Raw genomic sequence first — 57478 nt, 5'->3', positions numbered from 1 at the left:
CCTAATCCTAAAATTAAAAAGTGGTTTTATTTATTTTTCAGTTGTTTCCCTCTTTTCTTTATCCTTCTTGGGGGGGGGGTTGGTGTGGTGATGGCTGTGGTGGCGGCGGTGTGATGGCCGTCTGGGGGTCGGGGGGTTTCCCTCTGGAGGGGGGGAGGTTTCTACCCTTTCACCTGGGTTGAGGGTGGTGGTGGGGACCTCTCTTCCCTGTCGTCCCCTCTTCTTTTCTCCTCCTCTGGGGGTGGCTGTATTTGCGGCGGTAGTCCCCATGAGGCTCGGGTCCCCATGAGGCTCCTTGTGTGGCGCGCAGGAGCTGCGGGATCGGGGGCCTTCACTTGGGGGGCTCCTTCCCCCTCTTGGGCAGCTAGGGGTGATGGCGACTGCAGTCGCGAGGCAGGCCCCCCAGGATTGTTGCGCGGTGGGAGGTCTCGGGCCACAGAGCTCCGCTTGGCCGTCGGCCGGGCGCCCTCGGCTTCGGCCCGGCGGGCCTGCGGGGGGCCTCAGCGGCTCCTCGCTTGCTCCGCCGGACGTTTCCGACGCCCATGCGGTCGCCGCGGGGTCCGCGGCCTGGAAGGCAGTTTCGGGCCTCTAGGCCCAGGGGTTCCGCCGAGTCTCCGGCCGGGCGCACTCAGCCTCGGTCCGGTGGGGTCGCCGGGGGGCCTTCAGCGGCTCCCCGGTTGATCCACCGGGCTCGCTTGGCGCAGTTCCGCCGGTTCCGGCGGGCCAGAGGCTTGGCATCTAATAGCATCTTGAGGACCCCTCTGGCATAGCTCGCGGACCCCTGGGGGTCCCCGGACCACCTGTTGGGAACCACTGCACTAGATAACCCTCCTGGTCCCTTCCAACTCTATTAACACATTTATTTGGAAAACTACAGGCAGATCTATGCATATTGTGCTTCATAAAATGCTTGTGTTTCTCTTCCTGTTTTGAACATACAGGAATGGGGAGGGGAAAATAGGATGGTATATGCTGTGTACATTTTTAAAATCCCATTTTAAAATGTGAAAAGAATGGCAAACTGCCACATGCAGCGCCTTACTTGGATGTGTCTGGAGTCTTGGAAGCTTGACTACCCTACGTTCTCCTACAAATGGACCTTGAGCTTGTTTGGAGGTTCTAGCAGGGGAGCGCAGCTATCGTATACCCTTGACCGAAGAACGGTACACTCCTTCTATCTGGGAAGGTCGTCCTCTTCCACCGAGCGCGCAGCTTCGGGAGGGACGCACATGGAGCGGTGAGGGAGGAAGGGGACACCCGCCTAGCCAGCCAGATCAGCCGAATCAACCCTGGCGATCAATGGGGTGACAGATGTCGCAGCCAGATCGCCCTCACATCCAGAGAAGAAGGAGTCCTAATATCTATATATACCTCTCAGAAGACTGTTGCTCTCAAGTCATAGTGACTCTAGTCAGTGTGTCTCGCTATGCAAAAGTGAAATTCTTGCTCGATCGCTGAACAGAAAGAGAACATAAAAGAGCGTTCCGTAAAATCGGGTTGGCTTTACTTATTATATGATTATATTGGCCCCAAACCTCCTTCCCAGATCGCACTGAGCGACATGCAAATTAAATATCTTGCTACTGGCTGGGCCCTCTCGGCTTGTCCACGCCCTCTTGCCTGCCGTGCACAAAACGGCGAGGGAGGCGTTGCCTGCTCCTGGACTTGCGGGCGCCTTCAGCATTTGCAGCTATCACCGAAGGTAGGGTTCCTTGTTCTCAGTTGCCGCAACCATGCACGTGCGCAGGCGTGCATCGTGTGATGCTGCAAGGGGGGTTGGCACGGGACGAGAGGCGCAAAAAAATTTCCCGGTGTATGATCGTGATGGAGAGTGGTTAGCAGCAGTAGCCTGTTGTGTATCCATTCATCGGGTTGCCTTTGCCTTTGAAAGGCACCGTGAACAGAGGGATGGGAGCTAAGCTGCAGTTTGCCCCAGCGCTGCTTTTGGAACGTGCAGAGCCATTCCGGGCAGGGCGGGTCCGGGTGGGAATTGGGCGTTCGAAGTTCGAAGACTTTGATGTGCGCAGATCAAAGTGCTCCGCTCCGCTGGAAGTGGGTTGCTAACATGGGTTGGTGGACTTCGCGATCCAGCGCTTAAGCAGCAGCCCCAAGTCAGAGTGGCAGTGAGTGCCCTTTTATTTCCCTCCTGCTTTCAGCTTACCCATATGAGCGGGAGAATCTGTAGAAGATCCACAGGGCTTCTCACCTGTATGCAGCGGCGCCTGCGACGGGGGTAGCCAATGTGTCGCCCTCCAGGTGTCGCTGGACTACAAGGAAAGGTTTATTAGACTAAAAACCCATATTTGTGTTACATTTGTAAAATAAATAAATAAATGTGCAGCCTGCTTTGAGGGGCGCATTCATGGCGCCCTGCAAACCAAGCACAGAGTGGGGATGGCATGCCTGTTGCATCATTCTCAAGCTGCCCTCCAGCTAGAGGGCGCGTGAGAAGGGCGCAACAGGGCAGGCCGCAAAGCTGGGCTTGCAGGGTGCCATGAGGAATGTGCCTTTCAAAAAAAAACAACTGTGCCCAGGGCAAGATCTGGGCACAAGATTCCTGCATTTGCCAGGGGTTGAACTAGATGACCTTCATGGTCCCTTCCAATTCTACAATTTGATGATTCGATTATTCCTGTAGGGACGACACAATTCCCTCTAGTTCAACAGATTTCCCCAACCCTCCATACTTCAATCAATAATTGCCTTCCAGGGTTTTCTACATGGTGGAAATGAGCTGTTTTTCCTACAACCCATCTGCTCTGGGTGACATCTCCCATGGATGCTGAAAAGCATGGGAGACGAAATGGAGCTTTGAGGCACCCCCAAGAACCAAGGGCCAAGGGGTAGATCAAAAGTCCCCTGGAACAGGAGAGAGCCCTTTTAGAAAAACTAGAGTTGTTTGAGGACAAAACAAGAGACAAATTATCTTTGATGTTATTGTGTATATAGAAAATGCTACACACCATCTAACTCTTCCTCCAGCATTTGAATGGCTCAAGTAGGTTCAATGAATTGGAGTGCTGGCAGCATATCTGTGTCCTTTCTTTATCGTCCCTTCTTTCTGATGCTAGATCCCCATCTGTAACATACTATTGGTGCCCTATCTTCTGTTTGTTGGTGTTTCTAGCATTCTGACATTTATCTCTTCCTTAACATTTCACTCGGAGTGTAAGTTGACTTGACTGTATTGTGTATTGTTTTGGATGTCCTTTGTATCTACTAAGGCACTACTTTTTAGAACTGCCCCCTCCCCTGAACAAAGGATTGGCACCACCGTAACACCAGCCCTCCAAGTCCCATCTCAGGGACAGTCCATAATAATACCACGGTCAGTAGTATTGAAAGCTGCTGAGAAGTCCAGGAGAATGAAAAGGGAGAACTCTGCCTCCCAAATTGCACTTCCCAGCATCAGTCATCTGCTAGAATGACTTAACACCAAAAGAATTAATAAAAAACAATAAATCACTGCTTATCAGTTTGTTTCTCCTTGTCCTTTCTGACAACCATGATGCCAAACTAATGATATTCAGGGAGCAGTAAATATTGCCAAATGTGGGGGCTTAGTTAACCTTCAAACACTTGTTTCTATTGTTGGCTTTCAAAACCATGTTTTTCTTGTGAAAGCCCACTTGAGATCTTTATATTTGAAGAACAATCTGTTCCAGGACCTTTGCTTTTATGCACCTACAAGGTGGGCGAGTTCAGTTTGTTCAGTCTGACCCTTCTAAAAAACACACCAGAATTTGAACTGAGAACGGGGAGATAAGAGTACAACCAGTGGTATTGATTTTATGTCCCATATTTGTTGGCATGATGTCTAAGATATATAGGAAAGGGTAATATTTGTTCACTAGTACTTTTTCCAAAACTGGTATAATATGGGTATAGTGGGTTGGTTTGTTTTGTTTCATCACTGGATACTTTATTAGCAATCATCTTCATTTCAGTGTTTCATTCTTCCCTCCTTGTCGCCCTTTCTTCCAACCTTTCTGTGAAAGTTGTTCTCTCCAATTAACACTTATTTTTTCCCCTAATTCATCTGTGTCACTGAACATTTATTCCTTAACGGTCAGATGAAAGTGGCAAGACATTAGCTCCATGCCTGTGCACAAGTGCAAGGTTTTTCTACACAAAAATGGTCAGTGTGGGAGAATCCTTATATGTAGCTTGGTGGGAGGGGGGAAATTTAACCCTTTGCCTGATCAGATGCCCCGTGTCATCAGGTGGCATAGGAGACAAACCTTCAATCGAAGCAAATGTGAGGTTCCCCCCCCTTCCCTATTCACATTTCTGGTGTGTGGCATTCAGACAGGGACCCTAGTGTCAAATGGTTAAAGCCCACTAACACTCTACCATGGTCCTGATCCAGATTCGGTGGGTCTGCACTGGCAATTTGTGTAAGTAATAAACTGCACTTAAGAGAAACAAAATAAAAAATTCCTTCCAGTAGCACCTTAGGGACCAACTAAGTTTGTCATTGGTATGCACACTTCTTCAGATACTTAAGAGCACACACCTAGTTAATGTATCATCTAGTATGGCCCTAAGTCACAACCAGCATTCCAGGTGGTATGATCCTGAAACCCCATAGGAGCAGCCCTGGTGGATCCTACTCAATGCCCATCTAGCCCAGCATCCTCTTTCTGACAGTGGCCAATCAGAAGCCTCCAGGAATCCCACAAGGCAATAATCACATTCTGTTCTTGCCCCTTGGCAACTGATGTTTGGAGAAGTACTGGCATGCAACATGGCAGTTCTTTACCTTCCAGGGCTAATAACTGGTTAATAGACCTATTCCTATTATTTGTTTGTTACAAGGCAGTGTATGTGGTCATCCCTCCACATTATAGCCTCACAACAACCCTTGAAGGTGGAGAGGGAGTGGCCTATCCAAGGTAGTGGGAGATTTAACTCTAGGTCTCTCTGATCCTAGTCCAGCCCTAGCTCTAACCCCGTATAAAGCTGTGTAGGCAAGACTTTTTTTTGTCTGACTTGAATCTGCAAGAATTAATTCCACCTGCTTCATGTCATATATAACTTTTGCATGAAGAACTCCATCTTATTCTGAAGCACACCAGTTGTCTAAGTAGGAGGATCCTGTACAGATCATGCTTTGATTTTCTGGTACAAGGTGTGCTTTTTGTGCATAAGGAAAGGGTTGATACATACGGTATTGTCCATCTCTGGTTCACTCTGCCCTTTGCTGCCCATCTGCCTCTGTTTCCAGTTCCCTCCTCCTCCTCATTTGTCATCATACTGTAGCTTGCAGTGCCACCTGAACTGCGGCATGACAACATCCTTAGAGTATTATTATATGTCCTTTCTCTTCCTTGTTTGGACTGATACATCTTTTCCTTCTCACACCCCTCTTTTGGACCTCAGAATAAGGTGTTACTTTTGAATTATCCTCTGAGAGAAGAAAGGAGCAAACATGACTGCCTTCTCCTCCTCTAGACTAGTTACACTAGAAACCTTTTCTATCCAAGGTGTTTATTTCCTACAATAAACAACTTTATTATTTTCTTACCTACATTCATCTGTGTTGTGTCTGTGTGATTGCAGCAGTCAGGTGTACTCTTTAATGCAAATGCAGTAGTATCAATAGTACTACTACTACTAGTTTTTTATTATTACTACTACTACTAGTAATTTTTTATTTTTTATTTTATTTACTAGTAGTAGTAGTGGTAGTAATACTCTGCATCATAAGGGGCTTCAATGGGTTATTGTTCCAGCTACCCCACTACAAATAGCTGTTGTTTCATTTTCCTGTTCTAACGGTGCTGTGATGTGAAGGACTTGCTCTTATTACAGGTTTTCTCGATTCACCATCTTCATGTTAGAAGTGGGATCTGAAATAAATTCTCCAGTGATCAGTATGAGCCTATAAAATTGAATACGGTGGTACCTTGGTTTACAAACTTAATCTGTTCCGGAAGTCTGTTCTTAAACCGAAAGGCGCGCTTTCCCTAGTGAGGCCTCCCACCGCCAGTGCCCTTCCACCGTTCGGCTTCCGTTCTTAGACTGAGGTAAAGTTCGCAAACCAGGGCACTACTTCCAGTTTTGTGGAGTTCATAAACTGAATCATTTGTAAACAGGACTGTTCTTAAACCGATGTACCACTGTAGATTGAATTTACAGACGGCAGTTGGCTAGCCTTCACCCACATTCTTGGATCCTCAATGAGCAGCTGAAATCTGAGTGGTTTTGTTTCCTTTCTGTCTTTTTATTTATGTCTCTTAGCCTAATATGTAGCTGTTCTCTCCAATGATGCAGCTGTCTTCCACAGCCATTGCTTCCCCCCCTCCTTATTAAGGGACGCAGCAACATTGAGAACTGTGGGCTATTGTTTATGTGCCAGCACATAATTTCCCCAGGATGCTTTCTGCTGAAGACTAGAGAAAGTAACAGACTGGATGCTTTTCCTACTTCCAAAAATGCAACTGGTTTGACTTGAATGGATTGCAAATTGTGCCCTCTTCTTGCCTCGTGGGTTGCAGAATAGAATAGCTTTCTTTTTGAGTTCTTCTAGTAATCTGTGCAGGCCTGATATCTGTTTCCTTTCCTTTATTTCTTTTAAAATAAAGTTTCATTAAAGTTTTTCACAATACAATAGAAGACAAGCTAATCTACACAAAGAATAATAAAAGGGGACAAAATAAGAGAAACGAAAATAGATAGAAGAATACTAGACCTTTTCACACAAGTGTATCTTAATTTTTGTCCCCTACTACGGTAGTGTGGGGAGGTAACCTGGTCATTGGACTGACATACGTAATATTTGTTCCAGTTGGTACCATTGGAAAGGGATTTTATTAAGGAGGGCGGTGGGGTGCCCTGCCCACCTTCTGCCTTGCCAGTGCAAGTCCAGAAAAGCTCTGAATTTGGTGGTCCATCCACCCAAAAAACTGTTTGGGCAGTTTTTATTAACATGCCAGGGAATCGAGTGGAAAGTACTTTGCATGTTGGCAATGTATCAATAAGCAAACCATAACAAAAAAATTCTCCTGCATTTGCCGAACGATGGCCTTTTGTACTATATCTCAATGTGCCAAGAGACCATTATGACCTCTCGGTAGTGCTTAATTGTTAGTTTCAGATCTGTATTTGGTGAAATGTTTTTGCTCAAGCAAGTTTGCTGTGCGCCAAGAATGATGCCTTTGTGTTTCTTTTCTTGTTTTCATCAGGCAATCAAGAAGCTGAAATCATGTCTGGAAAGCCCAGACTGTACTACTTCGATGGAAGAGGCAAGATGGAGTCAATACGATGGCTGTTAGCAGCAGCGGGGGTGGAGGTCTGTGTTTCCTTGTCTGCCAGCTTCTGTACAGAGATGTTATCATGGTACATCTTCTGTACAGAGATGTTATCATGTTATTATGGGATACGCCATGTACAATGTGGGATGCAGTTAATGGGGCACGTTACATACTGTAGCCAAAAGAGATGAGAATCAGTGGGATAGTCCTATTTCTTACAGCATGAACAGATTTTGTTTCTTGATGTGTTGGAACTTTGAAGCAACTTTTTTTTTTTTGCATACCTTGATGGAAAATATGATAAAGCCATCAAGCCAGATAAAGTTGTCCTGGGGTTGGATAAGCCATCCTTTGGCCTTGGGAAGGTCCCCCCTTCCATTTCTTTTTTGATATCCCATTGCACAGCATACAGAATTGTTGAGAATGAATGCATATGCAACCTGCTGCACTTAAATTATTTTCATTATTTACTTATTTTGCAACTGCACATTCTGAAGCCACACAGGCATTTATTTAGCTTTGGTATGTCAGTACTGCAGAGAGCAAATATAGAAAAACGTTCTGCTGTACTGTATGTCCAAATTGTTGGCAAAAGTCATGAGAACTAGAAACATGACTTTAAAAATCTGGAGTGGTATCAAACAAAGTGCTTCCTTTAGTCTCAGGACTTCTCACTGCAGAATGGGGCGTCTTCTCCGTAGCCTCTCGCCAGTTGCCCCCTTAATCTGTTATGGAGGTTCCTCCAACCTTCTGGAGCAGATTTGGGGGGAGTGTGGGGTGAAAGGAGAGGAAGGGGAAGTTTCGCAGTGAAAGTGGAAATCTTTGCATTAGCAGAAGCACTTAGTTGGAGTCTGCCTCAGATTCCTCAGAATTCTATTGGAAACTTATGGACCACCCAAAAGAAACAGGGAGGATTTGATGTTTTATGAAAAAGTTTTAATTCTGGTTTTTACTTTTTTTTTTATTACAAGCTGCTTTGATGACCCTGTTAGGCCAGGATATATATATTTAAAAATCAAGTAAGTAGTACTTTCTTAGATGTGCCAACATAACATGAAGAAAGGTTGCTTTTTGTCTTAGAGTGCTCCTATTTTACTCAACTTTTACCCAGCACGAATCACTAATCCAAAACAGTTTATCAGAAATCCTCAACTGCAGTACAAGGGGAGAGGAATTAAAAATATGATTTCAAGGCACTTAAACTTGAGCAACTGGACATGTATTTTTTCTGTGTATCTGCTTGTGGTTTTTCCTTTTTTTTTTCCTTTCATCCTCATGCTATTGCATTGTGTGATTCAGTTGAAATCCACTCGGTACCACAGTGATGTAGGAGGAAAGGAAAATCTTATCGGAAGTGAAGAAAGCAGCTGTTTCTTGCATTTCACTGGTTTTGGAAACCTGATTCAGTGCTGGAAATGCCCACATTTTGATAAGAAATGGTTTGGTTAAGTTATGAAAGGCTCATTGCTTAGTTGTGACTTTTCAGAAGCAACAAACTCAAGGAGGATGCTTGTCTTTGGATGATGTTTAATGATGAGTGTGCTTCTCAAGCCCTGCAGCAATTCATGACACTTCTTTTCCCCCCATCTGGTAGTTTGAAGAGGAATTTCTGGAGACCAGAGAGCAATACGAGAAGCTGCTTCAAGGTAATTTGGTGATTTTGAAAATATTTGGCCAGGCAAGTCAAACAAAGTACCATACTTTTCCATGTATAAGGCTAGGGTTTTTTTTTTTACTTTAAAATTACTGTATTTTCCTGCGTATGAGACTACTTTTTAACCCAGGAAAATCTTCTCCAAAGTTGGGGGTCGTCTTATACACCAGGTCATCTTATACGCAGCCGCAGAAGTGATTTCTGGCGCTGCGGACATTTTGGAAATGGGCAGTGCGGTGCTGGAAATCGTTTCTGTGCATGTCCGGACACGATTTTCGGCTTCCGGACATGCGCATAAGCGATTTCTGGCGCTGCAGACATTTTGGATATGGGCAGCACGGGCATGTCCGGCCCACGGACGATCGTAGGAAGAGGGGTAGTCTTATACGGCGAGTATATCCCAAACTCTATATTTTAACTGGAAGAGTTGGGGGTCGTCTTATACGCCTGTGGGTCGACTTTTACAAGATTTTCTTTTCTTTAATTTTCCAATTTTCTTAAATTGGAGTCCCTAATTTTCTTAAATTGGAGTCCCTAAAAATAGGGGGTATCTTATACATGGGGGCATCTTATACACAGAAAAATACAGTATCTTCTTGGGTAAGGAGCAAAGGGAAGGCAAAGACTTTTGAGTGCCAGAGAAGAATTGTACTCATTTCAAGTAAGCAACACAGTCTAGTGGCAGAAGGGAGAGATGTTGATTTTAATTGATCTCCTCATTCCCCAGCACCACCTCCTTTGCTATTCAGGAAAGTTCAGTATTGGAAGTTATGAATGCATACCTAGCTACAGAGGACACTGCCCCCATTTTCTTAATTTAGAATCCCCCCAAATAGGTTTCATGTTATACACGGGGGCGTGTTAGACACTGAAAAATACAGTACGGTTCTCTTGAAACCTGTTCTAATGGTCACTGTTTCCATGACTTGAAAACAATGTTGCTAGCTGACTGCAAGCTTGCAAGATAGTTTTGTGTGTGTTGTTTGGCCAGTGTACAATAATAGTCTCCACGTTGCTGTAGCCAACCATTTCCTCATTTGGTCTCTGCAGTCCTTCTGAGCACCAGTACAATGCTGTGGGATTTTACTGACTTTCATTTCTAGAAGGAACATTTTGACCTTTCACTGTTTTTTTTCCTTTATCCTCTCAAAAGATGGATTCCTCCTCTTTCAGCAAGTGCCCTTTGTGGAAATGGATGGGATGAAGATGGTTCAGACGCGAGCTATCCTCAGCTACATCGCAGCAAAGCACAACCTCTACGGGAAGGACCTGAAGGAGAGAGCACTGTACAGTACCAAAAACATTTAGCTACCTTTAAGTTATACTTTGGGTCCTGTATTTCACTCTTGTTTCTGGCTTCTGAGACCTACTCCATCCTGGGGCCGTTCAGATAGGGTGGACTACAAATCCCATCAGCCCCTGCTCAGAGCTGCCTGTGAAGAGGGATTGACAGTTAAACCAACTCTGAGAATTGTAGCTCTATGAGGGCAATAGGCAGAGGGCCTTTTTGGTGGTGGTGCCTGCCCTGTGGAACACCCTCCTATCAGATGTCAAGGAAATAAACAACTATCAGACTTTGATGTTTTATTCCATTTTTAATCTGTAGGAAGCTGCCCAGAGTGGCTGGGGAAACCCAGCCAGATAGGCAGGGTATAATGAATTATTATTATTATTATTATTATTATTATTATTATTATTTTAAAAAATCTCTTAACAACTCTCTGGACCCTTACCAAACTACAGCTTCCAGAATTCTTTTTTTGAGGGGAGAGAGCCATGACTGTTTAAAGTGGCATTGCAGGGTTTTAAATGTATGGTAGAAATGTGGCCTGAGTCAAAGGGCTTGTCTACCACAATTCCACTTAACCCGCCACTTTCCCCCAGGGAATCCCACTCTTTACTGCTGAATCGGAGCAAACATCAGTCATATTCTCCATGGAAAAGAGTGATTGAAAAGCAGGTTTTTCTAGGGAAAGTGGAGGGGCAAACTTTTACCTGTGCTTTCTAAGCAAGGGAAAAGTGGAAAAGTTGTTGGTGATGGATGATTTCATTAGCTAGCCTTCATGAAAAGCAAATGATGGGATGGAAAACAATCATAGCATTTCCATGTGGACTAGGACTGGGCACTTTCTCCCTCAGTCACCTGCAGACCCAATTGTCCTCTCATTCTGACCATTTACAAAGTGGTGCCTTCCAGATATTTTGGGGGAACAACTCCTATCATCCCTGGCCTTGGGCTGTCTTAGTTGAGAGTTGGAGCCCAGCACATCTGGAGGGCACCATGTTGCCACATCCCTGGGTTGCAACAACACGGAGAAAACCCTCCCATCACCAAGCAGCTGGAATTGCAATGTCTTGTCTGCCTCGACACAGAGTAGTTGGCGGCCTCTTTTCTGCACAGCAGGAAAGAGCTGAAATTCTGTTTTGTGTGTGCATGTCGTAAACAAGATGGGCACCTTAACAGATGTGTGAATATATGTCTCTTTAGAATTGACATGTATGCAGAAGGAACAACGGACCTAATGGTCTTGATTATGATGACCCCTTTCATATCCCCTGAGGACAAGGAGAAGCAACTGGCTACAATCCTCAAAAAAGCAACACAAAGATATTTCCCTGTTTATGAAAAGGTGCGTTTCAGTAACCTGCTGTTATAAGACAGGCTTGTGATCTGGGCTGCTTCTCAAATTTAATGTGTAAAATGTAACACGGGAAGAACAAATATGTGGTGTGTGGTTTTTTTAAAAAAAGGACACGTCTAGTGATGAGAAAGATGCTTATGTGTGCTTGGGAAGTTGTTCTTAGGCGTTGGGCTAACATTGGTGTATTGCAGGTGCTGAAGGAACATGGAGAAGATTTCCTTGTTGGCAACCAGTTCAGCTGGGCAGACGTCCAGCTGCTTGAAGCTATTCTGATGGTGGAGGAAAAATCCTCCAGTGTTTTGGCCGACTTCCCTCACTTGCAGGTACGGCAAACAAACACAATATGAGTGGTGTTAGAAACTCAGGTCTATAACCTTGGCACCAAATGCCTCCTTATACCAAGGTTGCAGTTGCCAAAAAGGAATGTCTAAAGTCTTATTTTTCGAACGATGGACTGACTGTGTTTGGTTTTCAGCTAAGCATCTGGCTAGCTCAGATGACAACCCTGACCTCGGTGAAGAGCTTTGAGAACTTAAAGAAGAAAAATCACTTGATTCAGGACAGCCCACACATATATTGGCCGATTTTGACTTCTTTTTCTTAATGGTGACACAGGCCATTCATAATGTAGGGATATTCTTCACAACTGTGAGCAGGGCAGTGGGGTGGGGTAAGTTCACTGCTCCTGCTCAGAAAAAGTGTCTTGATTCATGAGATTCATTCCGATTGTGCAGATAAAATATAACTGACAGAATTCTACAGGAAGGGATATTAGTGTGTGAAAACAATCGAGATCCAATGATCCCCAGATGGTGGAAATGTCAAGCACCATCCTGGCACTTGGTTGCAAGTGGTTGAAAACCAGGTGCAAAATGCGCCTGGCTCCTGGCTAATTTCAAACACTGAATATGAGTTATGTTGTTTCTTCCTTTTAAAAAAGAATTCCTTTCTCATCTGTTCCAGACCTGAAAGCAGATGGGTTTCTGTAGAAACCCCTTCTAGAAAACTAAGTTAGACCTTAGGGTAATGTGATGATGATGATGCTTACTAGCTCTGCGTGATGAGTGGCTTAATGTTGCCTCCCATTACAGAATTCTGAATTGGCAAAAATGCTTAGATGCCCATACTACCTGAAGCCACCCTCCTTAATTCAAACCAGAGTGAACATGGGAAGCATGTGCATGTTAAAAATTCACTCTAGATCAGTGTGTTCCCAAACTTGGGTTTCCAGCTGTTTTTGGACTACAACTCCCATTATCCGTAGCTGGCAGGACCAGTGGTCAGGGATGGTTGGAATTGTTGTCCCCAAACAGCCGGAGATCCAAGTTTGGGAAACCCTGCTCTAGATCATGGGTTGGGGGAGATGTGGCCTTGCAGATGATTCCACCTCCCATCTGCCTCAGCCAGCACAAGGATGATGGAAGTTGTAGTCCAGTTACACCTGCAGCTCTAAAAGTTTTTAGCCTATGCTCTAGAACAGGCATCCTCAACCTTCGTCCCTCGAGATGTTTTGGACTACAATTCCATCATCCCTGACCACTGGTCCTGTTAGCTAGGGATCATGGGAGTTGTAGTCCCAAAACATCTGGAGGGCCGCAGGTTGGGGATGCCTGCTCTAGAGATTGATTGGCTTGTTGGGCCATCTGTTTTAATAGACTCTACCAAATGGATTGAAGGTGATGGGTGCAGCATGCAAGTTTGTTATTTTAGTGCCATAGTTCAGGTTCTTTGATTCTGAGTCTTCTTGCTCTTGGTTTTTTTCCTTCCTTTCCACTTGTTTGCAGGCTTTTAAAGAAAGGATCAGCAACATCCCCACAATTAAGAAATTTTTGGAGCCAGGAAGCCAGAGGAAACCTGCGCCTGACGAGAGATATGTGGAGACTGTGAGAAGAGTCCTCCAGATGCATCATAATCTGTCTGCAAATCCTTAGGCAGTATTTCTGCTGAGCTCCAGAGAATCACCAGTACTAATACCTAATAACAATAGCTGTCATAAAACTCATGGCATTGTGTTAGAGACTAGACTGCTGTATGACACTCGATAGCTGCTAAACAGGCTTCTCAATGGGGATGTGCATTCATTCTATCCACGTAGAAAAAACAATATGCCCACATCTAAAACACATTTAAATTGCACAATTTCAGCTATATGCTGGCAAGGTGGGAATGTTCTTGTGAGATCTGGCGGGAAGTTGGATTGTCCAGCAGGATCTTGTGAGAGCAGTCCTATCAGTCCCAGAGATGGCACACTGAAATATGAGGTGCCAAGGTCCACCACTGGTCCTGGCTACCTGCAAAGAACCCTGGGAGCTGTAGTTTGTTGAAGGTTCTGAGAGCTGTTAGGAGACCCCTATTCTCCCAACAGAGCTACAACTCCCAGAATTCCTTGGGAAGAGGGATTGGTTTTTACAAAGCACTCTGGGACAGACTAATTACCCCGCTGAACATTTGAGCCAGGCAGGATTTCAAATTCAGAGACATTTTTTAAAGGCAATATCCCCCCCCCCCCCCGGCTCAAAAATAAGCACCTTTGATCTCTTTGAATCCTGGCAGATCTGATGCCTTTGCGGAGTCGTACTATAGCCTGTAAATTCGAAGCCAATTGGCTGCCCCACTTCAGGCTAAAAGGTGGAAGAAGACTGGCTGGTCTTCACTGGAAATTCATGGAAGATTGGTTATCAGACTTAAGGGATCTTTCTCAAGTATCCCTGGCATCTAGCAAAAAGTTAAAAGTTAGATGGCAAAAGACAGGATATGTCTCCTTCTGAACTAAAACCCAACAAACAAATGAATGGATTTTGAATTAACTAAACATGAAAAGCTTCAATAAATAAATCATATAAACACCTTTTAAATTCAGAAAGCAAAACAAAACCAAAATTTCTCATGCACATCCCTACTTCTTGTGATACTTGCTAGTAGTAGCATATGTAGCAAAGGGAGAGTGCCATATACACAGCCTTAATTATAAGCAGATATATTGATCCATCTTCCTACTCTTTTTGGAATGCAACTTTCTTTATTAAATATATTTTGCGTATCCTGTTTCACCGGGTGAAGCAATATTTTAATTCAGCGGGACGGATAAAAGAAGCACTATTAGAAGGGAAGCTCAGACAATCCTTTTCTGCCTACCAGTGTGTTCTGCCAATGGAAGGGGTTTGCTGCAGAGCTGGACAAAATGTCGAAAGAGATTCTGTTTCAGTCTTTCTGCCTTTCATTGCTGGTATTTCTGAGCTCAGACGGCCAAGGTTATGCAAAACGCATGAAGACATTCAAAGTGACACTCATTTGCAAATTCCTGTGAAATCAAAATACACTTAACTTGCTAAGCCTTCAATATATTTTATCTATCTCCTACAACTTTTGCGTTCTGTTATTATACTAAGCTGACATTTGATTTGGCATATTCAGTTTATGTAGTGTTTTCCTTCCTGTTGCTGCTACAATCTGGAATAAACCACCTTCTAATAAACTACCTTGATTCCTGAGTAAAGAAGCATTTGCTTTTCCTTTTTGTGTAAATATTGTGTAGAAGCTGTGCTTCTGGATCAGTGCCGGATTTACGTATAAGCTAAACAAGCTATAGCTTAGGGCCCCACTCTCTTGGGGGCCCCCAAAAAAATTAAAGGGAGAAAAAACTGGATATACATTTCCAAAATATAAAATAAAAAACAAACAAAATAAAACCTACATGTAAATAATGGGCCCCGCCTGCTAGCCTGCTCCCTAAAATATAAGTGGTTGGCTCATTTCTATATACAGTGGTACCTTGGTTCTCAAACTTAATCCGTTCCAATTTCAGTTCAACAATTACTTTGAAAAAATACATATTTTGTTATGTGCAAATGGCTTTAGATACCTAATAGGTTCATAGTTCTAGTTACAGGTAGGCAGCTGTGTTGGTCTGCCATCTAAACAAAATAAAAATAAAATGCAGTAGAAAAATTTCTTCCAGTAGCACCTTAGAGACCAACTAAGTTTGTCATTGGTATGAGCTTTCATGTGCATGCACACTTCTTCAGATATATACACACGAAAGCTCATATCAATGACAAACTTAGTTGGTCTCTAAGGTGCTACTGGAAGGAATTTTTCTATTTTATTTTTATTTTTATTAGGTCCATAAATTACCATGTAGCATATATTCAACACAAAAGCAGCAGCAATTTGTTGTTGACCAAGGACAGCTGGACCCATTACCTTCAGTAGCTTAGGGCCTCATCAAACCTAAATCCGGCCCTGTTGTGGATCCTTTATTGATACTGCAATCTTCTATTTGCCTACCCACACATATGATTGTGGTTGCTGTTGCTGCTTTCTCACTTAATATATTTATTGAAACATAGAATTGTAGAATCCATGAGAAGAATCCTTGGAAAAGACCCTGATTTTGGGAAAGATTGAGGGCACTAGGAGAAGGGGGCGACAGAGGACGAGATGGTTGGACAGTGTTCTCGAAGCTACGAACATGAGTTTGACCAAACTGCGGGAGGCAGTAGAAGACAGGAGTGCCTGGCGTGCTATGGTCCATGGGGTCACGAAGAGTCGGACGCGACTAAACGACTAAACAACAGAATTGTAGAGTTGGAAGGGACCCTGAGGATCATCTAGTCCAACCCCCTGCAGTGCAGGAATATGCGACTGTCCCACATGGGGATTGAACTGGCAACCGTCTGATTCCCTAGCCCCAGCTTGACGTAGATGAGAAAAGCTGCACGCCACAGAAGGCAGTCTGGGATAGCTTTTTCAGAACCTTCTTTCAGATAACCCATCAGTGGCTATTTTTAGACTGAAGCTGAACCTCAGTTGGATAATGACTAATATTAGGGCTATTACCTTACTGGCTAAGGTTACAGTTGGTGGACGATAGGAGACTACCAAAATGCTATGTTTCAAAGGCTATGGCTATAGCTAACTCAAATTCCTAGTCAGTTCACAAGGCACAAATTACTAAAAAAGTATGTGTCTTCTGAAGACACCCCCCCTTTTTTTTTGTTAATGAACCTGTTTTTCGGAAGCTACATTTCTGATAGGTTTTCCTAGGTGGAAGCTACCTGCCAGGTAGAGGAAATGAATCAAATTCAATTGCTTGCTGCCATTGCCACCTGCTGGCTACTGCCTTGTTTTCTAATTTTGCCAGTTAAAAGCATCAACAGAAAGATTTTGTTGCTCACAATTCCCAAAAAAGTGATTCTGGATGATGATGATGATTTATTAAATTTGTATACCATCCTTCATCCAAAGAACTCAGGGCAGTTCACAGCATAACAATGCAAAAGGAAAACAAAATTATGCGGCATTATAGGCAATTAAAAGCTGGCACTGCTCAGAATGGTGGGCTAAGTTAGGGGAAGCAAGGGAGACAGAGTCTAGGTCAGGGGTCGGCAAACTTTTTCAGCAGGGGGCCGGTCCACTGTCCCTCAGGCCTTGTGGGGGACTAGACTATATTTTTTGGGGGGGGAATATATGCCCCACAAATAACCCAGAGATGCATTTTAAATAAAAGCACACATTCTACTCATGTGAAAACACACTGATTCCTGGACCATCCACAGGCCGGATTTAGAAGGTGATTGGGCAGATCCGGCCCCGGAGCCTTAGTTTGCCTACCCACATGGTCTAAGTGTCAACAGTGGGGCCTGTCAGGACCTCCTCCTCTGGCCAAAGATGTCAATGAACAAATTGACGATAATATCCCGGCTCAAGCTCTCATGGTCCACATCCAACTTTTACAGACAAGCTTGGCCCACAACAGCTTATGCCAGTGTTTTTCAACCACTGTTCCGCGGCACACTAGTGTGCTGCGAGATGTTGCCTGGTGTGCCGTGGGAGAATTACTTTATATATAGTCAATATAGGCACAGAGTTAATTTTCTTTAACATTTTCTAATGGTGGTGTGCCTCGTGATTTTTTTCATGAAACAAGTGTGCCTTTGCCCAAAAAAGGTTGAAAAACACTGGCTTATGCCACACTATTTATTAACAAGGTTGTTGATCTTTTCAGAGTTGTTCAACTGGATTTGCCAAAAAGGATTAACATGGCTAACTCTCTGGAATTTATCACACACTAACTTATCCACACAGATCTGAAAGTGCCGGGTGTTTTCACGCATGACATTAAAAATAATCTTTGACCCCCTGTGCGCACGTTAGAGAGAATATCACTAATCCGGGGCAGAAAACAGACACTTTAGAACCGAGACGTGGCAAAGTAGTCAGTACTAGTGCAAGAAGGAACTGCAAATCCTTGTTGAGCTTGTAAACGTGGCTTTAGGTTCACTCAAACAGAGGCTGGAACATTATCTTTATTGTTTGAGTGGGAAAGTCACCTCTGTGGGAGGAGTTCCAGGATTTACCGGTAATTGCTTTAGGCAAAGCTTTTTGTGCCACAGCAGGAAGAACCGCCTGACACTCACACCAAAGGCTCAGAGGTCAGTTCCTGGTGCACATCCATGTCTTTAATAACTAAGTTAAGGCTATACAAAGAAAGCAGGGACAGCAATCATAAAAAAATGTTGGAGTGGTTGCATTTAATCTATGTGTTCTGAGGAATGGTTGAACATGCAAAAAGGAAATGCCTGTGTGCATGAGTTTGCATGTCACTTGCCACGACGAGAGCAAACATTCAGCAAATGAAGCATTTGTGGTCATTTCCTCCATGCTTAGAGAAGGTTCGCCTTCCACCTGCTGCCTTTTCCTTTGTGATGCCAGGCAACGGTCGGAGGCACATGAACGCTGGCAGAAAGCATGGCAAAGGCAGAAGTTGTGTGCTTGCCAGCTAACTCAGAGTTTGGGTGGAGTTATACTGCGCTTTTGGATTCCTGTGATAGAACCTTAATTTTAAGCCAATTTTAAGGCTTTGCAGCTTCAACTATTATTGAATTTACAGCTGCATATTAATTTGGCACCCGAGGTGAAAACAAACATGTCCCATTGGAGAGATCAGAACCGAATGAACCGGTAGAACAAGCTTCTAAGGAAGGTTGTGTCTCCTGATTTTTCAAAAGCAATGTAAAACAAGCTTGTTTCATAAGGTATTTGGCCACAGAGTGGTGCTTTTCTAGGATTTGTGGTTTTACTGTTGTCGTGCTCTCATTGGAGAGTTGGCAACCAGCTGGATGCTGAAAGCTTTTGTCATGTCATGGAGTATTTCAGTTTAATTGTTGGTTCTGTGTGACTTCATATCACTCATAATAGGCTGCCCTGTGCGTGAAAAGGCAAGTGTGTTTCAATAAAGACATGAATAATAAATAAAACCTATCAAAGAAAACAAAGATCTGCATTTAGTGCCCAGACTTCAGATGAATATTGTAAAATGTACCTCCTGCAGAATATTATTGTCCCTGCCAAGCTGTGCACAGGATTCTAGGGGTCTTGGACCTCAAGCCGGATCTGTGCTCCTTTGGAGAATTGAAGACAAGGCAGAGGCTGTTGTAGCTTTAAGAAATGGTAAGGTGAAGGACCCCTGGGCGGTTAAGTCCAGTCAAAGGCGACTATGGGGTTGCGGTGCTCATCTCGCTTTCAGGCTGAGGGAGCCGGCATTTGTCCACAAACAGCTTTCCGGGTCATGTGGCCAGCATGACTAAACTGCTTCTGGTGCAACGGGACACCGTGATGGAAACCAGAGCACACGGAACCACCGTTTACCTTCCCGCCACAGTGGTATCTATTTATCTACTCGCACTGTTGTGCTTTCAAACTTCTAGGTTGGCAGGAGCTGGGACAGAGCAACGGGAGCTCACCCAGTCGCGGGGATTCAAACTGCTGACCTACCAATCAGCAAGCCCAAGAGGCTCAGTGGTTTAGACCACAGCGCCAGCACTGGAGTCCAAGGCATCTCCCCCCCCCCACAACTTCAGTCAGCCTGCCCAAGATGGATCTCTGTCTTTGTTCTCCCTTCTCCTCAGCACACCTTGCCAAAACACCCTTTTCCTGTCACCTCACACCCAGTTACCTGGCCAACCTTCCAAATCCCCTCTGTTCACATCTCAGGGCAGGGGTGGGGAAGGACAGTTCTCTTGCTTTGCCAGTAGTTTTCAATGGTCCTCGCTTGGCCAGGTCATTTTTGCATTGGCCAGCCCAGGAATTCCTCTGCAGCTGGTATATTCCCTTCATATCCCAACTAATAAAAATCCTAACATTTATTAATTTTCCTCCCCAAACCTAGACTGTTTGCATTGCTTTCAGCCTCCCCATAAACGCTTCCATCTTTCCGCTCTTTCCTTCCAGAATACCCAGCAGCTGAACACCATGGCTGGGAAACCCAAGCTTTATTATTTCAATGGAAGAGGGAGGATGGAATCCGTTCGCTGGCTGTTAGCTGCTGCAGGTGTCGAGGTTTGCGCCTTTGTTTTCTTCCAGAAGGAGATCTGCAAATGAGTTGCTTGTTTGAAGTCATGCCAGGGTGACCGCGGGAATCATTGCCACAGCTAGAGCATCATTAGGGCCATATCAGCAGACAGGAGACCCGGTTTCTGATCTAGATGGTATGGCAGGGAAGCCACAGGCACATAGCCCATTACTGTATTTCACAACAATATGAGTAAGATCCTTGGCTCTCACCCAACATCATGGAAGCATTTCCTTTCAATGCAATATTTTTTATTTTAGAAACCAAGGAAAGCATAACCAAGGCAGCCACAAGGCTTCCTTTCTTCTTCTTCTTCTTTTGCAGGAGGATATCACATATCCCACAAGCCACGCTCCTGTCTGTAATGTTGAAATTCTCAATAAAGCTTTCAGGCTATAGGGCCACTTGGAAATCAGGAAAGAACTGTATGCTGGGATGCTGCCTCCGACTCCCTCACATTACTCCCACATTTTCCAGGTTAAGCAGGCTGCAAATACAATAACTGCTGGAATACAATAACATGGAAATGAGCTCTCAACGTGATAGACAAGTGTGTGTCCTTGTTTGAAATTAACAGAACCACTTAACAGAACAACAGTTGGCATGCCGGGGACTAGGAAAAGATTAATCTAGCTTCTACATGAATTAAAGTCCTGTATCAACCAATTATGTTTATTCACTCAATATCCCTGATCCATAATAATCCATTCATGCTCTGTATAGATCCATGGCTGGTTCGTATGTTGCTTAGCCTTTGGACCTCTATTTAAAAGTTTCATTCTTTCTATTCTCAGGTTATATAAATTGTCCACTTAGCTGGTCACTAATGCAGTAAGCTATGACCCATCAAGGCATATGCTGTAATAAATTTATTGGCTAACGTGCCATAGCACTCTGGGTTGATTATTTAACGAAAGAAATGAAATGTTAGTCCTCTCATTTTTCAGTTTGAAGAAGAGTTTTTGGAAACGAGAGAGCAATATGAAAAGTTAATAAAAGGTAAGGCTACAGATTTAATAACTTCATCCAGATCCACCACTCTGTGTGTGTGTGCCAAGAAATTCTAATGCAAGTGTGTTTGGGCAGGGTGTGTGTGAACAAATACTCAGTCACGTTGATTCTGCTTCACCATTGGAAATGGTGCTACAAGTATGACTAGGGCTGCCAGACTCAATAGAGGACAGGACTTCTGTGCCTTTAATTGCCCTGCTCTCTTTTGAGTCTGGAAACCTTAAAGAGAAACCAGCAGACCCTTTGTTTAATTTCCAAGCAAAGGGTCTGCACTCTGCTGGTTTCTCTTTAAGGTTTCCAGGCTCAAAAGAGAGCAGGGCAATTAAAGGCCACAGAAGTCCTGTCCACTATTGAGTCTGGCAACCCTAAATATGACCAATCTCTGCTCTCACTATGGAATGTGGGCAGAGGTTCAACCCACGAAGCTCCCCCCCTTTTTTCTTTAAATGCTTCCTTTCCCATTGTAGGAAGCTCACCATGCAAAGTGATACAGGAACTTGCCAGGGCTGACATGATGATTCTCTTTCAACAGATGGATTTCTGCTCTTTCAGCAAGTCCCCATGGTTGAAATTGACGGAATGAAGCTAGTGCAGACACGAGCTATCCTCTACTACATTGCTGCAAAACACAACCTCTATGGGAAAAACCTGAAGGAGAGAGCACAGTATGCTATTTGGCAGCCATATTACACTAATATGCAAGGTTTTTTTCTGGTCTAAGTGTCTGCTTTTTTAATATAATGAAACAATACACTAGACTTGAGGAGAAATAAAGGCAGGAACTGGTGATTGAACAGCAATAACTTAGAAAGGGGATACCCTCTGAGCTCAGCTTCAGGTAGCAAACAGGTATTGGAACAGCAGTGAAGATATATAGCAGTTTTGCATATACACTTCTTCCATATTTATAGCAATGATGTAAGAAAATTTTGGGGTTGGATTTTACAGCCCCACTCCTGTCAAGGTCCACTGTTGGTCAGAGAAAACAAAACTGAGATGGAACCTAGTAACAGGAAGCAAGGCGGGCTGTTCTTTATGGCATATTTGTTGCAACAGAGTCTACACACACACACACGTAAGGAGGTCAGGAACGCAGAGCAGAATGTGCAGACCCTTTTAAAGCTTCAGAAATTGTAACAGAAAGATTACCCCAAATTGTAATACAGATGCCATAAAAATGGGTTCTACACTCTACAATTCTATGATTCTATGTACAGCCTGCTCAGTGTTCGTGTTTCTCTGACATATTTACAAGTCAGGCATCAGATTGAGGTTGAATCCTGACAAGACAGAAGTACTGTTTGTGGGGGACAGGAGGCGGGCAGGTGTGGAGGACTCCCTGGTTCTGAATGGGGTAACTGTGCCCCTGAAGGACCAGGTGCGCAGCCTGGGAGTCATTCTGGACTCACAGCTGTCCATGGAGGCGCAGGTCAATTCTGTGTCCAGGGCAGCTGTCTATCAGCTCCATCTGCTACGCGGGCTGAGACCCTACCTGCCTGCAGACTGTCTCACCAGAGTGGTGCATGCTCTGGTTATCTCCCGCTTGGACTACTGCAATGCGCTCTACGTGGGGCTACCTTTGAAGGTGACCCGGAAACTACAACTAATCCAGAATGCGGCAGCTAGACTGGTGACTGGGAGCGGCCGCCAAGACCATATAACACCGGTCTTGAAAGATCTACATTGGCTCCCAGTACGTTTCCGAGCACAGTTCAAAGTGTTGGTGCTGACCTTTAATGCCCTAAATGGCCTTGGTCCAGTATACCTGAAGGAGCATCTCCACCCCCATCATTCTGCCCGGACACTGAGGTCCAGTACCGAGGGCCTTCTGGCAGTTCCCTCGTTGTGAGAAGCCAAGTTGCAGGGAACTAGGCAGAGGGCCTTCTCGGTGGTGGCGCCCGCCCTGTGGAACACCCTCCCATCAGATGTCAAAGAGAAAAACAGCTACCAGATTTTTAGAAGACATCTGAAGGCAGCCCTGTTTAGGGAGGCTTTTAATGTTTAATAGATTATTGTACCATATATTCCGGCGTGTAAGACGACTGGGCGTATAAGACGACCCCCAACTTTTCCAGTTAAAATATAGAGTTTGGGATATACTCACTGTATAAGAAATACGACCCAGCGTATAAGACGACCCCTGACTTTTGAGAAGATTTCCCGGGTTAAAAAGTAGTCTTATACGCAGGAATATACTGTATTTTATTTTTCTGTTGGAAGCCGCCCAGAGTGGCTGGGGAAACCCAGCCAGATGGGTGGGGTATAAATAGGATGTTGTTGTTGTTGTTGTTGTTGTTGTTGTTGTTGTTATCTTGATTGACAGTCATTACCTGATAACAGCCCTCCCTTTTGAAATGGTGAATACCTTGACTCCAGAATCCATTGACAAGGACCAGTTTCACTCATACACAGACCTGCCTTTTTGACAGGTCTGCTTAGATAGTTTCTTGTTAAACCAGTTTCACAGGTGGAAGGCTCAGGAAGAGTTTCCTGCTTCATGGATGGAGGGGTCTCTGAGGTTGACTAGAGGCTAAACATGGTCTCAGTCTTGCTCAGTGTATTTGTTTGGTTCATGTTTTATTCAAATAGAGTATGATTTCTACACGGTAGGTAGCCGTGTTGGTCTGCCTTAGTCGAAACAATTTTTTTAAAAAAATCCTTCCAGTAGCACCTTAGAGACCAACTAAGTTTGTTATTGGTATGAGCTTTTGTGTGCATGCACACTGCTTCTCTGCGGAGCGATTGGCAGATGAAGGGTTAACAATTTGGCCTGCGGTTCCTCTGAGACTCCTGTAGTAGCTGCTGTTGTGCAAAGGGATTGAGACTTTGGAAGACTTAGAATCACATAATTGATTAAACCTGCAACCTTGGCATTATCTCTACCCAACTGAGCTTTCCAGGGTGTGTTTTAGCATGTTTCTTAGTATTTTTGAACTTTCACGTTTTATGTGTTTTATACACATGCATGCTTCAGGGGCGCTTATTAGGAGCACCCTAATACGATTACAGTGTAACAGCAAGAAACAGGAGGTGGGGGGGGTGGAAGGCATGTGTGAATTTACACATTCAAGCAGTTGGTATAAGTCAGGCACCCCCAAACTAAGCCCTCCAGATGTTTTGGGACTACAACTCCCATCATCCCTGACCACTGGTCCTGTTAGCTAGGGATGATGGGAGTTGTAGTCCCAAAACATCTGGAGGGCTGAGTTTGGGGATGCCTGGTATAAGTTATGACATAGCTTCTAGTCAACAGGTGACTTGACTCTTTTGGTGTGAATGTATTACACTGGGGTGACTCCCATGGATGGGGAACTGATGGTGTCAACTGTGCTTCATCAGGTGGTAATTTTTCATTTATTTTCTTCCATTTATGTCCTACCTTTATTCCAGCCAGGAACTGAAGGTGGTTGATATATGCTTCCTGAGGCTCATCCATTCAGCCACTGACCAGGCTGAGACCTGCTTACCTTTAGCAAGGTGTTGACCTCATGTGCCTTCAGGCCATACCTCTAAGACCTTCTGAACCATATCCTAGGATGTTCACATTTTCAAAATGCTAACTTCAATTTGCATTCCGTCCTTTTACTCTGGTTAGTGTGGAAGACTGAAATTTCCAGGTGTTAAAAAAGGTTATTTATGTATGCCACTACTACGTTTGTTTTGTTACCCACAAAATGGAAAATTAGCGAGGTCCCAACCAAAGAAGAATGGCAACTTGCCGATGTAACATATAGAATAAGAGAACAAGAAGAACATACGTTTAGAGAAGATTGGAAAACGTTTATTGAATATATGGGAAATAACTGTGTACAGCTGAAAACGCTGGCAGCATTAAGATAAATTCAACAGTGTAAATAAGTGTTGGTGGATGTAATAATGGAATACAGTACTGAATGGTATAGTTTTTTGTAAAATATGCAGGGGTTTATGATATGCAAAACGAACCATGGAAGGAGAAGAAGGGAAGTCATTGATAACTTAAGGATGTAAAAAGGAGTACTTTAAATTGTAAAACAGAAAATTTTAATTTTTATATCTATGTGGAACTTAGCAAGAGGACAGCAATCAGGGAGAGAAACTTAGCGCAGATTCAGGAAACAGCTACCAGGAAGTGTCTTAGCAAAAACTGCTGGAGGGTCAGAGAGAGTTAGGCGTTGAATGCAAGCTTGCTGAAATCAACTTCTTTGTTTTATATTACCCTTGCGTGATTTGTTAATATTACAAACACCACTTGAAGCAAGGCATGGAAGGCGTGGGAGGGAAGGCAGAACAAACAGAGATAGGAAGGGATTTGGTTTACAATGCAGTTTTATAAGCAGGTTGCACCCAGTACTTATTGACAGTACTGTAAAGGTGTTCCTAAATAGGAGGTGTGTGTATGTGGTAGGAGCAGATCCCCCCCCCCCGAATTCAAGGCTATGCATGTTTCCTTGGAAGTAAATTCTTCTGTGGCCTATGAGGCTTGTTCCAGGTACATAGGAATGCCACCTCAGTACACCTGCTAGCCTGTAAACCCCACACTGAGTGTGTAGATTTCTGTGTTGATCCTTGACCATTCGAATGGTGGCCTTGGGACTAGTGGGATCAGCATGCATCCAAGTATGCATTGCACAGATGCTCAGCTCCACCTGCTTCCATCTCCACCACATTTCCTTTTGCATCCTATCAAGTGCTGGAGCCTGTTGTGTTATATGTATCAAAACACTTGGAAGATCCATGATCTATGCTGATGTTGTTGCTTTTATGAAATAGCCAAATGCACATCCGTTTCGGTTTGGGAATCCTAAATCCCTCCATAGAATTATCAGGCCATCCCTTCTGTGTTCCATGGACCCTCTTCTTCATTTCAGACCATAAATATTGACCTGATCGCGGGAGTTGTACGAGGGAGTCTTTCTTCCGCTTTGCTGCAAGTTTGTTTATTAATTCTTTTATTACAAATATTTTTATAGCAATTGACATGCAAGCATTAAAATGTGGTGTGCAATAGCAATATATAATATTGTAGTATAATAATAATAATAATAATAATAATAATAATAAATATAATAATAAATTTTATTTATACCCCGCCCTCCCCAGCCGAGACTGGGCTCAGGGCTGCTAACACCAAATATAAAAAGGTAAAGGTAAAGGGACCCCTGACCATTAGGTCCAGTCGTGACCGACTCTGGGGTTGCGCACTCATCTCGCATTATTGGCCAAGGGAGCCGGCGTATAGCTTCCAGGTCATGTGGCCAGCATGACAAAGCTGCTTCTGGAGAACCAGAGCAGCACATGGAAACGCCGTTTACCTTCCCGCTGTAGCGGTTCCTATTTATCTACTTGCATTTTGACGTGCTTTCGAACTGCTAGGTTGGCAGGAGCTAGGACCAAGCAACGGGAGCTCACCCCGTCACAGGAATTCGAACCGCCGACCTTCTGATCAGCAAGCCCTAGGCTCAGTGGTTTAACCACAGCGCCACCTGGGTCCCTAACACCAAATATATAATACATTAAAAACACAAAATCAAAGGATTAGTTTAAAATACAATTCGAATCACATTTAAAATCGAAATCAAATTAAGTGGGAACCCACAAATCATAACCGTATGGGTAAGGAATTAAAAGTTCACCAGCCCGGCCACTCATGTTGGTCCCATATGGGCTGATAGAAAGAGCCATGGAGGCTCATAGACTTACATACAGGGTCCCATAGAAAGAAGGGGGTCAGACTGAGCCCGGACCAAATAACACTGAAACTGAAATACAATCCATATTCCAAATGAATTTACTTATAACAGCAAGATGGTGATGAAATCAGGAACCAACAAAAGTGGCAGTATTAGTATTAATAGCATTAATAAACCTGGAGCCAGCAACAATCGGAAGAAGTTACAACTGTATGTCAACGTACTCTGACTGGATGTAGAAAGCACCTTTTTCTTTATGTGCCATGTAAGTCTAAGAACATGGCTATATAAAATGACACACTGTGAATGTCTTAGGTATAAAGGGAGCTTTATTGTCCTAGAACTGTAACATCAATACAGGTGACTATGCAGAATAACAAGAAAAGCATTGCATATATTCCTAAGATTCTCCATAATCTTGTTGTTGTTGTTTAGTCGTTTAGTCGTGTCCGACTCTTCGTGACCCCATGGACCATAGCACGCCAGGCACTCCTGTCTTGCACTGCCTCCCGCAGTTTGGTCAAACTCATGTTCGTAGCTTCGAGAACACTGTCCAACCATCTTGTCCTCTGTCGTCCCCTTCTCCTAGTGCCCTCAATCTTTCCCAACATCAGGGTCTTTTCCAAGGATTCTTCTCTTCTCATGAGGTGGCCAAAGTATTGGAGCCTCAGCTTCACGATCTGTCCTTCCAGGGAGCACTCAGGGCTGATTTCCTTAAGAATTGATAGGTTTGATCTTCTTGCAGTCCATGGGACTCTCAAGAGTCTCCTCCAGCACCATAATTCAAAAGCATCAATTCTTCGGCGATCAGCCTTCTTTATGGTCCAGCTCTCACTTCCATACATCACTACTGGGAAAACCATAGCTTTAACTATACGGACCTTTGTCGGCAAGGTGATGTCTCTGCTTTTTAAGATGCTGTCTAGGTTTGTCATTGCTTTTCTCCCAAGAAGCAGGCGTCTTTTAATTTCGTGACTGCTGTCACCATCTGCAGTGATCAAGGAGCCCAAGAAAGTAAAATCTCTCACTGCCTCCATTTCTTCCCCTTCTATTTGCCAGGAGGTGATGGGACCAGTGGCCATGATCTTGGTTTTTTTGATGTTGAGCTTCAGACCATATTTTGCGCTCTCCTCTTTCATCCTCATTAAAAGGTTCTTTAATTCCTCCTCGCTTTCTGCCATCAAGGTTGTGTCATCTGCATATCTGAGGTTGTTGATATTTCTTCCGGCAATCTTAATTCCGGCTTGGGATTCATCTAGTCCAGCCTTTCGCATGATGAATTCTGCATATAAGTTAAATAAGCAGGGAGACAATATACAACCTTGTCGTACTCCTTTCCCAATTTTGAACCAATCAGTTGTTCCATATCCAGTTCTAACTGTAGCTTCTTGTCCCACATAGAGATTTCTCAGGAGACAGATGAGGTAATCAGGCACTCCCATTTCTTTAAGAACTTGCCATAGTTTGCTGTGGTCGACACAGTCAAAGGCTTTTGCATAGTCAATGAAGCAGAAGTAGACGTTTTTCTGGAACTCTCTAGCTTTCTCCATAATCCAGCGCATGTTTGCTATTTGGTCTCTGGTTCCTCTGCCCTTTCGAAATCCAGCTTGCACTTCTGGGAGTTCTCGGTCCACATACTGCCTAAGCCTGCCTTGTAGAATTTTAAGCATAACCTTGCTAGCGTGTGAAATGAGCGCAATTGTGCGGTAGTTGGAGCATTCTTTGGCACTGCCCTTCTTTGGAATTGGGATGTAGACTGATCTTCTCCAATCCTCTGGCCATTGCTGAGTTTTCCAAACTTGCTGGCATATTGGGTGTAGCACCTTAACAGCATCATCTTTTAAAATTTTAAATAGTTCAGCTGGAATATCATCACTTCCACTGGCCTTGTTATTAGCAGTGCTTTCTAAGGCCCATTTGACTTCACTCTCCAAGATGTCTGGCTCAAGGTCAGCAACCACACTACCTGGGGTGTACGAGACCTCCATATCTTTCTGGTATAATTCCTCTGTGTATTCTTGCCACCTCTTCTTGATGTCTTCTGCTTCTGTTAGGTCCTTACCACTTTTGTCCTTGATTATGGTAATCTTTGTACGAAATGTTCCTTTCATATCTCCAATTTTCTTGAACAGATCTCTGGTTTTCCCCATTCTATTGTTTTCCTCTATTTCTTTGCATTGCTCATTTAAGAAGACCCTCTTGTCTCTCCTTGCTGCTTTTTGGAAATCTGCATTCAGTTTCCTGTATCTTTCCCTATCTCCCTTGCATTTTGCTTGCCTCCTCTCCTCTGCTATTTGTAAGGCCTCGTTGGACAGCCATTTTGCTTTCTTGCATTTCCTTTTCCTTGGGATGGTTTTCGTTGCTGCCTCCTGTATAATGTTACGAGCCTCCATCCATAGTTCTTCAGGCACTCTGTCCACCAAATCTAAATCTTTAAACCTGTTCCTCACTTCCACTGTGTATTCATAAGGGATTTGATTCAGATTGTATCTTACTGGCCCAGTGGTTTTTCCTACTTTCTTCAGTTTAAGCTGGAATTTTGCTATAAGAAGCTGATGATCTGAGTTACAGTCAGCTCCAGGTCTTGTTTTTGCTGACTGTATAGAGCTTCTCCATCTTTAGCTGCAGAGAATATAATCAATCTGATTTCGATGCTGCCCATTTGGTGATATCCACGTGTAGAGTCGTCTCTTGTGTTGTTGGAAGAGAGTGTTTGTGATGACCAGCTTGTTCTCTTGACAGAACTCTATTAGCCTTTGCCCTGCTTCATTTTGAACTCCAAGGCCAAACTTGCCAGTTGTTCCTTTTATCTCTTGATTCCCTACTTTAGCATTCCAATCCCCTGTAATGAGAAGAACATCCTTCTTTGGTGTCATTTCTAGAAGGTGTTGTAGGTCTTCATAGAATTGGTCAATTTCACTTTCTTCAGCACCGGTAGTTGGTGCATAAACTTGGATTACCGTGATGTTAAAAGGTCTGCCTTGGATTCGTATCGAGATCATTCTGTCATTTTTGAGATTGCATCCCATTACAGCTTTTGCCACTCTTTTGTTGACTATGAGGGCCACTCCATTTCTACTACAGGATTCTTGCCCACAGTAGTAGATATGATAGTCACCCGAACTGAATTCGCCCATTCCCTTCCATTTTAGTTCACTGATGCCCAGGACTGTGGTTCCCAACAAGTGGTCCGCGGACCCCCAGGGGTCCGCGAGCTATGCCAGAGGGGTCCGCAAGATCACCTCCCCATGGCGGGGGACACGCTGGCGCGGAGCTCCTAAAGTCGACCAACGTGCCAGCGCCGCCAAATCAGCCCGACTGAACTCTCGCTTGGCCGACTGAACTCTCGCGATGGGGGCTGAGATCTCAGCCCCCTCGCGAGGGGGGAGTTCCCGCCTCCGTCATAACCAGGCTGACCAATCGGGTCAGCCGGGAAGCGGGGCTTTCCCCTCTTTTAAACTACCGGTAGCTGGGAGGCGGAGGGTGTGTGTGCGCGGCCCAAGGCATCGGCGAAGGAGGCAGTTTAGGGCTCGAGGTTGCTGCAGCGCAGCAGATTGCACTCGCCCCAGTTCGTTTCTTGGCTTGCCTGCTCCCGGGAGCAGTCTCAAGCTGCCGGGCGCCTTGCCGTGTTTTCGCCTCTATATCGCGCGCGCCCCGCTTCTTCCAGCAGGGAGTCCGGACTGCAGCGGTAGCCCGAAGGACCCTACAGAAGGAGTCTACCAGGGTCTGCAGGACCAGGGCTTTGGGAGCCCGCATAGGTTGCAGGATCGAGGCGGCTGCCTCTCCGCAACGTACTACTGCCTCTCGATCCCAGTCCACGCTGGGGGCCAGCTGAGCCTGGAAACAGAAGAGCGGTTGGCCAGGACCATTCCCCAGTATACCGCGCTCCGCCGGGGATCTCCTTGGCTTCCACGTGAGTTTTGCCGCGGTTGTGAGCATCTGCCTCTCCCCCTTCCATCAGCTGAGAACGGTGTGGGGGTGGGGGTTCGTGTGTCCCTTGTTCTATCTGCCGGTGGCCCTGTGTTTTACAAGCTAGGGTCTAATTGTTTGGTTGCCAGGGAAACGTGGGGGCCGCCATTTTAAATCTGCCCACGTGCTCGGCGCCGATTTGTGCGTGGCTTCGGCCTGACAACGACGGTCATTTTAGGAAGGAAAAAATTAAAATAAAATAAAATTGAATTCAATAAGAATTAAATAAGATAAACGATTAAATAAAATTTCCTTAGAGGATAAATAAATAATAATTAGATAAGGATGTCATTAAAGAGAAGGAAAGGTGAGCATTTATTAATTTATACCTGTGATCTAATTTACATTCAATTACTTTTGGTTCGATTTACCAAACCGCAGCCGCTTTTGCGTGGGAGCCCAGTGGTCCAGGCCCAAGCCCACCTCTCACCACACCAACGAGGCTCACTGGAAAGGACATTGCTTTTGGAATTCTCAACGGGCCGGGACCCAGTTCGCGTAGTTAAAAATGGACCGTTGGTTAAAAAGTGGTTCGTTAAAACGACAAAGGCCTACAGATGAAGAGGAAGATAATGCATTTGATGTTCAAGCAAGCAAGTCTAACCCTTCCAAGACCAGTGTTAAGCTTACTGGAAAAAATAGAAAATATCACTCTGATTACTTGAAATTCGGTTTTACGGCGACTGGACCTGAGGAACAGCTTAAACCTCAATGTGTAATTTGCTATGAAAGCCTTTCGAATGAATGTATGAAACCAGCAAAACTCCGGCGCCATCTTGAAACAAAGCACCCAGAGTTCAAAAGTAAGTCATTAGATTTTTTCAAAAATAAATTAGGAGAGTTGAAAACATCTCGTAAAACAATTGCCAAACACTGTGGTGCAAATGTAAATGAAAATGCAACCCTTGCGTCTTACGAGGTGGCTCAGCTTGTTGCTAAATGTGGGAAAAACCATACAATTGCTGAGGAACTTATACTGCCATCAGCAATAATACTTTGCAAGAGAATGTTAGGTGATGCAGCTGCTAAGATAATAGGAACTGTCCCGCTCTCAAATAATACCGTTCAAAGACGAATTACTGATATGGGAGTTAACATCGAAGAAACATTGCTGGCTAGACTTCGCATGAGTGACATGTACGCTCTACAATTGGATGAAAGCACAGACATATCAAACAAAGCTATAATGTTGGTTTTCGCACGATTCTTATGGGAGGACCAAGTGTTTGAAGATTTTCTTTTTTCATGCGAACTACTGCATACAAAAGCAGACGATATTTTTACTGCATTAAATAATTATCTCAATGAACACGATGTCACTTGGAAAAAATGTGTAGGCTTGTCTACGGATGGAGCAAAGGCAATGGCTGGCAATAAAACTGGACTTCAAACTCGTGTCAAAGCAGTAGCTCCTGAGGTGAAATGGACTCACTGTTGTATACATCGTGAAGCCTTAGTAGCCAAAAGATTGCCTGAACCTTTGCAAAAGATTCTGAAAGAAGTAGTTCAAATCATCAACTACATTAAAACACGACCTCTGCAATCCAGATTATTTTCTTTGTTGTGTAAAGAGATCGGCAGTGAGCATGAGCAACTTCTTATTCATACGGAAGTAAGATGGCTTTCTCGAGGTAGGATCTTGTCAAGATTTTTTGAACTTAGAGACGAGGTTCGTCTCTTCCTTCTGGACACAAAGTACGCGGATTTTCTCACTAACTTCTCTTGGCTTTGCTCAGTTGCGTACTTAGCTGATGTGTTTGAACACTTGAATGTGTTAAACTTGAGTTTACAAGGAAAAAATGTAGACATGTTCAAAGTTGAGGATAAGATTAGTGCTATGGTCAAAAAGTGTCAGATCTGGGCGTCAAGGATAGAAAACAAGTCACTAACTAACTTTTCTACTTTAAAACAATTCTTGGAGTCATCAGAGGAGAGTTTGCCTGAGCAGATCAAGATCAATGTAGCCGAGCATCTACGCAGCCTAGCCACCACTTTTAGAGAGTATTTCCCTGAACCTGACCCTGACGACAGGTGGATTCGGAATCCCTTCAGCTGTGGAGAAATACACAAAATCCAAGGCCTCACTGAAGAAGAGCAAGATCAACTTGTGGATCTGTCAAGCTGTGGTACGATGAAAAACATTTTCATCAGTGATAAAATTACAGACTTCTGGGCATCAGCACGCAAAGACTACAAGGAACTTGGAGATAAGGCAATGAAAAAGATCCTTCCATTTGCAACCACATATCGGTGTGAGCAAGCATTTTCTTCCATGTGTTTCATGAAAAACAAGTATAGGAATCGGCTCGACATGCAGTCGGATTTCAGAGTGAAAGTTTCAAGTTTGGAACCTAATATTTCAGAAATAATGGACTCAAAGGACAGATTTAACTCATCTCATTAAGAACTGAAAATTAAAACTAACTGTATACTGATGGAGTACTCTGTTGTAACTGTAAAAAACGTATTAAAAAGACTCTTAATTTGGCTCTCACTTTTTTATTTTAGGATTAGGAATTAATGGGGGTCCTTGTCACAATAGCGGCTCGATGAGGGGTCCTCGAGAAAATTTTGTTGGGAACCCCTGGCCCAGGATGTCGATATTTATTCTTGTCATCTCATTTTTGACCACATCCAGCTTACCTCCATTCATGGTTCTTACATTCCAGGTTCCTATGCAATATTTTTCTTTACAGCATCGGACTTTCCTTTCGCTTCCAGGCATATCTGCAACTGAGTGTCCTTTCGGCTTTGGCCCAGCCGCTTCATCAGCTCTGAATCTACTTGTACTTGTCCTCCGCTCTTCCTCAGTAGCATGTTGGACGCCTTCCGACCTGAGGGGCTCATCTTCCAGCGTCATAACTTTTATATGCCTGTTGTCTTTGTCCATGGAGTTTTCTTGGCAGGGATACTGGAGTGGCTTGCCAGTTCCTTCTCCAGGTGGATCACGTTTAGTCAAAACTCTCCACTATGACCTGTCCATCTTGGGTGGCCCTGCATGGCATAGCTCATAGCTTCTCTGAGTTATTCAAGCCCCTTCGCCACGACAAGGCATTGATCCATGAAGGGGCTCCATAATCTTAGGTGATTATTTATCTTTAAGTGATCCTATTCAGTGTATTTGACCAAACTGTGGGAGGCAGTGGAAGACAGGGATGCCTGGCGTACTCTGGTCCATGGGGTCACGAAGAGTCGGACACGACTAAACGACTAAACAACAACAATTCAGTGTAAGCAGTTTATTTAGTATGACATTGCCTCTCTCTCTCCCCCCCACCTTAGAATTGATATGTACGTGGAAGGAACAACCGATCTGATGGGAATGATCAGGGTTCACCACAAATCACCTCCTGGAGAAAAAGAGAAGAATCTTAGTTTAATCATTGAACGAGCCACGAAAAGATACTTCCCAGTTTATGAGAAGGTACTGTATATAACATGCTGGCACCACGTTCTGCTATGTCACATTTTGTTGAAAATGAAAGGCCATAGATTTTGGTGCTAGTTAGGGTTTGGCAGAACCACGTGCATTTCCTTAAAGGTAAAGTGACCCCTCTGACCATTAGGTCTAGTCGGGACTGACTCTGAGGTTGCGGTGCTCATCTCGCGTTATTGGCTGAGGGAGCTGGCGTACAGCTTCTGGGTCATGTGGCCAGCATGACAAAGCCGCATCTGGCGAGTCAGAGCAGCACACGGAAACGCCGTTTACCTTCCTGCCACAGCGGTACCTATTTATCTACTTGCACTTTGACATGCTTTCGAACTGCTAGGTTGGCAGGAGCTGGGACCGAGCAATGGGAGCTCACCCTGTCGCGGGGATTCGAACCGCCAACCTTCTGACCGGCAAGCCCTAGGCTCTGTGGTTTAACCCACAGCACCACAGCTTCGGTAAAAAGTGGAGTGTAAATGCATAAAACTTAAACGGCCTGGGAATAACAAAATGGTCTTTGCCTGGTGCCTTAATGACAAATGCATGTGTGAAGGACCTTCTAGAAATGAGTGCCATCTTGAAAAGGCCCTCTCACCTTGTACCTACCTCCTCGCTTCGTACTGCCATGTACATGCATGCGATGAATTTTTCTCCCGTAGGTTTTAAAAGAGAACGGGCAACCTTTCCTTCTTGGCAACCAGTTGACCTGGGCTGACGTCCAACTGATTGAGACCCTGTTAATGGCAGAAGAGAAGGAGCCCACCATTCTCTCACAGTTTCCTTTGTTGCAGGTAAAAGAAGTAGCTGAATTAACAATGACCGTGTACTCAGTACTGTAATATAAACCTTCAGTTGAAGTGAATAGGCATTTAACTGATTGTGTCCTCAACATTTTCCAAACACATGTATAGCCAATTAGATGCTGATACTCCTGAGAACAAGGAAGTATGTTAAGCAACACAACACCATTCTAATGAAAGCTAGAGTTTCCATAGGATTGCCATATTTCAAACAGTGAAAATCCGGACAAAAATGGTATTTTGAGGCCAAAGCTGTTGAGCTTTTTATAGCAAAATCACAATAATAATAATAATAAAAGTAAATAAATGCTGTTAGGGGCTATTTTTAAGGAAAATAGCCGAAAATAGCACTGCCTGCATGAGCTGTCATATGTCTGGATTTTAAACACATTTTTTGCTGATTTACACCTGGACACTGATAGAGACATATGGCAACCCAAGTTTCTATCTTAGATTACGTTGAACGCCCAAGTCCCTGCAGCAAAGTATCCTAAACCTTTATCTCTTGCTTTCCATTTGAGCTATCCATTTTATGTACATTTCTCCCTAATATACACATTTTTGTATACATTTTTTTCATTGCAGAACTGCATTGCAAAATTCAGAGAAGTGCCTATTTCCAAGGGGTAGCTGTGTTTCGGTTAGCATTTTGGTTTGGAAAGTATGAATTATTGGATTACTGTTGCGGCTTTCCCCAAGAGACTTCAGGAACTGACAGTCGTTGTTTGGGGCTGCAGTCAGCAAACTCTCACTTCTCAGGATTCGGGCCTGACACTTACACTGGCTTCAAATTTGTTCAGCACTGTAATTTTTAGATTCCAGACCTAACTTCCTTGCTCTGAATGATTTGCAACATTTGCAATTTTAGGCTTTTAAAGCAAGAATGTGTGATGTCCCTACGATTAAGAAGTTCCTTCAGCCTGGAAGCCCAAGGAAGCCTCCGCCCGATGAAAAATTTGTAACAACAGCAAACAGGGTTTTCAACAGGAAATGAAAACTGGGCATAAGTTGCACTGCATTAACCCCTATCTGGGAAGCAGCTGTCTTTAACAATGCTTTGCAAATGCTTCTTAATGCTAGTGGGCTGCTTCTAAATAATAATCCAGTTGGCTTCTGGCTGACTAATAAAGTTTCGAGATAAATGTGAATGCAAAACTCTTCAGCGGGCTGCATTTGGGGGGTAGGGGTGGAGATTCCAAATCTTGATTGGGGCAATATATTAAGACAGACAATATTATTGACAATAATATTATATAAAATTATACAAAGCAATAAAAACGATGTTATAATAAATAATTCTGTGTTTTTCTCCAGTTTAAACACTTAGGCTGGGGGCACAAACATGATGTAGAAAATGGCACCCTTGAATTACCCCTGGTGCTCATGAAGCCTATGAAACCCAGGTCCTCTTTGTCATGAGACATGGGCATACCCAGCATGGGGCGGGGGGGGGGGCAGCCGCCCCCCTAGAAGCAGGGCTGCCCAGCTGTGGGAGAGAGTGGTGCTGCTGGTGGGCAGAGGTGGAGGCGTAGCACAGCCCGGCAGAGCGCGAGTTCGGCGTTCCCACCCACCACGCCACGCCTTCCCTCCAGCTCCCCGTCACGGCCTCCGGCAAGGCCAAGCGCGACGGGGAACCAGAGAGCGCAACGGGAAGCTGGAGTGGGCAGGAACGCCAAACTCACGCTCCGCTGGCCTGTGCTCTGCCTCCGCCTCTGCCCACCAGCCCCACTGGCAGCGCCGCTCTCGCCCATGGCTCCGCGCTCCGCCGGGGTCCTGGCCATAGTGCACCGGGGGCAGCCCAGCGGGCCAGAGTGAGCGCCCTGGCTGCGTGCTGTCAGTGGAGCCCCGGTGCATCTGACTGCAAAAAGCTTCGCGGCACCTAGGTGAGACCGGAGTCAGTTTCACCTGGGCTCCGTAGCCCCGCCCACGTCCCCACTTTGTGGCCCCTCCCCTCCCGCCCCTTGCCCCCGCCCCTTGCCCCCCAGTTTTGATCCTGGGTACGCCCCTGTCATGAGATAATCTTTTCCCCTCTTGAACAAATACCACACACAGAGCTGAAGGGGGAAATTGGAAGAGTGGTGCTCTTTTGCATTTCCTCTTTCAGCTGTATGTGCTTTTCAAATTTTAGGTTGGCACCTTGGGGGAAAAATCGAATGGCTGGCAGTCCATTCTTGCTCTTTCTCCTTATTCCTGTGGCACCCCACTTTCTGCTCCCCGTCATCAGCTTCCTTTCCCCTTCCACTCTCTTGGTCACTCCAGTTTCTGTTCAGCGGCTCATGTGCCAACCCAAACCCTGAAAAGAACATAGAGCTGAAAGAGGAAGTGGGAAAGAGCACTTCTCTCCCAACTTCCCCCTTCAGCTCTATGTCCTTTTCCAGTGGGAGTAGCCAGAGGGCAGAAAGTGAGGTACTGCAGGAATCAGGAGAGATAGCAAGCATGGCTTGCCAGAAAACTATATATATATGCACATGGATAGGTAAAGCTGATCCTCTTGAAAATGCAGACTAAAAATGGCTGTTCAGATGACTGTATTAACCAGAGCTGTCAGCTGTTGGAAACCTCTCCGGGACCTGATGATAGGTAAAGGTAAAGGACCCCTGGGTGGTTAAGTCCAGTCATTGGCGACTATGGGGTTGTGGTGCTCATCTCGCTTTCAGGCTGAGGGAGCCAGCGTTTTTCCATGGACAGCTTTCCAGGTCATGTTCCCAGCATGACTACTAAACCACTTCTGGCACAACTGAACACCGTGACGGAAACCAGAGTGCATGGAAATGCTGTTTGCCTTCTTGCCAGAGCGGTGCCTATTCATCTACTTGCACTGGTGTGCTTTTGAACTGCTAGGTTGGCAGGAGCTGGGACAGACCAACAGGGGCTCACCCCATTGTGGGGATTCAAACCGCCAACCTTTGGATGGGCAAGCCTAAGAGGCTCAGACCGCAGCGCCACCCTCGCCCTACAGGGCCACCTCAGACCAGGAGCTGGTCCTCCTATTCTCTCATCAGGAATTCAAGCAAATGGAAAATTAAGGTTGCCTCATGCATGATGTGACAGGAAGTGTATGGCTTTACACCTGACAGGAAGCCACTGGCCCTGTCAGTCTGAGATGCATAGGGCAGCTGCGGTAGGGAGTTGCATTAGGTCCTGGCTCACCAGAGGTGGAAATACATATTTTGCTGCAGGTTTAATTCTGTTTGGTGGTTGTGGTGGTGCAGTACCTTTGGAATCATAGCAGATTCATACCTTAATGGATCCATTAAGACCCATTTTGCTCAGTGAGGTCATGTGGACTCCAATCCCAAGCACTGCTTGCTCAGATGCATTTTACGGCTTTTCTCCCAGGTAAGTGTGAAGCCTTTGATCAGCATGTGATGAATATCATGCATTGTAAATCCATGAAAAATGTGCAGCTCTGCACACAGGATTCCCTCAAATACAAAGCATAACGGACCCTTTCTCACCTGTTTGAATGCGTGATACGGTACATTTTGATTCACCTTCAAAAAACAGTAAATCCAGCCGTTTCAGATAGAACATCATTTATTCGTGCATGCCCACATAAGTTTAGTAATGTTAACCAAGCCCAAGTTTCTGCTTTTTGTTTTGTTTTTTAACTGAATGGTAAGACAAGAGGAAGAGACTCCCCCAAAGTAGGTGGAGTTTCCTGGGCTGCAGGACTTTTGAAGGCACAATTTATCTGCGTGTGGAGAAAGAGATCAGCTAAGTTCGGCTTTGCAAAAGGTTAGTACTGGAGGTTGGAAATAAGCAACTTTTCCAGCCTTAACAGGTGCAATCCTATACAGGTCTACTCAGAGGTAAGCCCCATTGAGTTCAGTTGAACTTGCTCCCAGGTTAAGAGGGGATAGGATTGCAGTCTAAGAGACTTTAAATTCGCTGCTGTGTGGATATTGGGTTAAATATCCACCCCAGAAAGCTGCATGCAGCAAGGCAAGAGTATTTTACCTTGCCTTTGACATGAGGAAGGAGGGGATAAATAATTGTATTTTAATTGATGAAAGCAAAGAAAGTGGGACTAAAGCATGGGGTGGATTAGCCAGGGCAAAAAGGGAAAGTGTGGGGTTGGTTAAAGGATGCTAAGATAAAGAGTGGCTGACGTTCAGTTAGATGAAAGCAATCTCAGAGTCATGATGGGTTTGACCCCCATGCTGGGCAAAAGATTCCTGCACTGCAAGGAGTTGGACTAGATGACCCTCGTGATCCCTTCCAACTCTAAAAGGCTGTGATTCTGTGTTTCGCTTTGAAGCACAGCAAGAGGTTGAAGAGCGTTCCCTCTTGCTGTGAGAAATGGGGATTTCACATGGTTTTCCTGCATATATTCCTGAATGTTGCTGGAGGGAAGGGGAACATTGTTGAGGCTCTTCTTTTAAAAGAACAAATAGATTTCCGGGGGGGGGGGGAGCCAGTGGGGAATGAAGTACCATCATTTTAAGGGGCAAAACAAAGCCTGTAATCTCTGAGCATACTGCCCTGGCACTTATTTCTGTAATGGCACTTATTCAATGGCACTTATTTCCCTAAGCACACTTTCCTGGAAGTAAGTACCAGCAAGACTTACTTCGAAACCAACATTTTGTTTTAAAAAAATGGGAGGGTGGGAGCTGAGTTTTAATAATATTTATTATGCACATTTTTTCTTTTAAACTATTGCAAAACATCCCTCAACTTTAGGATTGGTTTAGGCATACAACAGCACCTGTTGATTTGATGGCCATATACATTGCAACAACAACAAAAAAAAAACCCCAGAATATGTTGCTTTTCTGCATACTTTTAGGTGTAGAGAGGGCTGTACAGAGCTGAAGGCAGCTGGGTACACTAGACCCAGGTATTTGGGGGGGGGGCTAAGGCTGGGGAGGGGGCACTAGGGACCAGCTGCTTTTCTGTTTGAGTTCATAACTTTATTCTTACAAGTCTCCTGTCCTGAGTCTCATGCAAGCTCTGCATGGGCCTGGGTGCAGATAATACAAGAGTGAAACATGTGCAGTTAAGATGATAGCCTATCCAACAGTACAGGTGATTCCTGATAGGCTGTTTACCCATAAGAGTGCCTCTTTAGCAGGGTTGTTTTTGCGTGAAAATATGAAAAAATGCTTTGCTGCTGGCATCTGCCTCAACTATACACACCAAATAACTTGTACAGTATAGGCTGCAGAATCTGCATGTGGCTGCACAAAATGAAACAGTGATGACATCACTTTCCTGTTTCTACATTGAGAAGTGGTCACCATTGAACCACACCAATGCAAAACGGCTCATCTTCTCATTTCTTTGGAAGAATTACTCAAACCCCACCTTTGTTAGTCTAAAGATTGCCCCGTTTCTCTTTACTGTATTCCTGTTTCTTACCGGTACCTACCAGAGAACCTCCATTGGGCACGGGAGAGAGTCAGACCTGGATGGAGATGCTTGGGTTTTGCATTTCCAGAGATGGGGAATAAGCTTATCCACATTTCCCCTTGTCCCTCCTGCTGCTCCCCACTCCTCCCATGGGGAAAACTGCTCTTTAGAGCTCAATCTAAGCAAATGGCACTTTGGGTTTTCTGTGGACTGCCATTTCCCCCAATTTAGAGCCAAAGAGCGGGTTTTCTCTGGGAAAGGAGGAGAATACTGCTCCGACCCATCTTTTCTAGGCACAAGAGAAGCAGAAGTGTGGGTGAGCCCTGTGTGTTTCTCCCTCCTGATAGGCCTTGTGCGAACCTGGAACCTGCACGGCTCCTGACAGAGCATCACTTGAGTATCTGTTACCTTCTCCCACCTTCCATCTGAAGGCTCCTTAATAGATGCAGGCATGCAGAGCCATACTTTGGGGCAATTGTTCTTTCTTCCCTTCGCCTTGCTTAGTTGGCCAACTAGGCTGATAAAGGGTTCTGGAGAACAAGAAACTCTGCACAATATTTTGTGACATTTTGGTTGGCCTAATAAATACTATGGATTTTGGAATTTTTAAAATGTGGGCCAATACTTTCCTGCTGTAGACGAATGTCCCCTGATAATAACTTGATTCGTCCCTCAAGGAAATACCCTTTCCCCCTTTTAGTTGTCTCTAGCTGGAAAATTCAATTGTCTTCTGTGACGACCCGGGTCCCACTCTACCTTACTATCACTGCGACACAGGAATCCAGAGGGGAAAACACCCACCCTCTTCTCCTGCCGCCTCAAAAATAAACCCCTTTTCCTGATGGGTTTCTAAGTAAGTAGAGCCTTCCAGCCTACGTGGCCTGGTACCTTAAGAAACTCTAGGCTGTCCCCCAGGAATAACCTCTTGCCTCCTGTAAAGGGTCTCCCTCAGTTGGATTCCCCCACTGTAGAAGTTTGCCCTAGGCACTCTGGCAACTTCTTGGCACCTCAGGTTACCCTTCTAAGCCTCCTCCGTGTAACTTCAGGACACAAACCACCACCTCCCTGCCTGAGGTGAGTTTGGTCCTCTCTTGAGTCACCACGGCTGTGAGTCCTGGTACCTCGCTGGAAAAATACAAACGGACCTCTTGTTGGCAAAAACAGAGATGAAGTTTTATTGTGTTAAAAACATAAGTGATTCTTTAACGTGTCATTTATTAATTAGCTTTGTTCCAGTTGTACAAAATAAACTCAGTCAAACATTTAACTTTAAGTTTTCCTAGCCTCTTAACTGTCTTCATATAAGCCACCACATAACATCACACCACACCTTCCTCCCTCTCCCTCCTAACTCACCAAACCGACTCTCCCTCCTTTCAAACCGGGCACAGTCCCGCCCCCATCAGAGTTCTATGCCAGTCAGGCTGGAGGTGGGTTAACTCTTTGCCAGCCGGGCAGAAATAAACATTTTAAAAGTGCTTCAATTTGTCACATATCTCCCCCACCACAAAGACATTGCGTCGGCTTGCTCTTAACTAACTAGAGCAATGCCAAAGCAATGGGCTTGGGGTCCAAAATACTTCAAGGCATTCTATAACATTCATATTACAAAGTCAACTAAATTAACATCTCATAAACTTGTACACAGATAAACCATGTTTGGCATGTGTCAGACTATAATGCCTAAGCACAAATGTTCTGCTAGGGTTATTACCGTTTCATATAATAATTTGCACCATCCTATACCTCTCAAAAATACCTGGATAAGGCGTCCGCTATGATGTTTTCCTTCCCACTTATGTGCTTACCCTGTGTCTATTACATGAGTTGCTAGGCTGGTCCTCCCTGGGATGTTTGAGAAGATCTGGGCAAACTGAGCAAGGACTATTTTTAACTGCTCCTTTTTCTCTGGGGTCAGACTTTCATCGAATGACGCCTCTGCTAGAGTTGTGCCATTCCTCAGCTCTCCCCACCCAGTTAAATGAATTCCTTGGGTCATCTTCCCCTTTACTTGTAACACCAACTTATTTCTGTCAAAATAAGGCTTAAGTAAATTTACATGAAAGTTTTTACATCGGTTCCCTTCCCCATCTAACTCTACCAAATAGTTCACCGCTGATATCCTCTCGACCACTTTGAAGGGACCGTCCCACGACATCTCCAACTTCTTTCGACGTCTTGTTCTTAACACGAGCACACTGTCACCAGGCTGGAAAGTTCTGTCTCTTGCGTGTGCATCATACCACTGCTTCTGTCGACGCTGTGCCTGCTGCAAGTTGTGAGCAGCTTGCTCCCGTAGCTCTTGAAGGTCGCTCTGCAGCTCCTGTAGATACGTCACAACATCAGGGCTGTCGATCTGCTCCTCCCCTGACCACGCTGCTTTCATCAAGTCTAGGGGTCCTCGTGGCTGTCGACCAAATAGGAGTTCAAAAGGACTGAACCCTGTGCTCTCCTGCGGCACTTCGCGATAACCAAATAGGAAGTGTTGCAGCCTCTCATCCCAGTCGTTAGGATGATTGATGGAATAGGTTTTTAGCATCCGGCTCAGGGTCGAATTAAATTTCTCCGTCAAGCCATTCGACTGTGGATGATAAGCCGTAGTTTTAACATGCTTAATTCCACAAAGAGTTAAAAGCTCTTCCATGGTCTTGGACGTGAAGGATGTCCCTAAATCTGTTATAATTTCTTTGGGGAATCCCAGCCTTAAGAATACCGACATGAGGGCTTTTGCTACAGTCTTGGAATCAATGTCCTTTAGAGGTATTGCTTCTGGATAGCACGTAGCATAATCCACTAGGCATAAAATAAACTTATTCCCCCTTTTAGTAACTCTGGAGATAGGCCCGAGGATGTCCACTCCTACTCTGGAAAAGGGCTCAGTAATTACGGGAATAGACTGTAACAAGCCTCGCGTTTTGTCCGCTCTTTTGCCTGCTTTTTGGCAGATCACACAGGACTTGCAATACTCTTTGATGTCTTTGCCCATCCCAGGCCAGTAAAATCTTGCTTGGATTCTATCACTAGTCTTTCTAATGCCTAGATGCGCTGCTGAGGGTGCGTCGTGTGCCATTTGTAGCACTTGCAACCGGTATGCTCTTGGCAACACTAACTGTTTCTTCCTTTCCCAAACAGCAGCAGTTTTCCTCCTCCTAGAAATTCTATACAGTCTTCCCTCAATGGTGGTAAATAAGCAGGGGTTCTCCACAGTTACTTCTGCAGTAGGACTTTGTGCTTTATCCCACAGCTCTTTTATAGTTTCATCCTCTTTTTGATCACTCAAGAATTGGGCACCGTGCTCCTGGACCACGGGCACGCTAATCAGCCCTTCATCCTCACCAGGCTCTATGGGTGACTCTATAACTGCAGGAGGATTACTCTCAGTGACTTGAGACTGTGACCTAGTTATCACTTGAATACGGTGCTTCTGACTAGCTAGGTCATTCCCTATTAAAAAGGGTACCTCCAATTCATTTAGGATTCCTACTCTCCATTTGCCACAAAATCCTTTGTAGGTAATATCAACTTCAGCTAATGGTACTTCAAAATGTGGGCCCCATATGCCTTTTAAACTATAGGACTGACCCTTGAGGTACTGCTCCTTTGGAACAAATTGGGATTTAACAAGTGAGACTTCTGCTCCTGTGTCCCTCAAACCTAAAAAAGACTGACCATTTAATTCAATAGGCTCCATGTAATCTTGGTTGCACTCCTGCTCAGCCCTCCAGACCTGTAAGACCTTAGAAGTAGTCTCAGCTGGACTGTCTGATTTCTCTGAGCCTTCTGTCTGAGGCGAGCTATTTTCCTGTGACTGCATTACCAGTTTTACTTGTTTAGCTGCAGTAGGTGTAGTTTGCGACTTAACCAGCAGGGGGCACCTGGCACGTACATGGCCCTCACGATTACAGAAAAAACAAGTGATTTTCTTAGACCCTGTCTTGTCAGAAACTGATTCCCTGACAGGAAAATTTTCTTGCCTGTCTTTATTTTCTCTGTTTCTCCATGGAGTACCCTTCTGTGAGTGTTTTGGGAATGCTATTTCATTGAAATCTCCTTGTAGTTCGTCTAAGACCTCAGCAACCTGTGCCACAGTTTTCAGTTTTTTATCCCTCAAGAACCAACGTAAATTGCTAGGGATTTGCTTAAAAAATTGTTCTAAACAAATTAATTGTTTTAACTCATCAAAGTCCTTCACTCCACTCCCTTGAATCCATCTGTCAAGTAATTTATCTAAGCGGCTAGCTAGTTGGGCATAAGTCTCTTTATGTTCCTTTTTTGCCTCACGAAAAGCCTTTCTGCTTTGTTCAGCCGTGAGTCCACATCGAACCCTGACCCTTTGCTTAAATACTTGGTAACTTGACAGCTCTTCTTCCCTCAGGTCAGCATAAATTTCACTTAGTATCCCACAAACTTGAGGTCTTAAATAAAGCATCCAGTTCTCCTCAGGTATTTGAAATTCCACACAAACGCGTTCGAAGGTAAATAGAAACGATTCGACATTATCGTCTTTTCCAAATTTGGGGAACCTTTTTAAATTAATTGCGATACTATCATTATTAACTGGGCTACTAGTTAATTCTGATCGCAAACGTATCTCTTCAAGCTTCATTCTGTCCTGTTCTAATTGAACCCTTAACCTCTCGGACTGCATTCTCTCCTCAGCTTCCATTCTAGCTTTTTCCCTCTCACTTTCAGCTTCAATCCTAGCTCTTTCTCTCTCACTTTCAATTCTGGCTTTTTCCCTCTCACTTTCAGCTGCTATCTTTTCCCTCTCAGCTTCAATTCTGGCTTTTTCTCTCTCACTTTCAATCCTGGCTTTTTCCCTCTCACTTTCAGCTGCTATCTTTTCCCTCTCAGCTTCAATTCTGGCTTTTTCTCTCTCACTTTCAATTCTGGCTTTTTCCCTCTCACTTTCAGCTGCTATCTTTTCCCTCTCAGCTTCAATTCGGGCCATCTCAATTCGTAGTTTCATCAGTTCTACCTCAGAACCTGGGCTTCCCTCAGCCCCTTCCGTTCTTTCATCTCCTTTTGCCTCTCTGGGTTTTCTTACGTGAGTCATTTTCCTCACAGGAAAATCCTGACAGACTCAAACCAAACTAGGCGCGTGAGCTTTGAATTTCGATCACGACGCTGCCACCAAAAATGTGACGACCCGGGTCCCACTCTACCTTACTATCACTGCGACACAGGAATCCAGAGGGGAAAACACCCACCCTCTTCTCCTGCCGCCTCAAAAATAAACCCCTTTTCCTGATGGGTTTCTAAGTAAGTAGAGCCTTCCAGCCTACGTGGCCTGGTACCTTAAGAAACTCTAGGCTGTCCCCCAGGAATAACCTCTTGCCTCCTGTAAAGGGTCTCCCTCAGTTGGATTCCCCCACTGTAGAAGTTTGCCCTAGGCACTCTGGCAACTTCTTGGCACCTCAGGTTACCCTTCTAAGCCTCCTCCGTGTAACTTCAGGACACAAACCACCACCTCCCTGCCTGAGGTGAGTTTGGCCCTCTCTTGAGTCACCACGGCTGTGAGTCCTGGTACCTCGCTGGAAAAATACAAACGGACCTCTTGTTGGCAAAAACAGAGATGAAGTTTTATTGTGTTAAAAACATAAGTGATTCTTTAACGTGTCATTTATTAATTAGCTTTGTTCCAGTTGTACAAAATAAACTCAGTCAAACATTTAACTTTAAGTTTTCCTAGCCTCTTAACTGTCTTCATATAAGCCACCACATAACATCACACCACACCTTCCTCCCTCTCCCTCCTAACTCACCAAACCGACTCTCCCTCCTTTCAAACCGGGCACAGTCCCGCCCCCATCAGAGTTCTATGCCAGTCAGGCTGGAGGTGGGTTAACTCTTTGCCAGCCGGGCAGAAATAAACATTTTAAAAGTGCTTCAATTTGTCACATCTTCCCACCACCCATCCTGGTCCAATTGCAAACCTCTGAACCTCATGATCTGCCATGAAGGCATCAGCATGTGAAAACAGCTAAGGGGTGTGTGTGGTATTTATTTCAGGTGAAATAATTTGATCACCTTATTAATTAGAATGAAACAACTACTTTACATATTTACATATGCAATTTTTGCAGCCAGCATACTGTATCTTGATTTTAACAAGTCCTAAGTTTCCTGGAAGCTCTTTGCTTCCCCCCCCCTCTTGCAATTACATTCAACATCTCTGATGTGCTGTGGATTTCATTCCAGTCTTAAAATATACGCTACCGAGGCTGATATAGAGCTTTTGAGCTATGCATTGTTTACAGAAAAATGATCTTACAGCAGCGTCCAATCCACCAATATTTTACGGACAATTGAAATTTGAGTGTTTGCTTTAAATCAAGTTTTCACCCACCTTTGAGCACTAATGCTCATAACTCGGCTTGGGTTGAGTTACTTCATAGTAACTACAACACTGCTTCTCTTTCCACCCCTCTCCTTTGTGTCAGGTATTGCCAAGAAAAGCAGGATGACCTGGCTCAGTCAGACATAATGATCTTGAGCTGAGAAACTATCCTGGTTTCATATTGTGTTTTGTAAACAGAAATTAAAGCACAGTTTCCCAGTTCAGACCTCATGAGAAATGTGGTCTAACTAGCCAGGATATAAGCACTGAAGTTGGACATGTGAAGAGAGGAGTGAATGTGCATTGCACATGCACATTGCTCATTATCGGGCCAGTAAACAATGGCTTGTTGAACCATTCTTCAATGAACTGGATTGAGGAGGATGGAGACTCAAGCAGGGGTGTATTCAGATTGGGGGATTACTGTATTTGTTTTCCTGATTATAATGCTAGCACGGCTATCTTAGATTCTAAACTTTCCTTTTTACTGCATTACCTGTTGTGTTGTGTAACTGCGGCTTTTTGATTGTTATATCGCCATGTGTGCTAAATTTTAAATGGTGGGGGGAAACTGTATGCTAGAATGCTGTCCTAAATTTCATCATGTGAAAATCTGGGTGGTTCCCCCCCCCCCCGGGAAGTAATTAACATGGAAATGAGCATTGACCATCAGCTAGATTATGCTAGTTTTCAAGAAGTGGCTTTTACGCCCTATGGAAGATCACATAAAACATGGACACCCTCAGGTAAGGAAATGTTGGGACAATGGAAGAAAGAGCTGCTTGAATGGAGCCCAAGTTCCATCTTAATGTACCTATTATATTGTGGTGAGTATTGTGGGTAGCTATGTGGTTTAACCCATGTGGGTGGCGCTGTGGGTTAAACCACAGAGCCTAGGGCTTGCCGATCAGAGGTCGGCAGTCCGAATCCCTGCGACAGGGTGAGCTCCCATTGCTCGGTCCCAGCTCCTGCCAACCTAGCAGTTCGAAAGTATGTCAAAGTGCAAGTAGATAAATAGGTACTACTCCGGCAGGAAGGTAAACGGCATTTCCGTGTGCTGCTCTGGTTCGCCAGAAGCGGCTTAGTCATGCTGGCCACATGACCTAGAAGCTGTACGCCGGCTCCCTCGGCCAATAGAGCGAGATGAGTGCCACAACTCCAGAGTCGGTCACGACTGCACCTAATGGTCAGGGGTCCCTTTACCTTTACCTTTATGCACTCAGTAAGCCACACCTTTGAGGGACTGGAGGCCTATTGTATGTGCATGCCTATTGTAATTTCATCCACCCTGCTAAAGAACAAGAGCTCACTCATGTGCCTTGACTGAGTAGAGGGGGAAAGGCTGTGTGGGAATAATGGGAGGCATGCACAGCGTGTTTATGCGCCGAAGGGGATGAGAAAACTAGAAATTGTGTAGATGCTGACTTTCGGCTCCAGCCCAGCATCCAGGAATTGTACCATTCTGTATGCCTGGAAATCAGCACGAGCCTAAGCATGTTTTAACTCAGGTGTGAGTTCAACTGTGTTCGCTGGAGTTTGTTCGTCGCCTTAAGCGTGCTTGGGACTGCAGTCTTTGGAAATCAGACAATCCTTCTAGATCCTTTTCCCTGTTGTAACCACAATAATGCTCAGCTTTTCATAATACATATTCTCTTCATTTTGCTCCACCTAATTGAGCTGTTCTGCAAAATTGTACCTGCATGGTTGTGTGCACAATTGCTGGTTTAACTTTCTCTTCTCCCCATTAAATGGCACTCATCAGGAAACCACCAGCTTAGAAACATGTCTGGGAAACCAAAACTGACGTACTTTGAAGGCAGAGGAAGAATGGAATCCATCAGGTGGCTTTTAGCAGCAGCTGGAGTGGAGGTTGGTTGCTTCTGTTTGGAAAGCTCCCCTCGCACTGGATTGCTCGTGAAATTTGCACAATTGTGTGCTCAGAGCTTTGAACAGGAGATTTTCCAATTCACAGCTCACACTCTTTGCTATTTCTGTATCTACAGAAGAGCCACACAGTAACTTTATGCACTGCAAGGGGTTGGACTAGATGACCCTCGTGATCCCTTCCAACTCTAAAATGCTGTGATTCTGTGTTTCGCTTTGAAGCACAGCAAGAGGTTGAAGAGCGTTCCCTCTTGCTGTGAGAAATGGGGATTTCACATGGTTTTCCTGCATATATTCCTGAATGTGGCTGGAGGGAAGGGGAACATTGTTGAGGCTCTTATTTTAAAAGAACAAATAGATTTCTGGGGGGGGGGAGGAGACAGTGGGGAATGAAGTACCATCATTTTAAGGGGCAAAACAAAGCCTGTAATCTCTGAGCATACTGCCCTGGCACTTATTTCTGTAATGGCACTTATTCAATGGCACTTATTTCTGTAATGGGATTCCCTAAGCACACTCTTTGCTATTTCTGTATCTACAGAAGAGCCACGCAGTAACTTTATGCAATAAAAAGAACTGGCATGACATCGGAATGAAAAATCACTTGATCTGTTTTCCTGTCTTTTTTTCCAGTTTGAAGAAACATTTTTGAAAACAAGAGAACAGTATTTGAAGTTAATCAAAGGTAAACTCACAGTGCAAACCTATATATGCCTATTCAGAAAGGAACCCCACTAAATTCAGTGGGGCTTAAGCCCAGACAAGTGAGCAGCTTTTTTCTACCCATGTATATTTCTGAAACCACAAAATGTTTACCAGAGAACAAAAGTGGAATGTCTGCGTGCAATAAGCAGCAAAAGAAGCAGAATCTTTTTTTTGCTCCAGCCAAGGGTGTTTTCACACATAAAGCACAAATCATGCTGTTGCCCCTTCGCCCTCTGCATTTCCCACATATAAAATGTAAATGTAAAATCTATATTGATATAAATATATTTTAAAATATTTCTATCCTGCCTTTCTGCCCCACAAAATAAAACAAAAGATGCCCAAATGTGTGTCATGAGTGTGTCGTGTAGATGACAAATACAACATGCATTACTGAAGATCTGCATGGGGGGAAAACGTAATTAACATTCTCCCAAAAATGTGTAATATTCCTCAGTGCAAAAGATCTTTCTAATTTTACTGCATGTCATATAATCTAGGCTGCAATATACAATTTCTTCCTTGAAGGCAATTATAGATGGGCTTGAGTAGCTGGGTTATAGGACAGATTATTGTAACGCACCTCCTTGGAACAATAAGTTTATTTCCCTTTAGTTTCCTTGGTGTATTCTTTGGGGGTGGTGGATTATAAATTGGCCCCAAGATCTGACACTCATATGACCTCAGCATGTAGAAATCTGTCCAGATTTAAAGGTGTGGTTGATTCTCAGAATGCTGCAGAACCCATGGGAGGCTGGAGGTTTGAATCCTATGTAAAACAGGGCTTGGGATATAAAGTTTACTGCTCAGCAATGTTTTCTTGGGCTTGCCAATCAGAAGGTCGGTGGTTCGAATCCCCATGACGGGGTGAGCTCCCGTTGCTCTGTCCCAGCTCCTGCCAACCTAGAAGATCGAAAGCACACCAGTGCAAGTAGATAAACAGGTACCGCTGCGGCGGGAAGGTAAACAGCATTTCCGTCCACTCTGGTTCCATTACGGTGTTCTGTTGCACCAGAAGTGGTTTAGTCATGCTGGCCACATGACCCAGAAAGCTGTCTGTGGAAAAACGCTGGCTCCCTTGGCTTGAAAGCAAGATGAACGGCACAACCCCATAGTTGCCTTTGACTGGACTTAACCATCCGGGGGTCCTTTACCTTTACCCTTTTTCACCCAAGCCTTTTAATTATTTTAAGCATCGTTACCCTACTTTTTAGACAAAAAGCTTCCCAGAATGGCTTGCAGAGCATAAAAAAAACAAGACAGTTCCTGCTCTCAGGCTAGCAGTCTAAAGATGTGGCTCAAAAGGAAAGGGTGTTGGGCAGAGAAGAGGAAAATAAGCAAAAGCAAACACCATCACATAAAAACCAGCAGAGGGGAGGGAGAAACACACCAGAGAAAGGAGGAGCCAAAAGGGGTTGGTTTCTTTGCAGAGCTAACGTTGTGGTCCTTGCACAGCACTTTGTTTCTATATGCTGAGCTGATTTTTCCCATCCTTGCAAGCAAACCATGTAAATAATTTGTTGTGGTTTTCTATCTCAAGTTGTGAGCTTGATGGCACCTAGGAAAGATAGGAGAGCTTATTCAATGTGTCAAATGTTGGACTCATTGGTCATAATAGCAGGGAGAAGCTAGCTTTTCTTCTCTGACACCGGAAGAGCCTCCAGTCTATTTGGAAAGTGCCCACACATTCAGAGTATGAGATGTGTTGCAAAATGATAGATTGACTACTTGATCAAAAATTCACTTGGCTGTTTGCTTTCTGGCAGAAAGTGAGGCCACATGCTAGCTTTGAAAGTGCTTCACTGTGGCAGAATCTTGCCACATTTCTTTAATCTCACAGAATAACGATTTTGGACTGATCAATGACTTTGTTTTGGGTTTTTCCTTTGTTTTCCTAAAGATGGATACTTGCTGTTTGATCAAGTCCCTCTGGTCGAGATGGATGGGCTGAAGCTGGTCCAGACCAAGGCCATCCTCAACTACATCGCGGGGAAATATAACCTCCATGGGAAGGACCTGAAAGAAAGAGCATAGTACTTATCACGATTCACCATACTGTACTTGATAGCTGCATTAAAAGACTCTAGTGGTATTAACAGTATTTGCACATACTCACAAATTTGCATTGCCTAGGAAAGAGAAAAAAAGCTGTGAGAGGCCAGGGAAAATATATTCTGGAAGATTTGGGCTTCTGGTTTGGTGTCTAACTTGTTCTAATACCCAACCCATATGTGTGTGCATGTGCTTGTCCTGTGTGTGATGTCCAATGTTGTTGATCACACTCAGAATAGATCCACTGAAATCAATGGGCAAAGGGGCACTTCTTCTTCTTCTTCTTCTTCTTCTTCTTCTTCTTCTTCTTCTTCTTCTTCTTCTTCTTCTTCTTCTTCTTCTTCTTCTTCTTCTTCTTCCCAAACATCCTACAATTATGTGGTCTCACTTTGGCGTGTCAACGAGTAGTATTTAGAACTTCAGCTTACTTTTGGATGACAGAGGGAGAACCCTGGAGACTGGTGGTGCCTTTGTAAATAATGGCATTATTTACATATCTACAGGTAGGATACACTGGAAGCGAAGAGTCTTTCCATCAGCCGGTAGCAAGTCCCTAGGCAGCTATTTGTGCAGTTCTCCTCCTCCTAAAATAGGGGGACCCAGGTGGCGCTGGGGACCCAGGTGGCGCTGTGGTTAAACCACTGAGCCTAGGGCTTGCTGATCAGAAGGTCGGCGGTTCGAATCCCTGTGACGGGGTGAGCTCCCGTTGCTTGGTCCCAGCTCCTGCCAACCTAGCAGTTCGAAAGCACGTCAAAATGCAAGTAGATAAATAGGAACCGCTACAGCGGGAAGGTAAACGGCGTTTCCATGTGCTGCTCTGGTTTGCCAGAAGCGGCTTTGTCATGCTGGCCACATGACCTGGAAGCTATACGCCGGCTCCCTCGGCCAATAATGCGAGATGAGCGCGCAACCCCAGAGTCGGTCACGACTGGACCTAATGGTCAGGGGTACCTTTACCTTTACCTTTACCTCCTCCTAAAATAGCACTCCCAGGCTCAGCTAATTCTGCTTAGAAACTTCCAGTTCTCTCTTCCTAAGGTGGTTCAGAGCATTGAAATAATACATGAGGATAGATCGACAGGCCACATGAGTTAGACCCACCTCCCGTTTTTATGTTCCTATTTTCCCAATGAGTTCAATTTAACAGATGAATTTTCTTTACCCTTGCCTGCCTTGTCCTCACAGCATTGACATGTATGTGGAAGGAACCATGGACCTGATGGGGATGTTTATGATGTATCCCTTTTCTCCACCTGAGCAAAAGGAGAAGCAGCTTGCTTCCATCCTGGAGAAGGCCACTACCAGGTACTTTCCAGTCTACGAAAAGGTATGGCACCAAAGATTCCTACTTGTAGCTACATCAGGGATGGGGGTACCCAAAGATGAGCTACTTGGGATCAGCCTGTGCCAACTCGGTGTCCTCCAGAATTTTTGGACTACAATTCCTATCAGCCTCTGCCATCATCACCAATGGTCAAAGATGTTGGGAGCTGTAGCCAAACAATATCTGAAAGGTTCCTCATTGGAGAATGATGACTTGGACTAATGGCACAGGTCATATTTTTTGTAGCTCTTTGAAGATATCAGACAGGTTTTACTATGTGACCTGAGACTTCTTTGACTATAGAGTGAGGCTTCATCTGTGCTATACAATTAAGGCAGCATTGTGCAACTTTAAACAGTCATGCCTTCTCCCAAAGTTTCCTGGGGTCCAGGTGCACCAACTCTAGGGGGCGGATGAGTTTTGCGCCCCCTCAATATTTTTTGGAAAGGGGTCAATGTTGAGGGGGCCCAGCATGCATCGTAGCTTCAGCAGCCAGCTCCTCCAGAGCATTTGCCCTTTTCCAGACGTTGTGATGTCATGCAACAGCTTGCATTGCACGCACGATGTCACACACACACAATGTGTGCCGGGCACCCTCAGTGTTAGTTTATTAAAGGTGCTTGGAGCGGTTATCATCTTATTTGGCTTATATGATATTTAAATTTAAGTCCCCCAAATGTCCCACACTGTCCCCATTTCTCAGCAGTTAAAAGTACATTTTAAGGTAAGAGAGTACCTTTTACCCAAACCAAGCACGTTCTTTATTGTTGTTTTCTAGGCCCTGAAACAGGATGGACAAGAGTTTCTTGTTGGCAATTGCCTCAGCTGGGCAGACATACAGCTGCTTGAGGCAATCTTAATGGCAGAGGAGAAGAAAGCTGAGGTTCTTGAATCCTTCCCTCAACTGCAGGTAAACTGTTGGTAGAGTGCATCATGCAGAATTCTGCTCTCAGTATATTTCAGAATGACCATTCCCCACATAAAAGGGGAGGCGCATTTTGTGCGATCACGCGCAGCCCCCTGGGATCCCTGGGGCAGCCCTGGAAGTTCGGAGGCCAGTGCTGCCTTCCTGGGCTGGATCCTGGTGGTCTCCACCCACGCAGTTACCTGTCCAATCCAGCTCGGGGAGGCATTGCCGGGGGGGGGGGGATTGGATAGGTAGGAGGAGGTAACCTTACCTTGAACACGGCTGAAGCAGAGACATTCTTGGGAAGCAGTTGATGGCTCCAGAGCTTTCCCACCATCCACTACCAAAAAATTAATGATTGCATTACAGGTTATTTTCTTCCACAGGTGTACACGCACACAGGCACTGCTACGACAAGGCTGCTGTTGAAGGGCCGGAAAGGAATTTCCCCTGCATTGACAGGTTTCGCCTTTCCCGTAGCAATTCGTCACAACTTTGGCGGATGCAGGCCTTGGGCAGAATCCTTTAGTCATCTACATAAATAGGGGTGGGGTGGGGCGGTGACCCCCTGCCCCCATTGCGGTGGCGATAACAGGGTTCCTGTAAATGGGGCTAAGGGGTAGGCATTGACCATACGCAATAGGCTGGCATTGCCCTCCCTCTCCAGCGGCTGCAATCGAGGGGGGGCAGGCTATATGCTTGAACATATGTTCTCCAGAGCTAGCCCAACCCCCACACATGCTGGATAACCCTGAAATTACCCAGATCTGGGGGCTGGGGGCTGGGAAGCATATACGCCCAATGCCTGAGCCAAGGTCTCCCTACATCTGAATGCTTAATAAAGTTGTGGCCAATTTTAATCCCATAGAACGTGGTCTTGTGTCATCATTCCGCTCGGGGGCTGCCTGGGGCTTTGGGGGACTCTGCTTGACCGCACAATGTGTTTGTTCAGACCTCTGGAGTGAGGTGCATAGAGTTCAGTTAAGGCTAAGCTATTGTTAAGGGACTATAATGATTCCATTTCTGGGCAATTGATTCTAGAAAGCTGCCTTATAGGAAGTCAGACCTTTGGTACATCTAGCTCAGTATTCTCTACACCGAATGGCCATTTCTCCATGATTTCAGACAGGGGAACCAATCATTGTATCCAATTTAGCCTAACCTTTGCAAGTAGGGACGCAGGTGGCGCTGTGGTCTAAACCACAGAGCCTAGGGCTTGCCAATCAGGAGATCAGCGGTTCGAATCCCTGCAATGGGGTGAGCTCCCATTGTTCGGTCCCAGCCCCTGCCCACCTAGCAGTTCGAAAGCACGTCAAAATGCAAGTAGATAAATAGGTACCACTCTGGCGGGAAGGTAAACAGCGTTTCTGTGCACTGCTCTGGTTCGCCAGAAGTGGCTTAGTCATGCTGGGCACATGACCTGGAAGCTGTCTGCGGAAAAACGCCAGCTCCCTCGGCCTATAGAGCGAGATGAGTGCCCCAACCCCAGAGTCCTCCGCGAGTGGACCTAACGGTCAGGGGTATCTTTAGCTTTACCTTGCAAGTAATCTGCCCTAATATAAATCGTTTGGGGGAAGTCATTTTCACTTATAGGAGATTTTTGTGCCCTTTCTCCTAATATACATTTTTGTGGAAAAGGTTAATTTGGAGAACTGGGGAGCAAAATGCAGGGAAGTGCAAATGTTGAAGGATAGCTGTGTTTCAGTTTCCTGCTTCATGAAACGTGAATCATGCACTTTCTTCGTAAAATGCAAATCGAACCAAATTTCTCCCCCATCTTTACAATAAATGGGAAGTTGGGGGTTGAGGAAAAACATGTACTCAAGAAGATGTACCCTAGGGAAATCCCCACATAGCTCCAGCAATGCCCAGAGGCTTCCACCTATGCAGCTGCAGCTGATTCCAGCATCTGTTTTCCATATAATAGGAGTGAACCTGTTTGCCATATTTAGATGCTAGCGCCACAGAGTGGCATCCATTCAGGGGGAAGCAGCAATCAGACTATGTGGATCAGATATTAGCTTTTTATGTGCAGGACAACGAGTCTCTCTTTCTGATGGTTGGTTAACGTATATTGGCCTAATTCCTTACTAAATAACTCTTCAGGTTGTATTTTCAAATATCCTTTAGAAGGATGTTAGTCTATACACTACAAGCTATTCTGTTGATATATATATATATAAACATTTCTTCATTTTTGTCTTGTTTTGTAATTTTTGCCCTAGGCTTTTAAAGCAAAGGTGAGCAATCTTCCCACTATAAAGAGGTTCCTGCAGCCTGGAAGCCAAAGGAAACCACCCCCTGATGACGCATATGTCGCAACTGTGCTGAAGGTTCTCACAAGTGACTAAGAAGCTTTGCATCAGATTTCAAGGCTGCTTGCCAGAGTCACTATGAATGCTGAAAACCAGGGGGTCTTTAAATGAATTGATTGTTACCTGTCATGAAAAGCAAAAAGTGGCAATATGGAATGCTGAGCAGATGTTGTTTCTGTGCATGGGGGCATATTGATTTAAAGTGTATAAAGTGCTTGCATTAAAATATTCAACAAAAAGAAGAAGAGTTTGGATTTGATATCCCGCTTTATCACTACCTGAAGGAGTCTCAAAGTGGCTAACATTCTCCTTTCCCTTCCTCCCCCACAACAAACTGTGAGGTGAGTGGGGCTGAGAGACTTCAGAGAAGTGTGACTAGCCCAAGGTCACCCAGCAGCTGCATGTGGAGGAGCGGGGATGCGAACCTGGTTCCCCAGATTAGGAGTCTACTGCTCTTAACCACTACACCACACTGGCTCCACTACACCACAAGAGTGTATTTTCTTTCATACTGCAAAATGACAAGGCTATTTATGCATCCTTTCATTCACATATTTATAACCTCCCATCTAATGCATTCTTATTAACCAGAGTGACTTACAATAATAATTTTTTTTATTAAAAAAACCCACAATCCATAATCAAACACACACACGTAATGTATTGTAAAACAACACTGTTCACATGGCTTCTCCAAAGCTAATGGAACAGGCAGTACGGTTAGCTAAAAAATGCTTATTTTTTGTAACATCTGATATAAGGACACTATTTTTTATCCAAGGGTCAACAGAAGGACAGAGTCACACACTGGGTTCAATATGGTTTCCATACAATGGCCAAAAGGAGTTTAAAGAGTTGGACAAATTTAAGGTGGATTGTCTCATCAAGAGAGGGAATTTCAATGAATTTATGTACCCTCGAGTGGATAGTGGTATGGCTGGTCCCAGTAAACAGTGGTCTTCAACATTCCTACCAGCAGTACTCTGCAACAATGGTTTATTAGATGCATGGTGGCTCTATAATCTAATCCTAAGAGATTATTCTTTCTAATCATTTGAGCCACAATATTTTGGAATAGATCATGTAGTTCAGACATCCCCAAACTTTGACCCTCCAGATGTTTTGGACTACAATTCCCATCGTCCCTGACCACTGGTCCTGTTAGCTTGGGATCATGGGAGTTGTAGGCCAAAACATCTGGAGGGCCGAAGTCTGGGGATGCCTGATGTAGTTCTTTAAAAATCCCTGTCTGATAAAATAACAATTTGATAATGGATTTCATACATGCATCAGACCATGCTCCAGTCATTGTTGATTTCAACGCTACGAGAGGGGGTTCCGAGATCCTTCTTTTGGTGCCTCCCAATAACTCTCTTAACACATACAGAAATTAGGAACAGACTAACAGAATTGATAGCCTATTTTGAACCGAACCAGTTTAGGCCATAATCTGGGATGCTATGAAAGCAGTATTGAGGAGACATTGCCTAAAGTCCATCATTTTGAAGAAGCAGAAATCAGCATTTCAAATTGAGATGGTAAAAGACATATCGGCCTTAGCAGACACAAGGACTGAACTGAAAACTTTATGCCAATTCATTGCGTAAGCATTGTGAGCTTCTAAGCACTAGATGCTGAGTATATAAGCACCTCCATGCAAAAAGTAACAGTGTATATTATGAGCTTGGAAATAAATGCTCTAAAATGATAGGGAGAGCTTTTAAGTCCAGAAGGAACAAAACCATATACGCCATGTTGCTTAGGAGCCAATTCCTAGGGGCTGAGGTCCCTTTGCCCCCCCCATAAAAT

At 44.6% G+C, this 57478-nt stretch overlaps 3 protein-coding genes across 5 annotated transcripts; all 3 read left to right on the top strand.

Annotated features, from left to right (window-relative positions):
* Nucleotides 1-1637: 1637 nt before the first annotated feature.
* LOC118082368 (glutathione S-transferase 3) lies at nt 1638-15036 on the top strand. Its single transcript, XM_035109806.2, has 7 exons — nt 1638-1702; nt 7188-7294; nt 8851-8902; nt 10064-10196; nt 11399-11540; nt 11744-11875; nt 13337-15036. Exons 2-7 carry the CDS (start codon nt 7208-7210, stop codon nt 13481-13483), a joined length of 693 nt encoding a protein of 230 aa, XP_034965697.2. The 5' UTR covers nt 1638-1702; nt 7188-7207; the 3' UTR covers nt 13484-15036.
* A 2284-nt stretch (nt 15037-17320) lies between these two features.
* Nucleotides 17321-36061, top strand: LOC118082369 (glutathione S-transferase A4-like). 2 transcript variants are annotated; one of them, XM_060272484.1, is made up of 7 exons: nt 17321-17986; nt 19785-19892; nt 20853-20904; nt 21449-21581; nt 33840-33981; nt 34647-34778; nt 35656-36061. In XM_060272484.1, the coding sequence occupies exons 2-7, from the start codon at nt 19806-19808 to the stop codon at nt 35779-35781; spliced, it is 672 nt and encodes a 223-aa protein (XP_060128467.1). In that variant the 5' UTR covers nt 17321-17986; nt 19785-19805; the 3' UTR covers nt 35782-36061. The 2 variants fall into 2 exon arrangements, with proteins under 2 accessions (XP_060128467.1, XP_060128468.1); XM_060272485.1 differs by having other exon boundaries at nt 35373-35795.
* A 2369-nt stretch (nt 36062-38430) lies between these two features.
* LOC118082370 (glutathione S-transferase 3) lies at nt 38431-55908 on the top strand. Of its 2 annotated transcripts, none has more exons than XM_035109808.2 (7): nt 38431-38525; nt 48245-48351; nt 49000-49051; nt 50972-51104; nt 52309-52450; nt 53226-53357; nt 55580-55908. In XM_035109808.2, exons 2-7 carry the CDS (start codon nt 48265-48267, stop codon nt 55703-55705), a joined length of 672 nt encoding a protein of 223 aa, XP_034965699.1. In that variant the 5' UTR covers nt 38431-38525; nt 48245-48264; the 3' UTR covers nt 55706-55908. The 2 variants fall into 2 exon arrangements, with proteins under 2 accessions (XP_034965699.1, XP_034965700.1); XM_035109809.2 differs by having other exon boundaries at nt 38455-38599.
* Nucleotides 55909-57478: the final 1570 nt, after the last annotated feature.

Source organism: Zootoca vivipara, chromosome 3 (assembly GCF_963506605.1).
Source record: "Zootoca vivipara chromosome 3, rZooViv1.1, whole genome shotgun sequence".
Taxonomy (NCBI): Eukaryota; Metazoa; Chordata; class Lepidosauria; order Squamata; family Lacertidae; genus Zootoca; species Zootoca vivipara.
The sequence above is the reverse complement of the archived record's forward strand: the minus strand, read 5'-3'. Positions and strand labels throughout refer to the sequence as shown.

Excerpts from the sequence above, each read along its gene's own strand:
- LOC118082368 (XM_035109806.2), top strand. The coding sequence starts at position 7,208 with ATGTCTGGAAAGCCCAGACTGTACTACTTCGATGGAAGAGGCAAGATG. Across the intron at positions 8,903-10,063 it reads ATACGAGAAGCTGCTTCAAG|ATGGATTCCTCCTCTTTCAG; the intron begins GTAATTTGGTGA and ends TCCTCTCAAAAG. Across the intron at positions 10,197-11,398 it reads GACCTGAAGGAGAGAGCACT|AATTGACATGTATGCAGAAG; the intron begins GTACAGTACCAA and ends ATGTCTCTTTAG.
- LOC118082369 (XM_060272484.1), top strand. The coding sequence starts at position 19,806 with ATGGCTGGGAAACCCAAGCTTTATTATTTCAATGGAAGAGGGAGGATG. Across the intron at positions 21,582-33,839 it reads AACCTGAAGGAGAGAGCACA|AATTGATATGTACGTGGAAG; the intron begins GTATGCTATTTG and ends CCCCCACCTTAG. Across the intron at positions 33,982-34,646 it reads ACTTCCCAGTTTATGAGAAG|GTTTTAAAAGAGAACGGGCA; the intron begins GTACTGTATATA and ends TTTCTCCCGTAG.
- LOC118082370 (XM_035109808.2), top strand. The coding sequence starts at position 48,265 with ATGTCTGGGAAACCAAAACTGACGTACTTTGAAGGCAGAGGAAGAATG. Across the intron at positions 48,352-48,999 it reads TAGCAGCAGCTGGAGTGGAG|TTTGAAGAAACATTTTTGAA; the intron begins GTTGGTTGCTTC and ends CTTTTTTTCCAG. Across the intron at positions 52,451-53,225 it reads ACTTTCCAGTCTACGAAAAG|GCCCTGAAACAGGATGGACA; the intron begins GTATGGCACCAA and ends GTTGTTTTCTAG.